The 72,089-nt window shown below is 41.4% G+C and overlaps 1 protein-coding gene across 1 annotated transcript; it reads right to left on the bottom strand.

Moving 5' to 3' along the window:
- Positions 1-41,080: 41,080 nt before the first annotated feature.
- INO80C (INO80 complex subunit C) lies at positions 41,081-71,573 on the bottom strand. Its single transcript, XM_069004146.1, is given in 8 exon segments — positions 41,081-41,789; positions 46,073-46,140; positions 47,818-47,929; positions 50,853-50,963; positions 71,024-71,170; positions 71,172-71,249; positions 71,252-71,439; positions 71,442-71,573. Coding segments are annotated over 8 exon segments (939 nt in total). The 5' UTR covers positions 71,545-71,573; the 3' UTR covers positions 41,081-41,657.
- Between the last annotated feature and the right edge of the window lie 516 nt (positions 71,574-72,089).

The raw sequence follows: 72,089 nt of genomic DNA, 5'->3' as shown, positions 1-72,089 counted from the left end.
TAGGGGAGCCTGTAGAAATTCAAGGTTGCCTAGATATTAACCACTTCAGGGGAATCAGGCTCTGTTAACTATATTGTCACTTTACAATGGCCAGAAAGAGAATTTGGATCTGTCTGAACAGTGTCTGTAAGAAAATCTGGGTGAAGCAGCATTATTGCCCTTGCCCAGACACAAATCAGGAGGGCTCAGAGACTCTGGCTTGTTGCTTTTCTGCCTGCTTTTACACACAATAAGAAGAATCTCTTCCTCTTTCACTAGCAGTTTCCTACAAGAGTACTGTGTACAATGTTCCTGTTCTGTAGTAATGAAGTGGAATAGGCCATATCTGCATGGTCTTAATAACATACACACATGCTAAAAGCAAACCCAAACCGAATGTTAATGAGAGCACTGTGTTGAATGGAGATCTGAGCTGCTCTAGGCCCCCCAGTCAAATGCAAGCTGAACTTAATGTGATGAAATCTGCCTCAAAATCTCTGCAGAAACCCTTCTAGGGTCTTTGTTTTAGCAAATGGGGGAGAAATGGCTGAGATTACTAATGCCACTGTGGCCAGTGAATTTTTCTGGCCAGACTGCACTGAAGAAACTTATTTCATTCCTTGCTGCTCAAGTAACTGATTTGACATTCAGCAACTCTTTGGAAGGAGGCAAGCTAAGAAATGGTGATTCCTGACAAGAGCTAAGCAGGATGATGAAGAGCTCTAGCAGATGTACGAAAAACACCAGGAAAATTGTTTTTGCGACTGTTTAGACCTTTGAGAAGTACTCCCATACCCACACTCCATTCTGTGTGTTTACCTTGCTAGATGTTATACTGGAGGCACACCTGCTTGCATCAGCTCCGTGGCATGGGTCCAGCTGTGACATGGAAGCAGTGCTGCTCCTCTGTAAGGACAGCTGCTCCTGCAATCAGCCACACCTGGTCATTAGTGAGTAATTTTGTAGCCATAACCATAAGGCTCTGAAATTTACTTAGTGACAGCAACATCTAATTTTACGTAGGATTGCTTCAGAGCTGGAAGTTCTGTGGTGCTTACTAGAACAGGGATGATACGTGTTTCCAGAGAGGAGCACCTAGTGTGACACCAGAGTGTTAAAAGGCATAGAAGAAAGGGGAAGTAGCACAGGAAAAAATGGGAATGAAGAAAAGCACTTTGAGTTTTTTCCCTGTATTACAGGCAAAGTTCATAAAATATTCAGCACTTGAACTCTGAGTATGTGGTCAGAATTTCCTCTCACTTCTGAATGACCTGCTGCACAAACATTGGCTTGTTGACGTATAATAGCTGCCTTCAAACAGGATATTATTCAGCACTCTAAATAATCTAAAACTCATTTGAAATAGCCAGGTTAATCCCCATCACCTGCAAGTGAGGAATAAAAAATAAATTATTCACAACCCATTGCTTCCCTAGTAAAGCACCACAGATTTCTGTCACTGTTAATGTGGCTGGAATTAATTAAGCTGCTGTGCATTCTTTTAGAATCTTAAAGTATTTTTAAGTTTGGGTTTAAACATGGACAGTGACATACATTCCCCAGTGTGAATTCACAGTACGTGTTTTAAGGTGTTTTGGACCAATTAAGACTTGTTTAGAAAATAAACCTGTTAAAGGCAGGAAGGAGAAATATTTTCATCTAAAGAAGAGGGTTTGGTTACAAGGGGTTTGCTTTTAGCTTAAATCATACCAAGTGAGCTGGTAGGAATGATGAGATGTGGATAGATACGCAAAGCTTACTGCAAAGAAACAATTGCATCTGGTTAGTTTATATGAGATCAAAGCAAGGGTTATAGCTATAGAGTACCAAAATCTTTCTCTTGTGAAGAAATATTGATTGGACTTATTTAATTTAAATCCTAATTATTTATCTCTAAAGAAATGGCAAATAGAAATGGCAAATAGAAAGAGCAAACAAGCTATCGTCCTGTGTTCTCCCTGCACTGTCATCAGGGCTGGATCACCCACAGCCAGGTTTTCCACCTGCCAACAATTAAGTGCCTCTTCCTGTAACCTACATAAACCCTTTGAAAGACATATCCTTCAAACCCATTTTTTTTGTGATTTTACAGTTTGTTGGAGGAAGACAGAGCACAGATGTGTACTAGAAAAACATCTTCCTGAATAGGGAAGGCTGAAAGGTCAATTATTTCCCTCCCCCCCCCTCCACAAAAATGAGTGGAGAGACAGGGGTAAAGAATTTGTTATGGAGTTAGTGGCAATAGAAGTTCACATTTTTATTTACTTTGAGATTTCCCCCTCTTTATGGAGATGACTGCACAAGCTAATTGACTTCTCTGGAAGCCTTCTGGAGATCAGATATCCTTGACAGTTTCAAGCTTTTTTTGGGGATGTTCCCTCGTAAGGTGGATTTCACAGTTACTGAGAGGGTCTCAGTGAAATCAGCCTTTTGTCATGAGAATAGAATGCTTTCCAGGCAGCCCTCTGAGGCTGCTAGGTCTACTACTGGCTTTTCTCCACCATTCCCGACCTCACTGCTTCCATCTGGTCTCCAAAATGTGCTTTTGAGAGGTGAAAGGGGATACTTTTTTCTGTGTGTGTTGCTGACAGTGATCACAGTAACAGCTAATCCCACTGCACTTAAAACATGATGATTCCAGTTGTACATTCAACAGCCTTCAAAGACATTATTCAAATGTTTCTTTTGCCAATCAAAAGAATATAATTTCTTGTCAGACAGCTCTGGAATCAGGTGTGTAATGTGCTGGATCTGAAAATAAAACATTTCGTTTTCAGCCCAGTCAGCCAACAAAGCCATGCTGAGCTTTTCTAGTCCTTCATACCCCGAAAGTGTATTACACTAAGCTAGCAACCAGCCTTGGAGAAGGAAGGACTGAAACCCATGATCAGAGACTGACACTTTGCCTGACCCTGGCTCAGTGGAGCAGCTAGCATTGGCTAGCCAATACCAGCAACTTGGTTCCTCTGGAGCCACCTTCTTGTTTCATGTATCTCATAAGACTATAACCACACCTTAACTAAACTTCAGCAATTTAGGATTTTTGGAAACACTTTTGATCCACTCTTTTACCTTATGAAACCTTATTGCTGTTAATGCTGGAGAGATGTCAGCAGTTGTCTGAGTGAGAGCTCTTGCTTATTTTCTTATTTATTCCTAATCATCTTGGCTTCCTTGGTTTGTTTGGAGTCACAGGCACCAGAGCACCTCAGTTTGTGGAAGGCCGAATCATTTCCATGACTTGGAGGAGCACAAATGAGAAGGATTGCTATGGGGAGAGGAGTTATGGCCAGGTAGCCCATGTGCTACCAGAACAGACTGCAGACAACAAGAGGACAAGACAGAGCAGTGGTCAGTGCCTTGAATGTTGGCCTTTTAAGAGGGAGAGTAGTGAATGGACTGAAAGGGAAAAACAGTGTGCTTTGTGATGATGGGAGAGGGAGGATGCAGGTGAGCATAGAGGTGGTGGCAAGGTGGGACCTTGGGGTAAGCAAGGGAAAGGAATGCAAGGTGGGATTGTTTGATCAAGAATAGGTGGCTTTCATTGAAATTCTTTGTCTTTTAGCTCTATTAGAGCCAAGTCTTCCTAGTGGATTTTCTCCTTGATATTATCCACTAGAATGCATTATAATTCCCTAAGGAAGCTATGTCACAGAGACACCAAGGCTTCCTGAGTAGTGACACTGCCAGAACTCCTACCTTCTGCAGACTTTCTCTCAGTGTGCTGGTCAGCTTCTGCCATGGACCTTACTTTAGAAAGATTTGATCCTTTTAATTGTGTCAAATGAACAATCCCAGATCTGATAATCGGTTATTGATTCCCCTGGATCCATACTGTTTTTCTGTAATACATTGTGGTGTTGCCCCTAATACAAAACTGAAAAGTGGGTCTTGGTGTCTCAGTGTCTTGGCTCAGTCACTTTACCACAAACAGTCCCTCTTGCATCAGTCTGTGCTGATGGCTTCCACAAAGGGGAAGTCTCTTCAACAGGTACAGCAAATTTGGAAGCTGAGTTTTATCTCCTGTCTCCCACTAACAGACCATGGCTAGACGAAAGGCACAGTATGTTTGGTCTGTGCACAGCTGGAGTTATAAGCAGCATAAATGATAAGTGATACAGATGGATTAAAGTGAAGTTTTCCCTCATTTTACAGTACAGTGCTCAAGCACAGCTTAACTAGATCTTGGGGTGCTTGTCTGCATTCTCACAGTTTCTGCTTCAGGATGCTCCAGAACCTCAGTGCTGTTTGTGCCACTTCTGTGTGGGTGTTATAAATAACATTGTTCTAGGACCTCTTTGGTTTTGGCACCTTCTTGAAATTTGATTTTAATTTTATATTCCTAACAGATTAGTGTTGCCATGGCTTTTACCCATGCTTCCTGAAGGTAAAAATTATGCTTTTATTAGGGCAGCTATCAGGATGACAACATCTTGACAACTTGAAAACTCTTCTGTTTGTTAAGGGTTCTTCTATCACAAACTCATTTTAATGAGACCAGAGCATGGAGAGAATAGCATCCTTGAATTTTCTGTCAGCTGCAGAATCTCATTGCAAAGATGCAGTAACAAGTAAGGGCAACAAGGGTGGGAAGTCCTGGGTGGAGCTTTAACTCTTTCCAGACACTGTACTATTGACGATTCCAGACCGCAGCAAATATTTTAAGTGACATCTATGATGCCACTGTGGCAAATGAAAGCAGATGCATCTGATCATAAAGCCATGTGTCTGCTCCAGGAGGGTGACCACAAACAGTAGGACTTCTTTCTAAGCATGTTACACTAAAACCAGACATTTAATAAGGGTTTGCTGGTTTGTTTTTTTTTACTTAATTCAAACCCAGGCATTATCAGTTAACAGCTGTTTTACAAGACTTGATTTAAGGGGTTTTTTGTTTCAACATGTTGTTCCTGGGCCTATGCAACTGAGGAGGAGAATGCAATGGAATTGACTTTTTAGCGTATTTCAGGCTGAGAAACACAGTGGATAGAAGAAGCACGTGTGTACATGCTTGTACCTGGAAAGTAGATAAGCCATTTCTCAGCTGGATCTGATCAATAATTAAACCCAATAGCATGATAGGGACTGGAGTATATTGTGAACAACCTCCTCCTGACTACAGGTCACTTTCTCTTCTGGTAGGTATGGCACCAAATCTATTGTAAGGACACTGGAATTCATTCAAATGATCAAGTAATGAAACTTGTTTAAATTAATAAAAAAAGCATGCTTTTAAAACTACACACGAGGTGCTTCTGAATGCTGCCACTAAGCCTCCAGGCTGGGAATCAGGGAACATCTGATAGTTTATTAAAACTTCAAGAAAGGAAGAAGAGTGATGATAAGACAGGAAAAAGCAGGTCCACAGTTGTTTTGGTTAGCTCTTGGGTTGCAAACTATTCAGTGTGTTGTTCTGAAAAAGTTTTTAAGGAAAGAATTGACCTCATTTGTGAACTCTGTGACCCTCAGTGATAATCACAGGGTTGTTGTAAGAGACAAAACTGTTGGGTATTTTTTTTGCAAAATAACACAAATGGTGATGTGTTGCTCCCTGAAGTATGAACTGTTGATAGAAGCACCTACCTGCATCACTGGTTCGTGGACTGGTGAGGGAGTTCAGATAACATTCTAATGTTTGAAAAAGGAACTCATTGTTATGTGAATCTAAAATTATACATTTTACCTTCCATAGCTCTTTGGTCTTAAAAGTAAGCATGGCCTGCAATTTATAATTTATGGCCATGTTCCAATAAACAGTTTTCATTTTTTATTCTAAACCCCAGGTATTAAAACAAGAATATTAAAAGGGAGGAGGGGGGCTGATAATTGTTTTTATTTCAGTGTTAGCTTTAATTAAAGTAATACAGGTAGAGTTACAGTGTTAGTAACAAAAAAATAGATAAGCAAATAAAAAAATGTCATGCCAGATTTGTCTGTCCTGGGGTTATGTGTGTGTGTGTGTGTGTGTGTGTATGTATGTTTGCAGTGGGTTGACCTTAATTCTATTTTCAACTTAAAAATATGCTCATCCTGATATCTCCCAAGGCCAGGATTTCCAAAAAGTTAAAGCTACAAGTTTCTGAGTGACTGCAGCTGACCTTGCCTGCAATGAGGAACAAAAGTAATCAATAGCCAGACACCTGCAAGGTTCATGTACCTGCTATGCAAAAAGCTCCATCAGCTGGGAGAAGGCCCTGCAGTGTCAAACCCAGTCTTTAATGCTCTCACCATCTGGAGGGTGCTCTCAGTTTCATATACAGAATGAGAGTCATACCCAACACATCTTCTCCTTAGGCTGACCTCTGTAAAACTAAGTTTTTATAAAGGAAAATTAAAGTGATCACATCGTTCTGAGTGTAGTGTGCCCCTCTTTTGCTCCTACTCCACTGCAATTATGTGGGTGAGATTTACATACTGTAAGCTGCAGCTACCATGCTTCCCACAGTCTGAGGAAAATTTAAAAATTTACTGGTGTAATGGATCTCAAACAGAGGATTCAGGCTTTTCTTGAAGCTTGGTAGCGCTGAGAACGTTCATTTTCTGCCTTCAAATATATGATTACTGCTCAAGCACTTTTTTTGTGAGAAGTTCTTCATCCATTTTTATGTGATGGTAGTACAAAGATCCTGGCCTATCATCAAGTTAATATGTGAGAGATATGATTTCAGCTATGTAATTTGTGTGCCTGCAGGAAATAATTTTCCTAGGAGTACCAGAGGCAGTTCTAGGCAGCCATACCTTGAAGCCTACCTGCACTTTCTAATTTAAAGATAAAGAAAGAAGGCAGTTGATGGCAATTCGTGCCTTAAAGCTGGTACTTCAAAGGACAGGGTGAAACCTTTAGTGTTAAAAGTCTCTCAGGTCTCATCCCTTTGTGTGACATCATGTGTTTATTCTTGAAATATGTTTTACTTTATATGTATAAATGTGTAAGTTTGTACACATATATTTGCAACAAAGATGTTGAAAAGGATGAAAGTCTATGGACTTCAGATAATGAAACTGTAAAGAGAACATATCACCCAGCAGTCATTTTATAATCACCTCAAAGTCAACAATATCTAAAAGAAAACAAAGCAAAATATTGCTAATTTCTCTTAGTCTTGACTCAAAACCTAGCTCTGGAGTTTTTCAAAGGCTTCTTCTATTAATAAAAAGCAGTTGTAACTTTTTATTCATCTAGTAAGTTCTAATTTCTTCATCGTTTTATCTTAAGAGGTAACTGTTAGAGAGCCTCCACCATGCTCATCCTCTGGGAAAAGAGATCACTGCAACCTGAGCTTCCAGACTCATTGTGTTCCCAAATGCTGGGTGTTGTGAAATGAGACAAGTACATTTACAGTGCCTTTGAAGGGTGTGCAAATGAAATGAAGAAATAAATGAAGCAGCTGAATGAGTTTAGAGAAACAGCCCTGCTAAAATGAACCCTTGCCCCAGTCTCGAGGTGGGTCAGGTGCAGGGGGAGGCTGGGCCAGACCGGACCCCATCACTGCATAAGGCTGTTTCTGCTCTTCTGTGACAAAAGTGCCCAAGTATCCATGCACAGAATGCAGAGCACACAGCTTAGGCTTAACCCACCCAGCCTAGGATCTGCAGTGATCTCGCCACTCAAACTTTGGCTGCAGAGGCTCCACAAGGAATTAGCAAGGTTGGGTGTGATGCTTGAACTGGCCTGCTTGCCTGTGACCCATATAAACTGCAGTCTCAGCATTCCTGCAGCACACAAAGCTGGAAAGCACTGTATCTGCTTCTAATGAATATAGGCTCTGTCCACACTTGGCAGGTTTCTTCAGCTGGTTAGACTAATAGAAGATATTATCTCTCTCTCTGAGTTTTACCTCACTTATATCCTGAGATTATCACAGCTCTGCCACTTGGAGGTCAGACAGAGTAACTTTCTGAGATTAGGCAAAGCTACAGTGATATCAGAGGAAATAACCTGAAAATTACATTCTTAAACCAAGACAAAGCTTAAGGCCAGGGAGTGGGTGGTTGACAGGGCTTTGCAGTCCCTCAGGGTGCTCTGGTTTTGTTTAGTGTCACGATGCACTGCCAGAGGCTTTCTACCAGTGAACTCCTTTGGCATCATGCTATGCAGTGTTTCTTCCTGGGGTGTGTGCTGTGTCTGGTCTTGGGCAGGAGCTGTTGTTTCTTTTATAAAAACCTGCCTATTTTTGCTGGACTTTGAAGCAAGCTGGTCTTAGAACAATACTGGCATGATCTCTTGAAAGAATTTCTGTAGACTGAGGGGAATTTTGAAAGCTATTGTGTGCATTTGTTGCATGGATTTTACCTCTCTCTGCTTCCTTCTTGCTAAATCATAACAAATAGAGGATTGTGTTTCATACTCTTCACTGACTCGGTCATATTTTCAAAAGCTGTTTATTTTTAATATAAACAAATGAAACAACCTGCCTTGCCTTTTCATATCTACAATCCCCCCTCCTCTCCATGTTTGCAAAACACTGCAGCAGCCTAACAAAATACAGTGTGTGGTGTTTCCTGCTGTGACTCAAAATACCTCCTCATGCTCTAGCCCAGCCATGCAGGTTTGCTGCTTTTGGCTACGAGCGGGGAATGCTTTATGGCAGTTAACTATTATATTCCATAGACGCACATTATCCCATCCACATTCCCTGCCAAGGCAGTTTCCTCTTGCAAAACTTCCTTTGTCATTTTCCCACATCTTTCCCATACTTTTTTTTTGGTTTCCTCTTATCCAGCACAATTATTCGGTGTTTTGAAACGCAAAACCAGCCCATTACTTGTAAACATTTCTTTTTTTTTTCTCTTCTGGTGCACCTCTGTTGGATTTGATATTTGTAATTCCTCTTTTCCTACGTTTTATTTGTCATACTTAATTTCTGACACACCTGTAGTTCATGTGTCTTGCAGAGCCATGAGCTATTTGTGCTATTATCTTGTTCAATACCTTTTTCATTTCTATCTTTGCCCACTTCTTTAGTAAAAGACAGTGGTTTGCAAGCATTACAGTAACAACTCAGCTCAAATGCACAGTATTATCTGACTTGGAAATGGTTGGATTTCCAGGCATGTTCTTTCATCAGGCTTATGTCTCAATATTCTGGTAAAAGTCTTTATAATACAATGTGTCATATAAATGGCATCCTGCTTTTCCATGCCATGCCAATATTTGTTGTCCATTATAAAAAAAATAGAAAAACCAAAATAACAACACAAAAAAAAACCCCAAAGAAAATCAAAACCAGCTGTCAGTGAGCTTGTTGCAAGTTGGCAGTAGTCAAACCTCATACAAAGCAACAGTTTGCAATGTCTGTTATAGGTAGGATATGAAGTTTTTTCCAGGTGTGCTCTCCTTTGAATTGAGTTAGGCAATGGAATGGGAATTTTGGCTAAAATAATTTGTCCTATTATGGTGAGTTGCAGAGGTCTAAGCCATGTTCAGTCCTCTGCATGAGGAGGGGTGTGGGAGGACTGGCCATAGACAAGAGAGCTGGAAGTTGCCTGTGCGGAGTGGCACACTTTCTTGAGGTAATCAGACATCAGGTTTCACTGGTGTTTCCCAGCCCTCTCAATTTTAACTTTTTTTATATAGTTCTTTAAGTTACCAAAACAAAACCCACGTCTCAAACTTCTTACATGTTACAAAGCTGCTGGAGTAGAGAGAGTATATCAAGTATGTGTACTAAGTAAGGGGAGAAGGGGAAGAAGAGTGAGAGAGGCATAATCACAAATACATTCCCAATTTGTATTTGGAATAATATTTTTATTAATACATAAAATACATAAAATATTCTGAGAAATTAATAATAAGTGTGCAGAGTGAAAAGTCAAACCAATGTATTAGAAAAACTGAAATATTTTGTGAAACATGAGATGGAATTTGTAAGTGGTGGGAAAGTTAATTTCATACCAATTTTCAATTGATTGCAGAGCAACAGTGTTACAAAGTCTGTAGATGCAAATAAAAAAAAATTATATGGGTGTTGCACAGGTCAGAACTGTTTTAGTCATGAATTCTGAGCAGAAAAGAAATCAGACTGTAACACAAAAGCCCTCCACAACTTCAGTTAGGCAGTAAAACCAGAGATCAACAAAAGGAATGTCTGAGTCCTGGCTATCTTACATCCTGTGTCATTTGCACTGGTGCTAAATCAGAATGAAAATTTGTCAGTTTGGATTATTCTGTCCACTTCTCAGAGCTTCAGCAAGTAACACATTGTGTTATACACCAGCAGTTTCTACACCAGAATTTCAGATTCATTGCACCTTGCCTGTGAATTGTGCTTAATCTTAGAAATGGGATCCCAGATTCTGGATCTCTGTTTCCCGAGCGGTGAGGTGCCCTAGGAAATAAAATTGGAACTCCCTGTTCATCATTTTTGTCCCATTCAGTTACAGGGGCCAAGAGAAGGCAAAGTGAAGTGGGTTTCTTTTTCTGTGTGCCACAAAGCCCAACCAGACATGCAAGGAAATCTAAGCCCCGCGGTAGCAAAATCCTTGCTGGATTTACTGGCCGGAGGGGCAGAGGAGAGGCATGCCATGCCAGCAGCATTGTGCTGTGGGACCTCAGCAAGATCTGGGGTCACTGAGAAATTTGCAGAACTGAAAGTCAGCACATCCTCCCCCCTGTACTGTGGTGTTTATGTGTGGTGGGGATGACATTGTTTGTACATACAGGCTGATATACTGACTTTGCTTGCCAGATATCCAAAGATTTTGTACTTCAAGGCTTCAAGGGTTTCATTCCAAATTACGTTCCATGTATCTCAGGTCACAATTTGCATTTATTGACAGACTCTTCTTGGGAGAGCTGAGTAGAAACTGGAAGTGACTTATGAGGACAAGAGTAGTTTCTCCTCACCAGACCCCAGGTCACGCACAAGGCACAGGAACAGATGAAGGCCGGCGCAGCCTGATCAGCCCTGCCTGCTCCTGAGGGACCAGACAACCAGCCTCCACCTCCCTCCACTTCTTCCTTTCATCACCCTGCACTTCCATGGAAAAATAATTTCATACAAATTTTAGAGGAACATCCAGTTAATCAAAACACAGCGGGCTGCCAGCGCAGCCTGAGTAGAATGGTGCTATCACACACCATGGCACTTTCAATTCTGCTGCTTCATTCTCTTGACAGAGATATTAACAAAAAGAGGAAACAGGCTATTACTGTGACAAAGGCTTTGACAGCCCAGGGAAAATGGCATGTTAACTCAGCATCAGGCAGGCTCAAGCTGGCTGGTAATAACCATGCTCCACTCATGGCAAACCCTTCCTCACTGCTGTGTGGGTGGGTTTGTCTGCTGTGGAGCAGGGCACGTTTTTCCATGCACTTTTACCCATGTTTTACCCACCTGAGTACTCAGACATTGTAGCCAAGATCCCCGCTTATAGTAGAATGGGATATTAAAAGATCATCTTTAGCCTCCTTTGTTTCAGATCTCAAAACCTCTAAGTTACATCCACTGATGTCTGGAGGAAGCAAATCAAAAGTTACACTCTATTTAATGGATGGGGGGCTCCTATTTTAAGGGGGAGGCAGCTTCCGCTGTACGTGTAGAACCACTGTCATTTGATTTTATTGCAAGCAGATGTTGGAGTGTGCTTGACTTGGAAAAGCCCATGAGGCTCAGAATAGCTACGCTAATTGAGGTCATTTGGTAAACTGTGTGGATTTTAATCGCTTCAAGATCCAATTCAAGACTGCAACAAACAAGGATCAGTTTTCTCTCAGTCTCTAAGAAAGCTCTGGCCATTGCTCCATTCATTTCTCCCTGTTTGAAATCCACTAAAGAGCAATGTTTGGGAGGCTGCTTTGTTTGGGTTAGGATTAGGGTTAGGGTGCTTGCTGTCTGCCAGTGCCAAGCTCCAAGGGTCACTGCAGCAGTAGCACACCTCAGGTAGCCCTGACACAGTGATTGGTCTGTCAAACCTCTGTCATTAAATTGGTCAAAATACGAGCAGTTACACCTTTGGATGGGACTCTGGCTATTTTTGAGCTATGACTTCAATTGTTATTGCTGTTCTCTGAAATTTGATATCCAAATAATGTTCCTGACCTCTTCCCTCACAGTCTATTTAGGTCCTAATTCCTTAAGCCAGGAACTGCCCCTCTGGCCACAGGAACAGCTGGGCTCACTGTGTTCTTTATCAATGTGAATACTAACACAGAGACCACCTTTGCATAAAGGTGTTAGCCTCTTCTGTTACATCTGGTGATATAAATGGGAAAGATAGACAAGCCTTGGGATGTTTATCAAGTCTGCCAAAGCAGCAGTAAAAAAAACCCCAGAGATTTACAAGGTCATGATCATTGGAGGGTGTCCAACTACCCAATCTTTTTAAGTGATTTTCCTGGAAATAGAATAAATGTAAGCAACTGATAAGTCTCTTTTTTTATTTTCCCTTAGTAATTGAAATTGGTTTAATTAAGTCAATCCAAGCCCAAGCTGCTGGCCAGACCCCTCTTCCCCTGCCCCTTATTCCTGCTTCTTCCACTGGGTAGGCACTGATGCATCTTGAGATCTGGTTCAAGGAGCTGATCTGTCTCAAAACATATCCATGGCCCACAGCTGCTTGTTCCCAGAGTAGCCCCATGCTCATGTTAGCAGAAGTATTTCTGTGTCCATCCAGTGGACCATGCTGGGAAACTGATCCAGCTGAAGAATAAACAGGGAAACATAGCACGTTTTCCTCCCAGCTGAAACAGTTTCCTAATCTGATGTGCTGAGCTGCTGAGAAAGTACAGCTAGAGGCAGAACACAGGACAGGGGCAAGAATGAGATCATTAGAGGGAAGGACAAAGTGATCCTAAAGACATGTGGGTTGAACTGTGTCCTTGGAGCTGTAGGCAGATCTAGGCTGCAGGGGAAAGTAGGGCATTGCGACAGCTCTGGCTCATCCCGGGACGAGAGGGGACTCTCCCGCAGCAGCTCTGTAAGCAGACACAGATCTCTTTGAGAGACCCAGTAATAAACACCTACATGCTCGGACACCAGGTCTTCAGAACAATTCTGGATACAAACAGGGAGATGGTGATGTCAATTAAGAGCTCTAAATAACATCTCCTCGTCTCCCTGTTATGGCCTCGGAATCACAGCTGTGGGATTGGGGAACTGGATGTATTAGGACTCCCGCAAGGGGGGAGTGCATCCTGTGGCTCCCAGCTGTGTTCAGACAGTGGCTTTTCTGCTGTCCCCAGGATGTGATGGGGAGGTGCTGTTCCTTGCTTGGCACACAGCTGTTGGTTTCAGTGTGTTTTCTTATGCTGCAAAAACAGATGGGAGAGAGGGGGAACATGATCAGATGAAGGTTTAGAAAACATAAGGAAGGTATAGGAACAATCTTTGCTACAGATGGGAGCAAATGCTTTGACTGAGAGAGGAGTTTATGTCTGGCATCAAGGTCTGATATGGTTCTACCACCTGGCCTCTGCCCCCAGGGCTCTGTGGGGCAGCACTGGGCAGCAGGTGTGGATCTTCTCACAGTCTTGGTTCTCCAAGGGCATCCCAAGGTTTCCATCAGCAAGGAACTTGGGCTTGCAGCATTTTTGAAAAAGGAACCTAATGGCTGAAAATTAGCCTTCTTTTGATAGCTGTGCTGGGTGCTGGTGTTGTCCTCTTAATATCAGCCCATTCCAATCCAGCACAACATCCAACCTAACAATCAGGAAGCTCTAGCTTCATGTTTTGTAAAAAACCAACCAACCCACCCACCAAAACCCAAACCAATCAACCAAACAAAACTTTTAAAGCTTTTTGTGAATGTCACTCCTAAGAAAAAAGGTTAACTCAGAGGTAGTTAATGTTAAGGACTGTAAAATGTCAAGAGTAACAATGTAGGAGCCCTTAAAATGCATTTTAATGTGAATGTTATCTGGAAAGTAAGTCAGGGTATTTTCCCAGACTGGCAAAATTCAAGACAAAGCTAATAGCATTTTTGTTTTATCTATTGCTTACCACAGAAATAAAATATAGCACAGACAATACTGACTGTTCAGAAATACAGATGCAGCCATCAATACAAGAAGAAAGATTGGTAAGACACTTCTCCATTCTTGGAAGTGAGCTGTGAGTGGCTGCAAAATTTTTAATGATGTTGACATTCAGATGGTCACAGTGAAGTTTCAGCACAAATGTCTTCTGGAGATGAATGAAGCTGCTTATGATTCAGAAATATTATTTCAACATATGATAGGTGCTGTTTTCAGACACCACATCAATTACACCTTTTTTCACGATAAAGATTTTCCTCACAAGCAAAGCATAAAGGTTACACTAACCATCAACCAAAAAAAGTCTTAATGCTCTGAAAAAGAAATAATGGTGTCAAATGAAAGAAAAAAGTTTACTGAGGAGTTCTATTTTACTCTGGATGAAAGTTTTGGTTAGCAATAGTAATTTCTCTGCTAGAAAATATATTCTTTCTGCTTTACTGCTGACACTGCCTCTCCTGTTTTACTTCTCTGACCTTCAACTTCAGACTTTGTCTGTATAGTTTTTCTTTCTTCTGCTCCACATTGTTGTTGAAATTGTGTGTCTGCTTATTTCTGGTTAGTAACCCTGTGCCATCTGGAGCATGTTTTGGTTTTTGTTTTATGTCTCTTCTCTGTTTCCTTATAAAAAAAGACAATTTTCAAGTTAGTCATACAAAACATAAACTCTGAGCAAGTCCAGAGGAGGGCCAAGATGAGGATCATAGGGCAGGAGCACCTCTCCTATGCAGACACACTGGGAGAGTTGGGGTTGTTCTGTCTGGAGAAAAGAAGGTTCTGTTGAGACCCTATAGCATCTTCCAGTACCTAAAGGAGGGTATAAAGAGAGATTGAGAGGAATTTTTAGCATGGTCATGCAGTGCTAGGACAAGGGGGAATGGCTTCAAACTGAAGGAGAGTTGGTTTAGATCGGATATTGGTAAGAAATTCTTTACTGTGAGCATGGCTAGACACTGGAACAGGTTTCCTAGAGAAGCTGTCAATGCACCATTCCTGAAAGTGTTCAAGGCCAAGTTGGATGGGATTTTGAGCAACCTGGTCTAGTGGGTGGCATCCCTACCCACTGCCATGGGGTTGGAACTAGTTGATCTTTAAGGCGCCTTCCTACCCTAACAATTCTATGATTCTCATTCTGTGATTCTATGATCTTAAAGTTGTTGGAAGAAATTGCCCTGACAGCACTAAGTATCCATTGTCCTGCTCTGCTGACTCAGGGTTACTAGTGCAGGAGGGTGTGAGGCACTTAGAAGAAAAGGGGACTGCCACCTCCACCCCAGCAGCCACTGCCAGAGGGTTTTGAGATGCTCATTTTAGGTGTGTGGAGCAAAGTTAGTCTCCTAACCTCCAAGAAACGCTGTACATGAGGTGTGAATATGGCCATGTTACAGTAGGAAAATGTCTCTCCTTAGGAGAGTTTGCCAAGACGCAAAGAGGTGTACAAAATTTCCAGAGCTGGCATCCATGAGAAATCTCGCTTTGAGGTATGTCATGAATACCTGCACTGAGCAGCCAGCCTATACGCACATCAGAGAATAAGCAATTAGGGTACAATTTGTTTTGATTTATCTTTTTCTGGATATTCTGTTTGGGGTTTTTTACACAATCATAGCATCTAAAAAAGGGATTGTATGCTGATGGTCAGGGAAGCCGTAATTTGCATGATTACTGAAATTACTTATTCAACAGTTACTTATCTCACCAATTCATCATTGTTTAAATTTTAATTCAGTGACAATGTAACCTCTGGAAAACACTGCTTGCATCTATATTTAATAGATTGTTACGCTCTGTAGTTTAAAATTTGATATACTTCCCTCAAACTCCATGAAGAAGTGTTTCATGTGATCTCTTTCTGAATTCAAAACAGATGAAAATGGCCTGCTAGGTTTCATACAAGGAGGTTCATTTGTAGGGAGATGCAGATCCAGTTTGCTGTTTGCTGTCTAACACAATTTAGTCAGAGCAGCACAGCCCTCCCTTTTTCTCCTGACAGCAATTCTCCCTCCAAAATAAGGCTCTGGCAGTCTGCTTTTGTACAAAGTAGACTCAAATGTAATTATGCTGCTATGACAACTTAGTCTTAGAGCACTCACAGTCCTTTTTCTTCTCATCTTTGTAGTGCTGCTACGAGTAGAAAGTGATTCTGGTTTTTCTTCTTCCAGTATAAATAGAAGTACACATCAGCGAAGTCCAAGTTGTACTGGTATAAGGTCGGGGTCAGTCCCAGTATATTAAACACCTGTCTCTTAAAAATCATGTAATTTGTAGAGGGAGGAAATGTAAAGTGCTCAGTCACCCAGCCCTGTCTTAATGAAAGCCATGTTAAGCACCCCTGTCCACACATCTGCATGGGGAAGGAAACGTTCTCTATTTGAATACCTACACAGAAAGAGAGCAACCATGGCCACATCTCTCCCCACCTCACCTTTCCTCAGGAATAAGCCAAATAAATTCTTCAGAGCCCTTGGTTGCAGTAGTCCTTGCAAGAGTCTTGTCTGTACTCCCATGCAGGCTGCTCCTGGGGCTGGGATGGCTTACAGCCCAAGCCACTGCCATGTAGGGAGGCCAGCAAGAAAAGGAAACAAAACCCAAAGAATCTTCTCTGGACACTGCACGGTGCCTCTGAAGGAAGGCAGACTGAGGAGCTGGGCTCTGCACGGGAAGAGCCAGTGAGGAGAAGCTGGCTGGAAGGACCACACTGGTCACCCAGCTTACTGGAGAGATTGGCTGTTCTGGTGGGAGAACATCACAGGAAATGCTTGATAGCTGAGGAGTGGTTTATAGAGAGTGGGCACACGCTTTCTGTTCCCTCCTGCCTGTGTCCATGTAAGGCTCTGAACCTGACATCCCCTGCGCTGAAAGCAGAACCTCTGCTGTAACAGATTTCAGCTTCCCCTTAGACCTGCTCGTCCAGCCTTTGAGGTAGGAAGTAGAAAGTGTCTTTTGAGGGTCACCTCAAAATTTGGAGTATGGTGCAGGCACACTAGGGCAGAATGCCTCGGGCCAGGCCTGAGGGAACATGTGGTTTTGCCATCAAGATGTCTCCCTTAATTACTACCAAAGCCAGAGGTTTTCCATGTGTTTACCTTCGATGAGTTATGTCCTGCAAAAAATTATAAGTGTAGCCAACATAACTTAATTCACAGTGACACCCAGGGAGCTGTGGAGAGGTGCCAGAGGTGTGATGGAGAGCATTTTAGTTTCATGTGGCTTCCTGAAGCTCCCTAGAGCACATTGAAAACAGTCCAGCCATTTTTTTCTTTTTATTTAAGGTAGAAAAATATTCCCTTTCCAGCTGTGAAAGCAACTGCATAGGCCAGAACAGAAGGTGTTTGCGGTAAAAAGACACACAGGCTTGGCCAGACTGTTTTGATCTCTTTTTTTCCTCCCTGAATTCTCCAGGGAGGAGAGGTGCCAGCATCAGAGGATAGGAGAGACACCTAGGGATTCTAATTTTTTTTTTTTTTTTTTCCTTTTGAGCTGAGCTCTGGAAGAAATAGGAACTTCTATCATTGATGTCCTCCACTTAGGCTGAGACCTGAGGTCAGAAAAAGACTGTTTCCAGTTGATGTAGCTGAGACAGTGACCAGACCCAGTGAAGGGCAGGAGAGAGGTCATGTCACTGCTTCTGAAACTGCTTCTAGGCTCTTGTCTAGGAGCAGTGACCCAAATCATACAAGTATCAGAGTCCCTGATGTCCCATGACCCTCAGTCCCATGCCTTTCTTCCTCTCCAGGCAGTCACCTTGCAGTGGAGATGCAATTCCCCAGCTTCTCCCACCCCAAAGCACCCAACCAGAAGGTGCCACATCAGAACTGGGGGTAAACAGGGCGAGCACCAGGGTCTTAGAGGAAGCCTTAGGGTGCCTCAATAAAGCCTCAAAAACAAGCTAAGGAGCAGCAAGTGTTAAATTTTGGGCCTATGTAAACTGTGTGGGTTACCCCCCTGCCTGTGCAGGGCTGTTTCTAAGTGTAACCCTCCGTAGCCCTGGAGCAGAGGTGGGTTTTAAGAATACTTAAATATTAAATACCTAATTTCCTAGACAAGGGAACTCTGACTGTCACAGTGGGTCTGGACTTCTGTCATGCTCTCCCACCCTGAGTGCTTGATTCTGGGTGATCCTGGGTGCTGCAGAACCAATGTCTGTCAGCATGGGCATCACCTAAATCCACGGGTGGCCTGGTAACTCAGACACAGAAAAGCTGCTTTCAAAATGGCATCTGTCAGCCCTTTCTCTTCCTCTCTCCCCTCACTCAGAAAGAGAGAACAGACACCAATGCAGGTGTTTTCCCTGTCTCATTTTGACATCTTTGTGAAGTGACACTGTTAGAGAGGTATCTTTCCTGTGAAGGAACACCTCCTTTTCCACTTGCTCCTTGACATTTCAGTGGATGAACTAAGAAGATTCTGGCCTCTATTTTATTCAAGTAATACAGATTTCATGTACAGGCTGGTTGCCCTAGAGCTCAGTACAGCACATGAGAGATGTCTTGTCTGAAATAGAGACTTAAATCCAGCACTTGCTGCACACTGTTTCTGTCTCAAGCCCCAAGTTTGCTTCTGTTTGTTTTCTGACCTGTCATAACGTTGCCTGCTAAACAGCTCCCAGCCCAGACCTCACATTTGCTCTGGTGGGTGGCTCTTTCCCTGTCTTGCTGTCTAGACTTCCTGTGTTTTGCAGACTAAGAGTTTGTCTGAGACACTCATGAAAGCTGAGACAGATCCTTGACAAAGTAATGTTGCTTGTGGGAACTGTCCATGGCTGAGTGAGGTGAATCTAGGAGTGGAACTTTCTGTGTCTCCATTGACCTTACTGGTCAATGGTTGACTGCTGCAGCCTGTCTGCTGTAGAGGTTCCTGGGGAACACTTCCTAGAGGAAGTCTTAATGCATCTCCATATGCATGGCAGCTGTTCTTCTCTAGGCAATCAGTGTTCCCAAGCTGATATTATATCATGTCTATTTTACTCCCAGCAACCCTCCCCTCTTGCACATACTGCACCCTACACCTCCCTATTGCCAAAGGGACACCACCACCACCCTCTACCTCTCATCCACTTTGTTCTCAGCTCTGAGAGTACTTTCCACACGATCCCTGTGCACCTCCATGCTCAGAAGCAGGTCCTTGTCTGCTGTGCTGCAGCTGCAGGCAGAGGTGCACCTCAGCCCCACACATTGGCTGCTTAATCCTGTTCACATGAATGATTCCTCAGAAGTAGAACTCCTGTTTCTGTCTGAGATCAGAATACCTGAGCATGTTCATTACTAAAAGTGCACCACATTCACAAGAGAAAGGGGCATATGAAAGCTTTATGTTCTCACAGTCTTGATTCTTCCACAGTCTTGTACCATCAATCATATCCCTGCAGAGTAGAAAACAATGCCCAATGCTGTCTCTTGTATTTACTTTGTGAAGATGTTAATGACCATGGGAGCAAAATGAATTGGTCCTTCCCTGAGGAGATAACACTATTTTATTCTGAGAGGCAGGTCATAACAGATGGGATGTACGTGCACTTACTTTCTTGTGTGCGCTTCTCATTTCTCCTTTCCTGTTTTTTTGCAGAAGCAAAGTTAGGAGTGACTCATACCAATTGATGGTTGACAGCAAGACAAATATTCTCTGTTTTGAGGGTTTTGTAAGAGAAGGAATGGGAATCACACTCTTCCCTCCTCTGCTGATCATATCACAGTCTCTCAAGAAATGGTAATTTTCTTCCAGATGATTTTCATACTTAATCTTAACAATAGCAATTTGTGATCAATTAAGTAAAAGTCAACTGATCCAGCATCATAAAAAGAGCTCGGAGTTCATTGGAATTCTAGTTTAGTTTCCTTTGTTGGCTTATATAGTAGTTGGACAAACAATGTTTCCTGGTTCTGATTCCATATTAGATTCTCCTGCTCTGTATTTCACAGCTACCATAAAAGCAGGTGCCGCAGTGATGGGAGCCATATAAGTACCTGGATAGATGATAAAAATATTGTTGCTGAGCGCTTCAGGGTGTGCTTTGTGTGAGGAGACACTTAATCTAAAGAATAAGGGATTGTTAAATTTTACTATATAGCATATGCAATACTAGAATTTATTAGTCTATTGTTCGACACAGTAACTGATGTGCTGTTTTAAGTATTCTTTTTTTAATTTGTGACATAAAAGAAGTTCCCAAACTTCCTGACTCAGTTTTCCTGTTTGCAATATGTGAATACAGTTGATATTAAGTGAAAGTGCAGTAAATTGAACAGCAGAATAAATATATAGCACACAGGTGGAACATGATTCGTGTGTGTCCTTGAAAAGGTTTGGGCTTTACCCAGGCTAATAAAGGACTGATTTCTAGTAAGGTAAGGGCAGACAGCAGACACTGCTAACTCCTCACATGTTTGAGAGCATGCAGGTGAGCTGGTCAGGGTTATCTGTCCTGTGGCACTCCCCAAGCTGCCTGTAACCATTAGTTAATAACACACTCTTGTGTGGATGTCCAAAGCTGGGACCATTCAGTAACTCAGTCTCAGAGGGCTGAGCATTCATTCATTACTTGCCATATACAATAGTAATTAGTAGAAATTATTAACAACCATTTTTTTTTATATGTATGCCACCAAACATATTTTTGGATTTTTGCATTTACATTCGGTTTCTGTTTTAAATTGACAGGTTTAGCCCATAGCTGCTTTCAGCACACTAGGAGGGGAGAGTGCCATTTCTTAACCTCCCTGCTGTTTGAGGGAAAAGCAGCTGTTCTTTACACAAAATCTCTATCAGTGGCAGCTTTTAAAGACTTCCTTGTGTGATGTCTGAATTTTTAAAATTTTGGAGTGCCAGGTTTTTCTGCATAAAAGCTGCCTATCCCTCAATTGCAAGAACTTCAAACAGTTTGCTGACAGCACGTAGAAAGCCCCAACTGAAATAACTTGAGTTGGCTGTAGCTTCCCTTGGCAAGTGGGAGAGATTAAGGGCAAAATCCCACAGTGGTGAAGATTGTTACACTGAAGTCCCCCTCCGCTCTCGATCCCTCCACATCTCCAGGCACGACCAGCACTTCCCTGCCTTGCAGTGAGTGTGCATCTCTGTTGTGCAGATCCATCTGCAGCAGCAGCAGCAGCCTGTCCCTCTGTGCTCTCTGCATGCTGGAACATGACTCGGCCAGGGTGTAGCCTGTGCTCTGCAGTGGTGCCTACACATGGCTGGTGGTTGTCTCACCCTACTTCCCGCTTGCTTGCAAAGCTGAAGTGGCTACTCCACCCGTTTCAGTGTCTGACACTAATTCATCCCTCCTCCATGCCTCCAGAGTAGCAGAAGAGCACAGTCAATTTATGCTTTGTTAAATTTGCACAGGAGGCAGAGAGATGCATTTTAATTATTTTAATCTGGGTATGTGCAGCATAGAGGGACAGTGTATTGATTTTTCTGTTTATTTTTTCCACCTCTGAATGAATAAAGCTTTTTTACTCAGCAGCTCTATGCTCATAACCTCAGGCTCACAAATATTTGTCATTTCAGTTGACTCTTCCCTCCAACTTTCACCTACCTGTTTCATATCTTGAGGATCTACCTTTATTGTAAATGATACTCAGAGGCATAAAATGTAAGATATGCATTGATATCAGCTCCCTGTTTTTTGGGATCTGAAAGGAGAAAGCCACTGTGGGAATATGGACCTGTAGCAGATGGGAAGCTGACCCTTGTGACTGCAGTGTGTACAAGATGCCTGAGTACTTTTGGGAATATAGACCCTGACTTCTGTGTAAATAGCCTGCTGTAAAAAAAGTACCAGCGTTTGTGGCATCTCTCTCTGTCTATCCCTGCCCAGTTTGTACCAGAATAGGCGGACACTACATAGGTCAGTAGTTATGGGAAAGGAATTTTTTACTGAGGGCTTTTTGGTTGCTGTTCTGACACAGTTCCCAGCAGCAGGTGATGGTAAGACACAGGGGAGCCTTCTGTGCCTTACCATTCTGTCAGCACTCAAATCTGGATGCACACATAGGCAGTGGGTGTCAAACAAACACTGAGGCCTCATGGCAACCTCAACCTGTTTGTCTCCTTTTTAACATGGAGGCAAACACTGGATGCCTAAGGAAATGGAAACTCCTTTCTAACAACTGTTTTAGTCTCAAAATACTGTTTGTATGGATCCCCATTGTAGAAACCATATTTTCACCTGGCTCACAGGGAAGTCTACATTTTCACTGTAGATTGAATCAAGATAGGCAGCTTCACAAACCTCATGAATGTTTTACTTAGCAGGCAGACCAAGGCTGTCACTGAACCCAGAAAATACTTTTGGAAAGGAGTAAAAACACTGTGAAGCGAGGCACTGGAACAGGCTGCCCTGAGAAGCTGTAGATGCCCCATCTCTGGAAGTGTTCAAGGCCAGGTTGATGAAGCCCTGAGCAACCTGATCTAGTGGAAGATGCTTATGCCCATGGCTAGGGAGTAGGAACTAGATATCTTTAAGGTCCTTTCCAACCTAAATCATATGATATCTTCTGGTTTTTGTGCTTGTGCTGATATTCCACACTGAAAATAGCTGACGGTCCCTGCCTGGCTCTTTGGCCCCCTGCAAAGCTCCAGCAGCCTTCCTGCAAACTGTTGCTCTAAACCTAGAGAAAAACAAGCAACTGCAGCTTTTGGGCTGATTTGGTAACAGCTGCTGCTTGCCAGTGTGCTCTCTCTCATCTTGCAACTATTCCTTTCCTTTTTTCCCCTTTGGGCTCCTTTCTTCTTTTGTTTTCATGCCCCCTGTGATTTAAGAGAATTGGCCATGGGAAAATTTTGGTGGAGGACCCAGAACCTTTCTTTCCAGCACCCATATGTGGCAGTGTGCTGGGAAACCTTCGTGAAGACCTTCAGCCCTGTCAGATGGTAAAGATTTGTAAAGCACCAAGTACCACTGTGCTTACTGTGCTTCTCTCCCTTATCTTCCTCCATCCTATGCATGCCATGGGGTCATTGGTACAAAGGTGGGGCCACGAGCAAAACCCTCTTCCCTCTGAGCAACCTGGTCTAGTGGAAGCCGTCTCTGCCCATGGCAGGGGGATGGAACAAGATAATCTTAAGGATCCTTTCCTTCTGTGATTCTGTGATTTCTCCCCTCTTTGCTGGCAGCCCCATGTGCAGACAACCCCCAGCACAGCCATGCCAGTGCCAGCTCAGGGGAAATCCCTGCACTGGGAGAAGGTCGTTCAGTAGTGCCTTTCCTTGCCAAGCCCCAAAGTGTGCCAGTCACTGGTGGAAGCTAAGATTTGAAATGCTTCTCCTCTCTTTCTGCCAACACAGCATATGAGATGGTGGTACTCTTTGTGATATTTTAGTAGTTAACAAGCATTATGTGTGTGCTGTGAGAAAAATCCTACATGGAAATGAGATGGTGCGTAATGTATGCCTTCCTTTACAAAACCTTTTAAATGATTTTTCTTTTTTTTTTTTTAAGAAGTCTGTGGAACTGGAGTGTAACAGAGGAACACAGGACAAGCTGAGAAGAACCAACTGAAAGGAAAATCTTCAAGTTTGTGGCTATCAGAGCAAAAGGCAAAAAGGTAGGATTGCATCCATGTGGTTGTTCGTCTTTCACCCACTCACATTGACTGCAATGGGGCTGCTGGCTCTGTGCCCCTGCCTATTGGACCCTCACTTTCTAAAGGTGGAAGGGGACATTAAACAGCTCCAGAAGTTCACAGAGATGGAAGCCAGACTAAGGCAGACTTCAGCAGGCTTGTTCTCCAAATGGTTTGGCTCCAGGCGAGCAAGCAAGGGCTTGTAGCGCTCTGCATGAGAGTTGGCCCTCTCCACCCCTGTGTCACTGTCTCTTTGAGACCAGCCCAACTTCACCACCAACTCACATACAAATACATGAAAAAGAGCAAACCCTGCATTTTTTTGCTGAAGCAGCTACCTGCTTAGTATTCAAAACAGTGGCTTCATTTCCATAATGTTAGATGGCAGCATCATAACCTTTAACAGCACATGAATCAAAAGTTGTCAGCTTTTCCTCTTCTGCCATGAGCCTTGTGCTTTATTTTCTTGTGGTTAGCCCAAGCTTACTTGCAAATTTTTCCGGTTTAGAAATGTCCATCATTTCCTGTGCTCTTTAACAACAGAGAAATGCCAGCCAAGGCAGGCAGCCTTTCCACACAGTTCTTTGCCCGTACACACTGAGGTTGCTCTCAGTAAACAAGGTCACTGCCTCTCCCTGTCTTGAAGCAAACTGCAACAAGACTCTGCTTTGTGCCCCTCTCCTGGCAGAAGTGGGGGACTGGGAAGCTAGAGGGGAAAACTGGCTTGAAAATGTCAAAAAACAAACCAATCCCAAACCCCAAACAACCAAAAAGAACTCCACAACTTTTTTCACCAGTTGTTGAAAAAAAGTCTTATATATTTATGTGGAAATTTTCCTATTACTGTTATTATTTCAGCTTGTAGTTGGCCACGGGAACGTTTCCAAAGAAACCAGTACTCTGGGAAACCTTTTGTTTTCCAGAAAGGCTGTTATTCAAAAGCAATTAGCATAAAAACATTAAAATTGTCTAACTTCAGAGACAGAAGAATGGAGGAAGGAAATGTGAGAGTGTGTGTGTGTGCATGGAAGAGGGAGTACCGCAGTCTGAGATAATGTAAGAGGCAGGAGAAGGAGACAAGAGCACTTGGGTCAGCATGGGATGGGCACAATTGCCAAGGAGGGTCAAGATGGTGAGACGCCACACCTGTGGGATGCAGCAGCTGGGAGGTCAGCTGGGGGCTGCTGTGGCCTTGGAGGAAAGCACGAGGCAAGGAGACGTGAGGCCTGGGGCAGCAGGAGTCCCAGGAGTGAGGGTGGAGGTGCCCAAGTGTTTCTCCATTCTTCAGGCCAGGTATGAAATGTATGTTATGTGTTTTGGCAGCTCTGAGTGCCTGTTGTCATGAGGTGCAGCTGTGGTTTTGAGACCAGGCTTGTGCTCGGCAGCTCAGGGCAGTGCTCCTAAATCTTCTTGCTTCCCACTGACAATGTTTGGTGAAGGCACTGGCAGCTGCAGCATTGAGGGTTTTATTTTACATTTGTGCTGTGCAAGTTTTCTCCACCATTTCTCCAGTGGGTTTTGAACCAGCTGGCTGATTTCAGCCTCACTTGGGAGGGCAGAGGGTCACTAGATATTAAAGTACTGTCTGCTTCTGTGGAAATGGAGTTCGATCAGAGGGAGTTTCCAGATGCCCCAAGGCAGATCTCTCTGCCTTTTTCAAAAGAGCACAACTATTTTGAAGGGTGAACAGCACCATATGCAGCCTGAAGTAAGGTGCTTTCTCTTGCAAAGGGGGTGCCACGGCTATAAATGTACAGATTATATTTTTAGGCCTTTTGATGTTTCGATCCATTTTTTCTCCTCCTGTGTTACCTCATCCCTGCTCCTGCCCATGTCCCCATTTGTCAGTCTCAGACAGACAGAAATGTGGAGATCTCAGTCCTCCTCAAGAGGGGCCCAGGGGACTTGGGAGTCAGGCAGAGGTAACACGTCAGGTAGGAGAGCCATGGAAAGGAGAAGTGGCAGTAAATACTGGGAAGTTGAGTTCCCTGTGAGTGGGAGAGATGAACTGGAGTTGCTGGGGTAGAAAGGAGGGATGCAGAAGTTGATTAAATGTCGCAAACTAGTTAGGATTCCTGAGATCAGTGACACTCTGAAGAGCCTACCTTGTGTCCCAGAAGTACATTTGAAACAGAAAGATCACAAAAACCTTTGGTAAATAAAAGTTTGAAATGCAAAAGCTTGTTCTAAACTAGACAGTAGTCTCACACTAAAAAACCCAGAGAAGTGGGGCAAAAAGCGCTGCAGAAAAAGGCAAAAGGCATGTGAGCTACAGGGCCTGCAGAGCAAAGACTGACTTCAAAAAAGGCTCAGGGTGGCATGTGGTGCCAGTGGAAGGGGAGGAGGCGTCTGGGACTGTCCTTCTCCTGCCACGGAGGGAGGCTTTGCAGGTTTTCAGGGCAGTGGTTTTGTGCTGGTGTTTTCCTGTAAGCATTCTCTTCCATTCAAAGGGCAGAATAAACTTTTAATAGATGATGAGTAGATGGTACAACAGTGCTCCCCCACTTCCATCCTTCTGTCTGTTTCAAGATCAAATTTTAATTGAAACAAGATGTGGTAGACAGGATGAGTGTCTATAAATAGGTTCTAAACTGTCACCTTAAGAGGAATGTATGTGACCCACTTCAAGTAACAATATGAAGAAAGAAAAATTGTTAAACACATAGTCCCATTAGACACAGGAAGGTCCCCTTGTAGATAATTTAAATCTTTGGCAGATACTTATTTAGGCTGCTTCCAGCAAATGATAGCATATTTTCTGCTTTGGTGCCCAGTAAATGCATTTTGATAATAGATTCCATTCATACCACACTTTGTATTGTCATTGAATTTATGGCACAGGTAATATGCATGTTTACTAGTTTCTCCTTCTTTCACAATTTTCAGAGAGTTTAATTTATGTATTACCTGATATTCAGAGGAGATTTTGTTTGGGTTTTTAACCAAATCCTCATTTAAAATATGTAATTTTTGATTATATAATATTCTAGGTTGACTAAATGATTTATCTGAGAAAGCATTTAGAACACTGCAGAGGTTGTGAAACCCGTGTAGGGTGTTTAAGCCTCCACTTTCATTTATATAACACAGTATTTAAGTTGTCTGAGCCCCCAGAAGATTACCTGTATAAGTAGCAAAGACAGACAGGATTCAGCTTTTGTTATTCAATCTCTTTTCAACATATGAAATGCTTTTCCAACAGCTGGTTATGTAAAGTAAGGTTTATCGGGGTTATATTTTTCAGTACTTGACTCTCGGCACTGCATTTTTCTCATTTGTTATTTGCCTCACTTTTTGAGGGCTTGTATGTATCATCCTTGCAGCTGAAGTTCTGCAGCAGCCTGTACAGTTTGAGGAAAATATTTCTTTGAAGCATAAATATGTTTTCACGATAAAAAATAAAAAGCGAAGTGTGGCTTATATGTGAAGTATGCTTATGCAAGTTTAAATAAATGAAACATGGACTTCTAAACTTTATCCATATTCACAGAGCTTGGTGTAGTGTTACTCTAGATAGACAGCACTCAGAGCCAGCTGCCATTTAAAGACCAATAACAACAATACTGTTTCTAGAGGTTTTATCAAAATGAACTGCTCCTTATGTGTTCTGTGAAGTTACAGAAAACTATCCTATACAACAGTGCTGGCTGCTTGTGTACACACTGCAGAAATGTTTAAATCTTTTTATACCAGGCAACGTTCCAGCTGGAAAAAATTTCCTCACTGAAAGAGCAGTTAAGGCTCCCCAGGGAAATGGTGGAGTCCCTGGAGGTATTCAAAAAACAAGTAGATGTGGGACTTTGAGATATAGTTTAATGGGCATGGTGGCATTCAGTCGAAGGTTGGACTTGATGATCCTGGAGATCTTTTCCAACCATAATGATTCTATGAAATTGCTTGAAAGCAAAGTAGTTACTGCTTCAAGGTTAACAAACAAGTTCACCAGTCATAAATGCAGACTACAGGCCTTAACAATCAAAAGATATGTGTCTTTTTGATTGGTTTTGAGTTTGGATTTTTGTTTTGTTTTTGTTAAATTGACTGGTAGATTTAGAAATAACACTTGCACTAATGGAAGCTGTGAGTTTTACTATCCTAGGCAGTCTCTAGCAGGAGAAATCACAGAGCTTGCATTACAAAATGAAATACAAAGTTGCCTGAAACCACAGACAGCAAACTGTTTTGATAAGGTTTTTGGGACAGGCTGACAGTTTAGTTCATTGACTTTGCTCTTGCTCGACTTTGGGCATTAATCTTGTTATCTAATGGATACATCTTAGGATGTGTTTTAAAACTTGTTAGCCTGAATACCAGGGCGTAAAAAAGCAGGGTAAAAGGATGGGTGGTAGAGGAGAAAGAGAGGTCCTCTGCCTAAAAGCATGTGGTATGTCTCCTCTCCTTCAAGCATTAAATACACATTCTTTAGTAGCAAAACACAGAAAACAGACCTCTCAGGAGACAACAGTCTGCCCCTTTTTGACTTCCTCACCAATTTGGAGACTTCTCTCTAGGCACCACATCAAAGGGCCTCAATTGCTTCCATCTCATCGTGGGTCTTTGAGGTGGCAAAAAAAGTGAATGAGAGAACTTTGAGCTAGGTGAGGCCTGAAGTTCCCAGGAACTGAGAAGGCCCTTGGGCTCCTGGAGCCTCTTATGCCCCTTACACACCCGAAGTGCTGTACTTAGCCAGCCACACCATGATATAGAGCAGACAACCCCACTCACAGAACCAGTAAATAAGTAAAGTAGTATGAAGTATGTGCCATATGAAAGTAAGCATCTCTGTGAACTTTCAAGTTGGCATTTATATTTCAAAGCAGTAAATTCACCTGTTTGTACCTTTTGCAATAAAAAAACTTGAGGTATACATGTACAAGGCAGGACTTGGAGTAGATGTCTTGAGTAAAGCATCATCTCAGCAGGTATATCTGCAAGCACAGAAAGAACGTGGGTATTTTCAAGTCTGAACTGCACATGTCCAGTGTTATATGAGGTTCTTTCTTTTGCAAGAGGAGGGAAGACTGCTGAATTTTCTAAAATCGACTCTCTCCCTGTATCTCCTTTCAATGTCTTTTTAAATTTTCCAGATAGTCCTGGCCTCTGTAATAATTTGGGTAGGGAATAGAAACCATACTGTTTAACACAGGTGACCAGTCACACAGCATATTTGAATCCTGAAAAAAATACTTGGAGATATTGGTACCATTCAGTAACCCATAGGCAAAAAATGCTTTTATTGAATCTCTTCACCACATGTTTATAAGAAAAGACTATAAAAAACGTTATCCATTTGTGGTCAGAAGTATCAAGTACAACAAATTACATGTACTGAATACTTCAGTTACTGTACTTGGCAGTGAATTTGCTTTAACTCCAGGAGAGCATTACAAATGAAATCTTTAGAAGAGATTTGAACCAGTTGTGCAATACTGGACTTTTTGTTCCTCATGCCATAGTCCTGCTCCCAGTTCCAGATTCGCTGTGCCTACCAAGAATTACATTCTATTAAGAAAACAGAAAATTTGAGCAGTTCCTAACTACAGAAGCCAGCATAGCAGCTAAGCTATTTGGGATGAAACCACCATGAGACAACTGCAGTTCTAGCAGGATTTGGCTCAAGGATCATGTGGGAAGCCTTTCCTCTGCCAGACCAGTGATGAAAAAGAGACAGAGGGTGAGGGGGACACAAGTTCCAGGTCATGAATCACCTCTCGTGTTGGCCAAAGAGTCCGCAGACAGAAATAGGAGGGAAGCGACCACTGAGGCTGAGCTCTGCAGCCTTACTTTCCCTGGTCCCCACTTGGAAGAACTGTGCTTTGTTTCCCTTTCTGAAATATGCCTTCTCATACAGCATTTGCCATCATTAATTGGAGCATCTCCCTCCTGCATCCCAAGCAAACGGTGCTGGCAAGGCAGAATCAGTATTATGAGCGATGTCTGACGTGCTGCCCAGTTCAAGCCATGAATTGCTTGCCTCAGGCCTGGCAGATAGAGGTCTCCGTTTAATTTTATTCAGAATAAAATTATAGCAATGAAGCATGTGTGGACCATCCAGAAAAGGAAAGAGCCCCTGTTGCTGACTGAGAGCTTAACTCTCAGTTTCTGATTTTCCCTCAAATACGTTTAAAACATTGACACTTTCTCCCACCAAGGGAAAATGCCACCAGGTAAAAGATGGCAGCAAAAACATTGAAATTGGTGTTACACCAGTTTTCAAGAAAAGGTGAAAAACAGCTGAGAAAGAAGAGTTCAAAACTGCACACATACAGAGGTGCCCCATATCTTAGCAAGTATATCTTTCAGTCAGGGAGTTCCTGCTTCAGGGCACAGATACCTGTCCTGCTCCATGCCAGACCCAAATGTCCTGCAACAGGAGTCAGCAGGGAGTGGGATTTTGGCCAAGCCTGCAGTGGAAATGCATGTCAGCCACAAAGTGACTTCCAAGTCTGGGTTGTAATTTTCCCCAAATGTAGCACAGAAATGAGATTTTGCTACAAAAAAATGTTGTTGGGAGCCTGGGCTGATTTATCAAGAAATGCCAGGGTACTTACAGAGTGAACCTCACTAGAATTTAATTCCAGCAAGGGGTCTGCTTTTCACCCTGTTTCCTGATCCCTAGAGAAACAATTGGGGAAAGTTGCAGCCTTTGCGGCAAGTCTGACCCTGCGTCGCAGGTGATGGAGCCACCTGTGCGTGTGTCACTGTGCCCGTGTCCAAGCCAAACAGCTCGCTTCCCGGAGTCCCCGGCCGGAGGGGCTGTGGCGGTGCGTCCCCGGCGGGAGCGGAAAGCGGGAGGTGCCGGGGGAGCGGCCCGGCTGCGGCGCTGCGGCCACGCTCCGTGCCCGGGGAAGCGGGACAAGGTGCGGGTTTTCCCCGCAACCGTATCTGTCTTGCAGATAGCAAGGCCAGCATCCGTGTGTTCTGGGAGGTTCAGAGAGACGTGTTACACCGCTGAATCAGCCCCTGCGCTCCGCAGCTGCTTGGCTTGGGGTGGCTTTGGCGGATAGTCCGGCGTGAGCCTACTGGAAAAGTTAAAAGGGTACTGTCTCAGTTCTTCCCCCTTCCACACCCCCTGCCAAGGCAGCAGACCTCTGGTTCGTTTCTCAGTAACTACCTGAAGCTTTGCTCCACTAAAATTTGGCGACCTTGGGGGGGAAAAAAAAAAGAAGAAGAATATGTAAAATACAGTGGTTAATATAACAAAATAGCTTTTCTCTAGAGAAATAGGTTGCAGATTGGATGACAGTCATGTTCCTTTCCTTTTTCTGTTTTTCTCCCTGTTAGCCTTGCATATACATTTCTTCTGTGGTAAGGTTCCCATCACTGCAGTTTTAGGCAGCCTCCGTCACACAGTGCTGTGCTGGGGCTGGGCTAGGACAGCAGGACAGCTTTCTGGGATAAAGCATTCCTTCCCCCTGTATGGAGAGGGAGGGGAGAGGGACAACACACTTCTCTATTTTTCTTGTCAGCATATAGCTGCTGATTTAGATAATGATAAGGTACATTGCAAAAAATGTGTGTGTCTTTTAATCCAAGCTCATCAGTACGGTGTGTGTGAAATAATGGCTTTAGTGAGCTACACTGGCTCTGCATGGAAGGGAAAGGATTTTGCAGTGCTTCTGCCTAGCCTCAGTTAACCCAGCCTGGCTCCCTGCAGGATAACTTGTTTTAAGGTGGATTTATGAACAGAGATGCCACCCCCTTCTTGCAAAGCTCAGTAGCTGCTTGATTGCTTTTTAGTGTGAGAGTTCAGAAAAACATTCTTAAACCATGATGTCTCCAGAGGTTTGTGGTAAGAAAACAATGTTAATTTGCCTAGTCTAGAAGCAGAAAAGTGAAAAAAGAGTAAAGTACACTGCGTTCTTTGTTCCAAATACCTGAAATTAGTTATCTTTGCTGGAGATAAGTGCCATAAATGGCTTTAACATTTTCAGGTTTTTCTGTCATTTATGGAGCAGTGCTGTATTGCTGCCACAGCACTGCTGCACCACACAGCACAATCCACCTATTTACACTTTTTAATGACCAGTGACTCTACTGTAGCTATTGCATTAGCTGTGCATCTATGCTTTATTGTAGTTTCCAACGGAGAGTGTGTCATATCAGCTCCTGGAAAAGTTCAAGACAGCTGCCTGTGTCATGGAAAAATAAGACTTGGTTAACAGAGGATGTAGGAAGCCAAAGTAAATACTAGAAATGTGTAAAGCAGTTATGGCCATGTAGATTAGTACATAAGAAAGGGATGTGTAAATCTGAGTGCTTGACATGATTGATTCTTACATAGAAAGGGAAGTCATTGTGTTACTATGTTTTTAGTTGGAAGTCCTGGCTGACAGTGTTGGAGCTGCTTCAATGTCCCACTCAATTAAAAATCTCATGTTGTGAAGAGTTGGGCCTGCATTCCCATCTTTCCTGAATTTCAAATATGGAAGGACAAGTAGCAAGAGAGGAAATGCTAAGTTCTGAAAACTGTGCCTGTCAGCTAAAAGCACTGGTGTGTACATGAAGCACCTCTTCGTTAAACCGTGTAACTCATGTTTAAACTACACCATGAGGGGTAGATGTGATGGTAGCTGGGTGACAGGACCATCCAGAAGGCAGGACGGGAGCTTTGTGAGTCTGTGAGTCTTGCAAAGCTTTTGAGGTACTCTTACCTCTCTCACACATTGCAGACAAGTGGGCCAAAAGCTGCAAGTTACTTAAATCAGTCACTGAGACACATCCAGTTAGCTTGGTTATGAAAAGGGCATGAATTATGTTCTACTCTGTCATTTAAAGATAAATGTTTTACAGCACAGACCCCATCATTATGTGTTCATATTAAAAAGAAAGACTGTATTTTGTTTTGGGTTTTTTAGTTTGCTTGGTTGGGGTTATTTGGTGGGGGCATTTTTTGTCGGGTTTTTTTTACAGCAATATTAAGACTTTTAGACTTGCTAAGAGGTAGGTCCAAGTTGTGGTTAAATCCTGCAGACAATAGTCTTGCTGATCTCAGGATTTTCCAAATACTAAAATACATGTGTGGATTTCTCCAAACCCCACAAAACTTCAAAAACATTAGACACATTTCACCTTTCCCCAGATAATCGAGATGGCCATAAACTCCTTGAGTGTCCTGCTCCTGGCAAGATTTCTTGTAACGCAGTCTCTTGAATAGTTCTTAGTGGCTTATTAGTAACTTCAGGTATTATGTTTTAGCAAACAAAATAAAAGTTTATCCCCTAGCTTTTGCTTAACTACAATAAATTATTTATAAGGTGCAACCCTATGTCATGCAGATGCTTTTTCTAGTCATGTTGTTTATATAACAGGAACCATTAAAAATATAATGTGGGGAGGGGTTCTGTATGGAGATGTGCGTAAAGTTGGAGCCAAAAAAAAGAAATCTCCTAGTAAACCCTGGCACTCTTGTAACTGTGTTCACCGTGCCTTCCCCAGCTGGCAAGGCTGGAGGTTGGTACCTGCTGGCTGCACAGCTCTGGGTGTGGGCTGGTCCAGATGAGAATTAGTTTTAGCAGAATCCAATGAAAGTTCTTACCTAGAGATAAGCCTGAAGTGCTCACGCACTATTTAGTTCCTGGCAAAATCTTTACAATGCATATATTTACACTCAGGATTTGTACATACATTTACACTCGGGGTTTGTAGATATAGTTATGATGTGACAAATATCCCTACCTAGACAAGTTGGCAGGAAAGAGACAGTAAAAGAACAGAATAAGTGCTCATGTGCCTTCTTGAGTGAAGTCTGGAGGGTTTCAGTGTGTGTGTGTGTCCTTCTTTTTATTTACTTAAGTTGGTTTAAGTTTCTCAAGTGGTAACTGCAAGCTTGGGCAGCAGAAGTACACTTGCTGAAGTATGCTTGTCCTATATTAGGACAGCTGGTTGGCCCCATGGCAAGCCATTTTTTTATTTTCAGGTGAAACTTCTGACTTTGGCCCACCCTGGCATTTTGTTTATCCTCTGTAGAAGTCCGTCCTTTTTGGCAACATGAGCCATTAACTTTCCTCTTGTGGTTTCAGCTTTTCTTCTTGCTTTTTACCTGGGAGTGTTCTTCTAGTGGTTCTTTTTTCAGCAAGCAGTTTCTGCAGATCTGCAGGTGAATTCTACTCATTCTCTATAAATACCTTCCTTTTATTAAATTGGTCATGTATTTTTCAGTCCTCATTCTTAAGATGAACATCACAGAGTTGTGGTGGCTTGTGAAGGGTTTTGATTACTTGCTTGTTGGGTTTTTTGGAGGAGGGAGGAGAATTGAGAGGTGGAGGGAACCACATCTCCCAGGGAAGGCGCTGTTACTAATTATGCCTTGGAGATTATTAGTTCATGGCTAATTAATTAGTACTTGATCAAACTCATATGTGCTATTTAGGACAAAAGAAAGCCTCTCTTTCTGTATGACCCAAAAAGCCAGCTGTTACTTCAAATATTCATTAGTAGGGGTTCAGGAAACTGCATCTGTAATTCTTATGTGTCCTAACAGCCCCTGAACCCCTTCCCACAGCTGCCATGCCTGCAGCCCCCCTCTTACCAAAACTTTGCCACCTACAGCAATACAGAGATGCAAAGAAGTACTTTTAGGACACCACTTACTCCTGGATTCTGGTTGTCTTTTGAGAACTCCTTAGAAATGTGTGTCGTAGGACAGGATTTTTAACCTTGTCCACGTCTCATTCAAGTTGGCAAAAGCTGGAGGCAGAGGGTAGTGCAGCCCAGATCATGAAGGTAATGGGGACAAGGCCTCAAATGCAGAGACGTTCTGGGAGAATGAATGCTCTGTCTGACCTTGATTATTTTCTTTAGTCCCCTAAAGCTCATGTTTTCACCCCTTCAGATCCTGTGCTGGGAGCAATGCCTGGTGCCTCCTGGTGACAAGAAGTGTGTGTTGTGTGAGCTGGTCAGGTGATAAAGGTGTTGAGTCAAAATCCACCAAATTCATAAGATTCATTCCTGAGTCTTCAGAGAGCTGCAGATCCCCAACAGGGATGTCGGCTGAGTTTAGACAGTCTGTGCCCAAATCTCTATTCCTCTGTGCTCACACAGCTGCTGACTGGATCCTGGGTGGTTACCAAGACATCTGAAGCTATGCCTTTGACTGTGCCCAGAGCCCTGTCAGCCTCAGCAGAACTGAGCAGCTCAGTGCCAGGTCTGTCCCCCAGCAGCAGATGCAGCTCTTCCAGATTGCATCTGCAAAAGGCTGTTGTAGGCTATTGTCTTTGTTTGAAGTACAGCAGGGATGCTGCTGCAGCTGCTGCAGTTCCTGTTCTCCTTATCCCACCACCCAGGGTGAGGATGCTTCCCTGCACCCAGCCTGGTCCTCTCATACGGGCTCAGTCTCTTCTTCCAGCTAACAGATTCAAAGAAGCTCTCCCATTCTCTGGCAAATGTCTGAACTTCCAGAGTTGTGTGTAACTGTTTTGCAGTGGGTGCAATCCTGATTCATAGAGTTGGAGGGATTAATCAAGAATCTCTTAAGTGCAGTAAGCAAGGCATGTGTGTGAAAGGTGGAAGAGCAGGATTCCACTGCTTCTGCCAGAAATCATCCCTGTGGCTTATGCCTACTCTTTATGAAAGATATAAACAGACCTTGGGATAACAGTCACTGCCTAAAGGCTCTGGAGAGGTCTGTGTGTCCCAGTGGCATTGTATACAGGAAATGTACAGCAAGAATGGCATTTGCACTCTCTGTCCCAGTGTGATGCTTCACAAGGACATTTCAAGGTCCATAGAGAATTTGGCTTCCAATTCATTATTAGGTAAATTATATCCATGTGGAGAAAGCTGCTGAAATAAACTGTTGCAGGGCTGTGTTCACAGTGGGGATCGATGTGCTGTTTCCCAAGGGTTCAGAAAGCATGGGCCAAACCCGTGGACACAGAACAACTTGTACCTCACTGAAATGGTGATAATAGTCCTCAGTTTACAAAGCTCATGGGAAGGGCTCACATAACACTGGAAAGGAGTTGCTGGCACTTACTCCTTAGCTCTCTGATTTTGTACAGCCTGGTAGAAGAGAGGAAGCATAACAAACAAATTCTTGGTTGTTAGAGGCCAGAAATGTTTGGTTGATTGTGCTTCACCACCAGTTTCAGTAACATAGGCCCCTTTATCTGGAGGAGAACAAGGCTTGAGCCTATTAGCTGCTGTCACTTGTGCACATGAGACTGATGGCAGCCATTGACTCCCCATCACCAGCTATGACATATATACACCTTCTTGAAAGGCACAGTTTGAAGTAGTCATTTAAGCTCTATTTATATTCTTTATTTCAAATATAAGGCCACCATAATGCCACATGTATTACTTCAGAGGATTGTGGATCACACCACAGAGTGTTTTATAAACTATTTCTCTTCAACATAGCCTTATATTGTCAGGTCAATTGCATCTACAGTCCCACTTGCTGTCCTTCCACGTTAGTCTAAGTCCAGCTCTTGCAGAAATTCCAGAGATTCTTCTTTATTAAGGTTATTATCAGATCCCACACTGCCTCTGTTGCAAGAACAAGTTTTGGGCCCACAGACAATTTATTAAAAGATCCTTAATTCTGTCCCCTCTGCATCGTCTTCATCCATTAGTCATGGAACTAATGAATAGACACACAGTATGTAGGCAATGTGTGTATGTTTGTCATGGTGCCGTTTTAGAAACATCTCTTCCTCCTGGGAGAAGAGAATCAAGAGAAGCTGCTGTCCCCCAGGATATAAGTGGGATCACAGCAAAAATTCAAAAACTCCCATTACCCTTGCTTGCTCAGTGCCTAAGTCACGCCAGATACCAGCCAAGCAGACCAGGCCTGCCTCTCTGCTCACAAGGGTTTGTTGCTGTATATTTATCAGATCTATACAGTGGCACTGAATGCACACATTCGCCATTTATTTCAATAAGATGAGGCAGGAAACACTTTCTTCCCATGCACGGGTAGGCAGCTGTCTTCAGAAATTCCAAAAGCTGATGCTGAGAACTTGCTTGTGAGTGATCTGTGCTGAAACAGAAGAACCCACGCGAGGGGCACCTTTTGTCCTTTGCCATAAACTGTGCTTTGGATTCAAGACTTGCAGAGCAAAGGGACACTATTTGCATGGGCTCTGACTTGTAAACGATTTCTTCACTTGAGGGAAGAGTAGTTTTTCCATCCCAGACTGGGGACATTGGAGAAGGCTCCAGGTAGTACACCAGCCAGATGCAGTTTTCTGGGGTGCGGTGCTGCGCGCACTGGAGTCAAATGGCACAGCCACAGCAGTCAGCATGCAATAACTGAGGGGAGCCCTTGCCCAGAGGAGAATGTGCTGGTAAGCAGAAACCACAGCCAGCCCCAGCTCACTGTCTAGTTCACTAGTACTATGGTTTTTGTGTAGAGATTATTGATTTTAGGCCACAGTGTCAAGAGACAGTAATGGTCTGTACACATGACCTCGTAAGTCATAAACCATGTGCAATTACACAGGCAGTACTAAATTGCCACAGTACTTTAAACAGTGTTTGTTAGTTGTTGTTTTTACCTCTCCCAAGAGCTTAGTGCTATTGCTGTCTGTACACTGTGATTTACAGTAGTGTAATCACCTGAAAATACTGGGTTTGTTAAGCTTCTCAGGTTATACAAAAACGAGTCAAGCAATACTTACAGATACCAAATGGACTTAAACAAAATGTTTTTCTTGCCTGAAGATGTATTATTTTATTATGTTCCACCCATCCACTTGCCAACAGACAAAGTGGTCTTTCATTGGGGGACACTTACTAAAAAAAGAGAATTATGAAGGAATTTCTGTGACTTGTAATAGTGGTATGACCATCATAGTGTGACTGAATGTTCAGTAACAATACAGGTACCACTTGACTCTTGTTTAAAAGAGCGCTAAGTCAGGGTTTTCCTCCTAGAACCTGACACCAAGTCTGTGAAAGTCTTCTTTCTTGAAGTGATTCAGAAAGAAAAGCTATGTGCCATTTGAGAATGTAAGCCACATTGTTAGAGATTGTAAGAGACCTTAAAATCCATTGGTAAGTTTTCTAGTAAGAAATTATTGTTGTATGAATTTATTAAAGATTACTTAGCCCTTCAGGAAAATTATTGTAATCATGCTTTTCAAGCTTTTTTTCTTAACAGAGTGGACTTGGAAAAACCTTTCTAAGCTTAGTTAATTTTTAGTTTGATATTTTTCACCAGTAAAAAGCCCTCCCCTTTACTTACCTTAATTTTCCTCTGTCAAAGGAGATTAAGGCACATCTCCTTGAGTATGACTGCTACTCCTGTCCTCTACAGAAGCCCATATATAGCAATCCCATCGGGATCTAGAACACTGTGATGGGAGCAAGCCAGGAAATACAGGACAGTGAAATGGAGAGGCTCCAAAATGAGCTGGCCCAAGGCCTCTGTCAATTGAATTTTGCAGCTTTCCAGGATGTGGGGCCAAGGTCATTCCTACTTCAGATGCAGCAGAGGGAAGGGCTGGGGCAGGAAGTTTCCATGGGCACACACCTGCTGTTTGAAAGTGAATAATCAAGGGAAGAACCCTGGAACTCCAGGGTTTTCCATCCCCTAAAGAGCGTGGCAGCAGCTGTGGCTGTTGGTTGCTTCATTCCTCTCACAGTTCCCAGCAGACCCCTTCCCTTGGGGGCAGCTGCCTCCACAGTCCGTGACCCCAGGTGGCCCCACACGGCCCAGCCCCTGCCCCAGCTCAGCACAGTGTCCTCACAGCACCAGGGTTTAGGGCACACCAGGCAGTGCAGCTACACTGGTTCTGCTGCCCTGTGGCAACGGCTGCCTGCTTTGTCCTGGTCTTTGGGAGCAAGCAGATCCACCCAAAGTATAGAGTAAATACAAGCCACTGCAGTCTTAAATAAAAACAGAAAACCCCATAGTAGGCTGGAGACAACCCCCCATCTCCGGTGTCTGCTGGACCAGTGGTGTGTGTTGGGCAGGTAGCTGCACAGGAAACCAGGAGCTTGGCCTCTGCAATAGGGCAAATGAGGCATGGAAAACGTGATTCCCACCTGCCAAAAAGACTAAGGCTAAAGCTTTGCCAGTTGGATCACACCTTGAGAGTTGCTGGACAAGCTCACTTCTCATTAATGTCAGTGGGATTTCTGTGGGCACTCAGCAACTGGTGTGCTGTAAGCCCTTAGAGGGGGATAACAGGGGAACAACGCAGTGCAAATGCGTGTGAGGCTGAAGCCATTCATGGTCTGTGTCAAGTACTGCACTCAGGTGATACTTCCCACATAGTACTGGTTGTACTCTTAACAGTCCTCACCCTGACTGCTGGCTTTCTGCTTTAGAGATATGGCAGTGCTATTAGCCAAAACACATTCTCCCCAAGTCTGAAATGGCATTCATTGCCACTTCTCTTTTCAAATGCTTTTCTTTTGTCCTCTTTTCAATTTAAATTCAACTTATGTATGTTTATCTAGATAATATCCTGTAAGTACTTTTACATATAAATGTACTACTCAATTTTCACTTCTAAAGCTACCAATAAAACATTTTAAAACTGCTCTATGGCACAGATAAGCTTTTCACTCATCCATATTTTCTCTTATATACAGCAAGGGAGGTACTGCTCAGTTCTCTCATAGAAGGCACTGATGAGAGCAGCAGGTTCATGTGCTGTTTTCAGGAGTGCAGCAGGACTGAACACCACAGCACATATTGGCCACTAGATCTGTTCTGTCCTCAAGCTTCCTGCTAAAACAAATCTGGTTTGATTGTTTCACACAGTAAACTTGTTGATTGATGTAATGCTGAATGGTGCTGGTGGCTGATTCATCACTCTTGGCTTGACCACTGCACAACCTAATGAGTAAAAGGGAGGTACTACTCACTAGGAAAAAAAAGCCAACAAAGGAAGAAACAAGGAAAAGAAGAAAAGGCAATCTAGTAATCTAGTAGCCATCATACAGGTACAGAGCATTGAGAGGAGTCACTAATGTTTTAGCCGAGTTTAAGATATATTTGCTTTTCTGATGCTGATTTATTCAGCAAGACTCTTAGATTTTGAAAACAAAATGCATAAACGCTGCATGGGAGAAATTAGTTGAGAAGCAACATCTTAATATAGAGTGCAGGAGTGCATGGAACACTTCTGGCAGTGGAGGAGCCTGGGCTCCTACACAGTCATTCCCAAAGAATGTTAAAAATATTTGTGGGAGAGAACAAGCTTGTGAAATCGATTTTCTGAGCTGCTGTCTGCTTATTTAAAACAAAAATGATCTTACAGCAGTTCTATGTTTCCTTTTCATATCAGTGTTAAGCTTATCTTATAAACACGTGTTCAGTATGTAATGTAAGTTAAAAATATCCATTATAAAACTCAGTGCAAAGAGAATGTGGCTTGGATGCTTGCTGGCATGCAGAGAAATATCCTGTCTTATTCTTTTTTGTACTGTGATACAGTTGTAGCATTATCAGATATCTAGAGCTTTGAAGGACCTATTGTAAGCATGTCAAAGACTTTTAGAATTTGTTTTTGGCAATATTAGATCACAAAAAGTGAGGAATGAGTCCCACCGACTTTCATTAAACAAAGTATCCCATTATTGTTTTTCCTGCTTTGGAGATGAAATTAAACTAGCATTAATAACACTCTGCATATTTATTCTTTCAATCAGAAAAAAAAATCTTAATTATTATAATGTCTATAGAAATGTGCATTCAAAGCACAGCTTAGACACTAACTAGTCATTACTGTGTGCTGCCTGTGCAGGGAAAGAGAAGAGTGTGCCTTGCACAAGATCCTGATGTCCATGCTGGAGCTTGCTGAGTCAGGAGTGCTGTCTCCTGATCAGCACCTCACCTCCCCAGGACAAACACGCTATGGCACAAGTCTTCCACTTGGCAGTTTTGCACATGGGAAAAGAGCAGCCCCACAGCAAGTGGTAACTTGTGTAGCAGCCAGTTCTAGTGCCACCACTACAGGACAGTTGATGGAGTGTGGGAGTGAAAGCTGTGTGACTGGGGGCTAGGAACAGTTGAGCCTGAACTTGGAATCCAGATTACAACCTAGCAAGAGTTTAAGGGACAAAGACTCAGAATTGGGAAGACCTCAAATCAGCAGCTTGTCATAAAAAAGAGAAGAGAAAGAAAAAATGGGCAGAAAACTCTCTGCCCCCTTGCCCCTAGACTTAGTTTCAGGAAGTCATGGTCATTCTTCCATTGGCACATTGGCATGTACCTGTCAGCCATCCCCCAGCAAGAGTCCAAACTCTCTTTCAGTCTCCTTCTTCTAAAGTGTGACAATGTTCAGTTGCTCTCAATTATTCTTTTGGTGTCTCATGGTGCTAAGTTCAGTGTTCTAATGCAGAAGGTCATGCCTTGCTGAAGGCCATCTCGGTGTCAGAATGCCAATGGACAGTGAACTCCTACTATTTAGCATCTTTTTTAAAAGTCTGGGAAATTGGTACTTTTTCATACTAATTAGCACTAATATTGTAATAACTAGGAAAGGTAGAAGAATAGTCAGGTTGTGAAATGAAGCACTCAAACACTGAGAAGTGTAATGATCAAGAGTTACCTGATGATTTGATTGGATCCTGTTACACGTGTTCATCAGGGTATTTTACAAGCAAGTTTGAGTCCAACTTTATTTATGTTGGCAGTTAATTCAATACAAACATTTGTGTGAAGGTCTTCATTTCCACAGTGCCATGGTACCCTAAAAAGTCATCACAACAGCAGCATTTGCTGGGTACTTTAGCTTCATTTTACAGATGGGACAAAGTTCACAGGCAAGTGGCAAGCACATCTGGTAAGGCAGGTTTAGATATTTGGATATCTTGTTACCTTTTCCTTAACTGAAATGACAGTTTCTGCTGAGCCAGGGTAGTACATAAAATATACAGGGTGGAGATGAAATTCTGTCTTTACAGAAGCTAATACAAATGAGACATTATGGTACAGATACACATCCTTAAGGTCTAAGTTATTCTGTTCACCAAACCAAATTGCTAACAAACTGGCAAACTAACAAATATCAGCATTTATGAAAATTAAATCCATATGTTCTTCAAATGAATGTACCATCAACTACTTCCAGATGTAAAAATCCATGGATAGTTTTAAAGAACCTCAGTTCCACAGTCAGTTTCCATCATGACACTCCAAATGAGCACTGTTCACAAGCAATATACAACAATATTTAGTCTGTTCAGGAAACAATACTTGTTGCTTTCCTTAGAGCCAGGTATCCTGTAACCACATCTGAAGGGAGCATCCGAATATAGGCAAATTCTTCAACAGTACTAAACCTTAGCTTGCTCTGTGGATCTGTGTAATTTGCCTGAAAAAGAAACAATGTTAGAGACACTATTCAAATAAAATTTCTAACCATAACAGTAGAAGAAGTGTCTCAATTACAAGACCACAAAACAGTGAGTTTCTCTTCCTAGTAACAGCACTGCTGTTCTACCATGTGGCCACAAGTCTTTTTTTCTTTCTCCTCATGTCAGAACTTATGAGAAGTTAACAGACCCCTATAAAATCACATTAGAAATGCATTAAACATAACAGAGGGCTGAGAGAAGTTTCCTATAAGACACAGAGCAAAATAAATTCCTCAGCTCTCTAAACTAACCCTAGAAACTCTGTGCCTTGTGCAGTCTCTCTCAAGGCAGCTCTCCAAAGAGTCAGGCTGCTGCCAATAAGTTACCCACAAAGAGGCTGAATTATGGGTGCTCTGATAGCTTTGGACTGCCTTTCTCTTGCTGCATAGAACTTAGCTTTTAATTTACTTTAAAGTGGTTTTTAAAGCTAGGGAGTCTCAGCTTATGGTTTTGTGACTGAACTGGTAAGAGATTTGAACCCAGTGTTGTGGTTTGCTCCAGCTGCCAGCTTTCAGGATGGCAGCCTGGCCAGCTCACCCTGGGCTACACTTGTATCCCCTGCTGTATTTGGACCCTGGGTGCCTGGGAGCAGTGCCAGTTTCCTTCTATCCTCTCCCCTTCCTTGTTGCTGCAGAAACCTGGAGCTCGGCTGAGCTCAGGGGTAGGCCAGGAGGCTGCACTGGGAGCAGGCAGGCATCAGGGCATTGCCTCTCCACCTTCAGCCTCCAGGGCAATCCCTGCCTGTTCAGCACTGGATTACCAAGTGCCTGCCAAGGCTCCAAAGTGTCTTCTGTGCCTTTCTTTAGCACAAGATGGTGGCAGGCTGCAAGGCACAGGCAGTTGAGATCCCTCAAGACATTGCTACTAAAAGTAGAAAAGGCCAGGAAGAGTATTCCCCCACACCACACAGTTGTAGTGCAGAACTCTCTACATTTTTATGTTGGAAAGCACCTCTCGACCATGGTAACAATCCAGCTAATCATTTGGTCTGATATGACTTAGAAAATTTAGTGTTATTTGTAGCTCGGTTTTCTTTACAAAGAAATGCCGCCAGGTTAATTAAATGTAGTCAGCTTAACAGTTCAAGCCATCAATTAAGTTCCAAACAAATGGCAAAGTTAGAACATTAGGAGTAAATTTATCCCTGGTGGTAACTTCATGGTTACAGCAGGTATAAATTTACTTTTATTTCACTCTTTACATCTGGCCTCATGTAAGAAAAAGCTAAGCAATTACACTGCTTTTCAAACGTGCATGATTCTGTAATAAAGTAACCAAGCAATATCTGCAATTTGTATTGTGCACCGATCTAGGTTTAAAATATTATGGCTGCTCTTCACCATTCTGGTGTTATGTACTGGGCAGACTCTTTGCAGACACTAATGTATGGTAACCTGCCATTCATGCCATTGCTTCAGCCTGAAAACAAACTCTACCAGTACTTCAGAAATAATTAAAGAGATTAGAATATTGAATTAGATGACTTTGCGAGGAAAAAACTCTGTCGTGTTTAAAAACTAAATCAAAGACCATAGACACATGCTCTTAAAATACAATAGCTATCTCAATCTGTTTCTATAGTAACAGGGCTGATCCATTTTCAGAAAAGGAAGAGAAATATAAACATTTGAAGGTTTGGGGGTTTTTTTCTTTATCTGCTTTACAGTAAATTACTCTGTTTTGCATGTTAAAATATCTAAATATTCATCTTGCAAGTTTGGAAATAATAGGTTTATTTTGCAGTGTCAATACAGTAGGTAATAGCTTTAGAATTCTAGGCTGCCTTACAAACATAAATTGGCTGCTCTGCTGAGACCATTGGTAAATTTAATTCCATTTGTGTTACACACAGAAAGAGAAGGGAATCAGTAGAATTTAATTGTGGCATCTAATATAAGAGCAAGTATGCTGATTGAGAATGTTTTAATACACTTCTCTTTTTGTACCTACTAGACAATTTAATTCTTCCCTAAATGGGTAATGCTAAGGAATTTTTTTTTCCCTCATGGGGAGTCTAGCTTTTCCTACAGAAAATACATTCTTACACATATGCTTTTATATTTTACAAAGAAAATACAGGGACATTTTTCTAATATTACATTTCTACAATATTCTATCCCACATATCCTCCTACTAGGAAAGGATCTTGAAAGCATATTTAGTGCTTCTTATGAAACATTTCTAGCCTAGCAATTTAAAGGACACACTGTCTCAGCTATTTTAATAAAAAAGGGGTTTTTTAAACATGGTAATTTTATCATAGTCTGGAGAAACCTTGCAGGCCAGGTAAAATAGGAAACGACTCACAATGCAATTAGAGGATGTAAAATAAAGAAAAAAAAAGTGGAAAGAGAAGAAAAGAAAACAAAAGCAGTACTGAATTTGTATATGGATTTGTATAGAGAGTATCTATACTGAGCTAAAATAGTTTTAGTACATAAATCACTGATGGAAATGGTAGAGATGTGGCCTCCACTCACATCTATACCCTGTATCATCAGCTCACTAGAGGTGCAACGACTGATTAGTTTTGAAATACATCAAAGGTTAGTGCTGGAAAGCATTATTTGGTTCCTTGGAGATGGGGCAGGGTCTGCCTGGCTGGAGGGAATTATCTTCCCTGGGTTTGCAAGCAGTCTCTTCCATTTGCTGTCTGCCAGTTCATCTGTGAGGAAGATGTTGCTTTCCCACTCCCTCTTGAACACCAAGAATTACCAGCCTTTATCTGAGCAACTCACTCCCTTTCCAAACGACATTCAGAGGCACAGGCTGGACACATCACCCCCTAGGTGCCTTATTTAAATGTGTTACTTAAAAAATAAAGTCTAAGAAAACATGCTACCACATCAAGATCAAATGTAGGATGTGCAGGAATACAGCTGGTGCTATAGATATTCTTTGATGCCTTACACTAAATATCCACTATAAGGCAGCCCTTGGTTAAGTGCTCACCTATTTTGCATCCTATTGAGGACTTTTTGCCTAACTCAGTGTACAGAATGCAAGGTGGTATGCTAACCTGCATCAGCATAATAAATATGTACCTTTAAGGGCATCTCCAGGAGGTGATACCAAGCCTGTGAAGGTGGGCTAGTGCCCTATGGGTGAGAAACAGATTAAACTGGGGGAAGTGACACAGAAATTCAGTGCCAGGCTCTTTGACATTACAAAGTTTTCATTATTGTAGCTATTTAGTGTAACCATTACTTAAGCATTTTTTTACTCCAAAACACAACACTCCCATTAATTTCAATTGTCATAAATGCACAGGCTTCTGAAAAATAAATCACTGGCGATTGAAGGTGAAAAGTGAAAAGATATGCTGTTACTAACACCTGTTTTGTTTTAAGTAAAATTATTCATGTAACATAGGAGCAGTTTCAGCAGCAGATACAAAATGTTTGTTGGGCAGAATTCAAGGACTTTACTCCTGGTTTGTGCCAACAGAATCCTTGGGGAATTCAGGCACCAAACTGTAACTACCAAGACCTTCTGGAGGATGTGCAAACTGTATCTAAGTCAAATGTGGTTTGGGATTTTTTTTTTTCCTTCTCCTTTTTCTTTAACAAAAACACGCAAAAGAGCCCATCTGTGACACACAGGCTATACATCTGCCAAACTCCAACTTCCAGCTCTGAAACTTAGGGGTATTTGAAATTCTCAACAGTCTATGCCAAGTGTCTGTTTCAGGCTGATTTGTTTGAGACAAAGTTTGAGAGCAATGATAACAAAGTTTTGGTTTTTTTTAACCTGGGCCAAGCAATAAAATTTTGCCTAATCTCATTATTGAAAATTGCTGAGCCATCTTTTTAAAACTTCTTTTATAAGATACAATGACATAAATCAGCCTCGGGCAAACAGCATGGAAAGTTTCAGTCATTGTGGGTATACGTTGCAAAGTTAACAGTCATGGACACTGTGGACTACCAGCTTTTCCTGCCCCTATCTTAAGAATTAGAAATTATGGGCACCAATGTAGATTCTACAGGGGACAAAGTTGTGTCATAGGAGCTGCTTGGCAGGACAAGGTATTTAGTCTGTCCCAACATCTATTAACAACCTAAGGATTTTGTGATGCAGTGACAGTATTTGGGGTTTGGTCCTAAATCACTAGATAATTATTAAGCCCAAGTCTGAATAGGAACCTCAGCATATACATCTTTTACAAAACAAGGCACCAGCACTACTTCACTGTGAAAGGTGAGATGCCAATTTTGAAGGGAAAAAAAAAATTACTTACTGGAAGTCCTGAAATGTCTGAATATTTCTTAGCAGGCTTAAAGGAAGGAGGAGCATCAATATTAAAATCTAAAGAGAAACAAAGGCATAAACTCAATGTCTTATATATATATTCTACAACATAAACCTACTCTCTGAGGTCTCTATTAGCTAGCAACACTAAGGCAAAGAAATATGAAGCAGAATTACCTCTGAAAACATTTAGCCTGTTAGCACTGTAAATCACAGCCTGATCCTGCTCACCTATTAACAGAGTTCAGCAAGCAGAACTGCCCTTCCCAAAAGGAAAATGCGAGAGCCATTTGAAATGTGTCCACTTCTTCCAAGTCTTAATGAATTTCCTTGCAGTCACGTGCAAAGAATAGCCATTATCATATGCATGTTATATGTTCAGACCATGAAACATTGCTCAAGATTGCAGCTCTGAAATGCTATAATCCAGAAAAGCAAAGTAATCTTTTAAATCAGTTAAATCTTTAAGCATGTACCACTTTAAGCCCAGTCAATGACCTAGAAAATGGTCTGAATGTTTAAACTGAGGGTTGGAAGTTGCTGTTCTTTGGTGCCCTTTAAATAGCAATTATCATTCATAAACATTTTTTAAGATACAGTTGGTATGCTTAAGTAGTTAAATCCTCAATTTTGGATGTTTATAAAAATATCTTGTACCGACAAATTTCTTTCCTCTTTCCTGATCTCCCTTGCAACTCATTCAGATTATATGTTCAGTTCAAACACTCCATCCATATCAAATTTCTAACTCATCATCTCATAATTCAAGATCCTAATGCCACAGACAGCTGGTTTTAAATACAAAACTGAATTTCTTTTCCCTCCTTCTTATAAAAAATCCTGTAAATTTCTGGTTGCAAACAGAGCATAGTAGAAATAGCAAAATCAGCAGATTGTCAGTTACAATAGCCAGGAACACACAGTAGTCTGCATTTTTCTGTAACAGTTGCGTCTAAAACACTTCAAAAAATGGCAAGCTATTTTTGGATAAAGCACCAAGTCTGACAAAAAGTATATGCATATGCTCAGTTTTGAAATGCCTCCACTTGCTTAAATAAAATCTGAGGATTGCATTCTGCTAGCAGCTACATTCAATAGTATCCTGCTTTACAAGTAGACTTGAAGAATATCTAGATTAAGACCACTGCTATAACTCTGCTCCTGTAGATGTAACCAGCTAGGACTGCTAATCAGCACTGCTAATAGTGTAGTTTCAGCTGTGCTGCACTAAAGAGGGGATGTAGGATTTAAATCTCCCAAGAATCTAGGATAAGGAGCTGGATAGGAAGCTTGAGCTGAGGTCTAAGCCACTGCAGGTATGTGGCTTAGCAGAAACTATTTGAAAAATACTTAAATATAGCTAATGAGGCAGCAGCCACCCACCAAAAGACCTCTGAACTGTACACAGAGGAGGAGGCTCCTAACCAGTGAAAAGGTGACAAAAACCTCATGGGAATAAGGGCTTCTGACCTGGTTTGGAAAAATACTTTCTCCTTATTAAACTCTCTCCCCAAATGTATTTGAACTTTGCCACAATACTCCAAATTATTTGTCTCCCCTTATTTTCCACTTAGGGCTAATGAGTGTGACTGGAGCAATCTTAAATGTACTACTGGACCCTGTTCAAGCAGGATACTGCATGCACTGATGAAATAATTTAGGTTAGTTTTAAAGAAAGTTATTTGTGCGCATTCTATTATTTATAAATGCACGCAAAGCGTCTAAGCAGCTTACAGCTAGGATCATTTAGTTGCCATGGCAATGCCCTTTCAGAAGCAAGAATTTGTTTAAGGTTCTTCCAAGTTCTGTTCTTCTTGCCAGCTGCTGCTCCACCAATGCCGGAGTGCTAGAATTAAAAATATGGTGTTTAGAGAAAAAATAAATGAAGAACACTATTTCAGAGCATGACACTTCTATTTCATCGTCTTTCTGATACGTCTCATCTTGTCATGAACCATTTGTTATTCTCACTTATTTCATCAGCAGGCTACTATACTGTACACTTTAATCTTGGCTGCAAGCAAAAACAAAGCTTTTTGGACTGTGTCAAAGCTTCTACGTTTCCGATTAACTGAAGGAAATTAAAATCTGCTTTTTACATGGAAATAGAAAATCAGTGTGGTTAGGCTTAGCTTGAGATTACAGGATTCTGTATGCACTTCCTATAATATTAGAACTTATTACTATGAAGTTGTTCCTAAAATTGTGATTATACAGCTAAATGTTCTCTCTCCTTTTTATGGCACATTACAGGTGCAGCTCTAGCTCTTTTACAAATTATCCATGACTGTAGAAAACACAACTGATCTTGGAAAATGTAATGAACACTATGAGAAATTTTCTGGAAATTTTATTTTTCTTTCAAAGGCTAGGAGACAGAATAATAGAAAAAGAATAATAAATAGAATGTTGGCTGCCAAGACAATTTTGCATTTTGAAAGGTACACTAATGGAAGGCTTGCCACAGGTACTATAATGGCAGTCTCAGTTATCAAATGTGATTGCTACAGAGTAATTTATTTATGTCCCTCCAGAGACAGAAGCTGCACAACGCACTGTACTGCTTCTAAATGATCAAAGGACACAGATTTACAGCTTAACTTCAGAAAAAGAAAATGTTCTTACAATTGAGGAGTTGTTATTTCTGTTCGTTATTATTTGCCCCATGAGTCTCATTGAAACTCAGCAAAGTTCTGTAAACACACTTCTGCTTTAAATGTTTATAAATTAACCTGTTAAATTGATGAGGATGATAGGAGGAAGGATTCAATGAGAAAGCTTTTTTTTGTAGACATATGTTCAGAAAAGTTGCTCATGAACTGATGATATACTGGGTTTTGGTGATGGATACCTGATTTAAAATGTAGAAGCATATATTTGCTCTTGGGGTAACACCTTAGTCATCTAAAGAACATTGTATAATAGTGACTGCTACAGCATGAGATGAAACTACATGTACTACCACACTACTAATTCAAATTCATTGCATGAGTTTTCCCCCAAATCACTGCATAATGATTTTTTGTTCAGTAATCTCAAAAGCAACCTCTGTTTTTATATGAACTTATGCCTCCTAGGAATGGGGCTGAGCATCACCTCACACACCTACAATAAAAAGGCAATGACTGCCAAGCACAAATGAACCAAGCAAAATTCAGAGAAAGCTACAGCTAGGACAGGTGGAGCTACTGCTCTACAGCAGCTATTGCTCTACACAGCTGTCAGAAAGCCTTTTTCCTCTTCCCCACTGCTAAGGGATGTAAATTCCAATCAGAAAGTTTAGGAAGAGGTCAGTTCTTCCTCCTTCTCTGCTCTGAAGTCTATCCTCTGCAGTGAGCTAATGGTTCAAACTTGGGCATACGTATCAGAGATAGACACTATTTGATTTATTTTCTTCCTTTTAAGGCAAATTAGGCTGAAAAGATGCAAAAATCCATCCAAATTGTTACTACCAGGTCATACCAATGAAATGCTGATTAACACTCAATGCATTTCTTCTCAAATTAGTTACTGTATTGGAGGGGACAATTTCATGGTTTTTATTATAACTGCCTATAATTTCTGCAGCAGTTGGCAAAGACCCTGTACATTCATTATTATTTCAAGCATGCAGACATTAGTATTGCCTCTTTGGAAATGGCAACATCCCTCTAAGAACTGAACAATCATCTCAGGGCCTCATGGATATTTAAATCCTATGTGGAAGCTACATGGGATGCCTCTGGGCACAAAAGGAGCTTTTGCAATAAGCCCCATTTCTCAAAGACACTGGTGCTTGCTGGAGGATTAGTGAGCAAAGTATATGGTTGTTTGAATGCCCCTCTCATGGCTGAAGTTGTCTGCAAAGCAGATGTAGAGCAGCTCACATGTCAGAGATTAATTTCATACCCCCTGCCAAACCTGTGCTTAGTGAGCTGTGCATTGCCCAATTACTCGTTATGTGCTGTTGGATATTGTATCTTGTTCATACAGAAAGAAATCTGGGATAGAATCCTCGTTTCTAAGTACTGGCTTAGGACCAGCAGTCTGAGAAGTTTGCTTGTCTAGAAAGTGTTTGTACAGTGGGCCAATGAGTTGGCCTTGGCACAGCAAGATAAAAAGATATCAAAAACAAACCCAGCATTACTAACTTAATCTTCTTCACCTTCTTTCCCAGTTTAACCCTCAGAGTGTTTAGGAGCCTGCATTTCATCAGCTGTCAGTGTTTACATGACTCTGAATGCTGGCAGGCCAGACTTCTCAGGAGCATAGACCATTTTGTTTCTGAATCTAGCAATGATTGGAAGAAGACACCACAAATCTGTTAAGAGTTTCAGGGACCAGAAGAGGTGCAAAATGCCATTTGCTAATGACTCTCTGGCTAATTTCTAGCTCAATTGCTTTGCAGCCTGCCTTGACTAGGAAGTGAAACACGGGATTCCTACAGTCATAGCATTAATTGCTCCTCTCTAGCTGTGGTAGTTTGTGAGATACCATATCATAAAACCTCCACACTTACCTGCACCTAACAGATTTTCTCACTCTGTTCCAGAATTTAATATAACAGTTCTGCCTCTGGACCAGTGCCATTTTTATGCTATAATACAGTCTGCACTTTGGACCATGATGTTATAGGGATTAAGGTGAATTTCTTAAAAATTGTCAACCTTTTATCTGGCTGTTAAGTTGATTTTCTTAATATTTACACTAGGAACATGGTTAAATAGAATCCTAGTAAGCATTTTATGGGAAAAGTATGGAATTTCAAATTGTTAAAATAACACACTTACGATGAAGTTTGGATCTTTAAATGGTAACGGCTTGGCAGTAGTTTCCACTGATCCTGTGCTGGAGTCTGTGTTCAGAAATTTATTTTCATTCACAGCCTCTCCACCTGCACCCTGCAGAAAAAATACAGTCTTACTGCTTGTTACTCTGAGCAAGTTTAACTGGAGACGGAGCCATCTGCTGCATTACCTACCTGTTGCCTTTTTTGCTCTCCTATCTCTTTTGAATCTTTAAAGATGTTGCATGCCGAGAGGGGGGAAGCATGAAACAGAGTATTTCTCAATCAATTTACAACTCACACACAAAAGGGAGGAGGGGAATAGAGTGGCCAAAGCCCACTGAGTAAAAATCACATAGGGTTTATTGCAGTCTTAATGAAAGCCATCTCATCTCACTTTATAAAGTGCAAGACAGCATGGGCAATCCAAAACAGCAAAAATGTATACTGGATCTGTTTTAGAATGTTCTGTTTAAAGTATTAACAGGAATATATCAAATTTATAAGAAGGTTTTTCATTAACTTTCTAAAGAAAAATTGATTAATCATTTTATTTTTCATCCTTGGTGCCAGCTGTGCTTGAGTGAGGACTGAGAGAAAAAGTATTTAATTATATATTATTTTTATACACAAATTTCACAAAATCTTCATGGATGCTAGTTGGTGCTTTCTAGGTTTTCTTTATGGTTTGTTTATTTATTTAGCAGGAAGAGCAGTTGGGGAAGATGTGTGTGACTGGAAAGCTGAAAAAGTTGTGTGGCAGTCTAAGCAATTTCTGATAATTCTACATGGCTGAGTTTATAGGGTTTTTTTAAATTTGTTAGTGGCCTGTAACTCTCCACATTACCAGAACTAGCCCATGCTACATATATATACACGTTTCTTTGAAATCTTCATCTACCCCGAAGCCAGTGCAAATTTTGCCACTGAGTGTGGCAGTTTAGTCAATAAGAATTCACACCTTGATTTTTTTTTTAATCGGAGAACTAAAAGCTTGGCTAAAAGCTAAGTCAATATTTACTGAGCGGATGGTTAAAGTGTTCTTGTATGTTACCTTCAGAGAGATAATATTTAGGGGGAGAAAAGCGTTTTCCTGTAAAAAACTTTTGTGTTGATACAATACATATTCAAGTAGGAGAAATTTGTTATTATTTGTGGCTTATGGGAGTACCTCTACAAACTGAGACTATATAGCAAAGGCCATGATTCAGCATATCCTTCTCCATGTGATTACAAGGGAAGTGTTTTTACTCTTAATACATGCAAAAGTAATTACAGGATTAGGGACTGGGAAAGCTGAACTCTTCTTAGGGGAAATACTTCCGTCATTCTACGGTGCCTGTTTTCAATATAGCAAAGAAAGGTCTTAAATATTGGAAGTATAAAGTAAAAAAGCAATGTTTCTAGTGCCTTACTAAAATCAAATATATTAATAGAAATAATCAATTTTCAAAACAACACTCAGTCTTCTGTAAATTCATATTACAGGGGTAAGGCATAATAACATCAGAAGAGGCAACACTGAAGCTTGTAGCTTAAACTTGATTCTTCCACTGAGGACAGACATTAAAAGGCAGTGACTGTCAGAGAAACAGAAGAAATGCAGATAGATGTTTAGAAACATGTACATTATGTGGCAGTGAGCAGAGAAAATATCTTCATCAATCCTGAGTAAAGTGGCTTAATACAGACTTCCGAGGTTTCAAAGTATATTCTTGCACATGCATGCTGCCAGCATTTCAGATTTCAGCAGCAAACATTAGTCAGTCTTGAGAAAGACAAGGCTTGAGATACAAGATTATTTTTCATGAATTCATTATCTCTAATACTGCTCATTATCAGTGTAAATTCTCTTAAGTGGAAGAATCAGCACTCAGATTTATTCTTCAAAGTGTTCTTGCCTTTTCTTTGGTACCATCTGGTTGGTTTTAAATTCAGTTCTACAGATAATTACTTTATCACTTTTGCCCCTTCAGTGATCTTCTCCTAAGTATTCTGGTTTCTGTGAAACAGGCTTTGAGTAGCATTTCAACAATATCTCAAAACCATAACTTTGAGACTCAGCAAATAAAAATAGTTAGTAAAGTAAAGGGGAAGAGACTTCCTTATACATATAGTCTGTTATTTCTGCAGCTGGATATACTTATATATTATAGTCACTGTCTTCAGTGGCTTTTTTCTTTGTGGATTCAGTGCTAATCTTGCTGGTGCAGTGGGAAGGAAAGTAAGGAATTGTTCCTGGCAGGACAATTCCTGAATGCATATACTACATGTCACTTCTTTTCCGTACCACCCCCTAAGGGATTTCAGGTACTAGAGCTGCTAGGAGTTGGGCTAGTCCTCATTACAGGACAGATGTTGATTTTGTTGGTGCCAGTATCCCTTGCATGGTGGCAGAGGCAGCAGGATCTGGAGCAGCAACTGCTGCTGTTTGGGTTCATGGGATTGCCCAAGTCATTCTCCAGTGCCAGTGAGACAATTCCAGCACTAGCCTCCGGATCTATCATGGACAATTTGAGAACAGTGGTTTCCTCTCCAAGACAAAGGGTGCAGGCTGGTGTGCAGGGCTGTAAAGCAGCTTTCATACCAGTGAGGTATGCAGCTGATACCATGATGTCAGAGCCCTGTGACAGACCGGGAAGCAAATAAGACTGAGTACTGTGATTCCAGTTAAATGATGGCAAGTGAGATAAAGACGTACATTTTTTTCTAGAGGCATGCCAGTTCCCTCACTCAGCACTGCTTGTATGAAAACTCTGATTTTTAGCAGTGGGACCATGGCAGAGAGACACTCAGCTAATGTGGCTTTCTTTCTGGAAAAACATTAAAGAGTTGAGCAGAAGCACTGCTTCCAGAATAATGTGCTATTGCACAGAAGCATGAGCTCTGGCAGTACAGAGCTTTGAAAAGCTCTTCCTGTGCAGCCTGCAGAAGTCTCAGCTGATATCCTCTGCAGCTTTATAGCCACAAACTGCAAGTGCCTCCAGAATCTACAAATCTCTCTGGCCTGTGTTTTGAACATCAGGATTTAAAGCATAGGAAACATCATGTAATTTTTCAGGTTTGTTTTCTGAAAGTTTTTTAAAGGCAGGGGATATGGATCTACCTTTGTTCTGCAAAACACATGTTTCCTGAAAGTGAATAATACAGTGATAGTACAAACCATTATTCACAGCCTGAAAAGAGATTCCTCAGTGAACAATTACTGCACAGTAAAGGTAATCTTTAACTTTTAACATCAGTTGAACAAATCTCTCCCAAATGTGCTTGTTTTCTTGGTCGTTTAGATGGGAAGACAGTTCATTCTTCACTGTCATGTGTTGGGACAAACAAACAGGAAGAATTCAAATACCCTTTGTAGTCCTGTGAAGTGATGGTGGTGTTGTGAGCACAGTGAGGAAGTGTCTGTCACCAGGGAACATGATCTGCTCAATGTGTGCTGTAACCCACAGTCATGTGTGGGGCAACTTCCCCTTCCTGCCCAATCCACAGCCCATCCCCAGCACATTTTCCCTACCAAGCTGCTCTCTTAACTAACTCCCTCACCCTCAGATTCCTGGGATAATCCCAAATGCTTTGCTGTGGGGCTAAAAAGAAGGTGCAACTATGGGCTGAAATGCTCAAAAGCTTCTTTAAAGCTTCATTTTAACTGATCTTGTAAACAATCTTTATGGGGAATTCAATATACACTTCAAGGAGAGAGCAGCTTTTAACGTGCACTTTGTAACTAAATTGTGTCTTTTAAATGGTGGTTTATGTAACTAGGGCTACAGGGAATTTGTGCTACATTAGTCACTAAGCAGTATGTTTTTCTCCATAGTCTGCTGAAGATTAGAGCAACAAAGACCGTGGAGTGGCTTTACGTTTATAGGGTACACCTGGATGGGAAAACGAAGGTGTGATTTCAGCACAGCCAAACATGCTTATGCTATTTTTACCTCAAATAAGTGTAAAATCACTGCAGTAAGGACTGCAGCTAAGCCATCAGTAACTATGTTCACCCTCTCCCACCACCTCTTTCTGTGCCTGTTAATCTCCACTGAAGTCCATGTTGCCACTTCTTCTCATGTTACCCCTCTGTTCTTCTCCTCCTCCTCCCAGTATCCCCCAGGCACTGAGCAACCTTAACTGGAATGGCACGTATTAAAAGTCATAGGCAGCAGGTCAAATACTTCCTACAGGAGCACTTGTGCCATGTTATTCCCTCTGTAAAGCTGTGTTTGTGTGCTTTAGCTGAATTTTAACTACAACCACAGTATGGCAGGTTGGCAACCTCTATCCCTCCTAGGAAAGACAAGAGAAATAGTGAAGGAATCAGCTTCTATTTTGCATTTCTTTTCACACGACCATCTATCCAGTATTCAGAGCATGCCTGCTGGGTGGGACTCTGCCCTCCCTGTTATGTCCTAGGACTGGGTGATAGTCGCCCAAGGAAGGAAGATGGCAGAGGACTTGGTAGACAGCAATAACTTGAGAGAGACTGAAAACCTGCAGCAAACACTTGGGAGTTTGTTTTAGGAGAAGCCAAGTCTGAGGAAGAGACCTGAGCTAAGCTTTGCTACCTTAACACTGGTTTCTTTAGAGTAAAGCCAAACCCCAGGAATGAGCCTAGTTTGGACCCTGCTGTATATGCTGTCTGTACTGGGAGAAAACACACTGGGAGGCTGCCTATTCACATACTACTTTCAATATTAGGTTTTGGTCGATCTATTAATTTTTTGTATATATTTTGTTCCAAATTCCCTACCGCAGATGTTTGCACATGATTTCCACAGACTGCGCCATCTGTCTGGTTCTATTTAGAGAGGACAAGCAAAACTTGTAGACCATGGAAGCTGATTTCTTTGTTTTGGCTATTTCTAGGTGGAAACAGCATTGTGGGGTTTGGGATGGGTGCCTGTGATGGCACTAAATAGCAGGTGAAATTAGCTTATTATGAAAGTGCTTGTTTCACTCATAGTTTCCTTTTTTTTTCTTCCCGCAGCAAGGATTAAAACTGCTCATATTTATATATCAGAATAGCTGATATGTACTGAAGTAAAATTTCTTCCCTATTTACTTTCAGGTTATACTATATAACATTTTTTTTTATTATTTTAGACTAATGGGATTTTACAATGTATTGAAAAACCCATGAAAACATGAAACATAAAGTAAAAGACATAAATACGTGCATTTCTGGCATCCTGTCACCACATACCATGCATGTCATGGCTTAGGAAAAAAAATGCATTTGCACATCACTGAAGGTATTTTATGACCATCAGCAGCCAGTTTCACTAGGTGTTACAGTTTTACGTGCTAAAAACAAAATTTAAAGCTGGAAGGTAACTGAATAGCATGTTGGTAAATCAAAACTTAAATGTATAAATAAATTCTATGAGAACTGGAAAGGGAGTTTCTAGTTAAAGAATGCAAAACCAGTACTGAAAACATTGATTCTGCAAATCATTAATTTGTTCGTTTTAACAATATATTGAGTACAGGAATTGTAGATGAAGGTGATTACACATGTTGGGGTTTGGTTTGGTTTGGTTTCTGCATTCAGTATTTCTGAAATGCTGGCTTTGTCTGATAGTGATGATGAGGGTGTTGTATGTCACTATTGAAGAAGTAATAAGAGGGGTCTAGCCCCAAGCACCCACTTTACTGAGGAACCCAGTTATCTTCAAACTTTCTATGTGAAATTCAATAAATAGTTTAAATTACTTTTCCTCTCTTTTGGCAGCTGATTTTCATAATCACTATACTACTACAATGTTGCTTTAAATCAGCTTCAATAATGGCACACGTCCAATTATTCCTGTAGTGGGTTACTTCTAAAGCAGCAATATCCAACTTATAGCAACTTACTTGGCTTTTAGTTGTATGTAAGTTCTGTGATATCCTGACAGAGCTGTGGCATGCAGCCAGGGAAGAAAATGGTAATTTATAAAATCGATGGATAATACCTGTATTTTCACTAGCAGACAATTACAGTGAGTGAGAATGCCACGTGGAAACTGAGCACGAATGTTTCTAGCTGACAGCAGCGATGATATGAGCAGACTTTTTAAAATTGGGAGTAGATCCTGAATGTCAGCTATTTAACACAGTGCCAGCTAATACTGCTCATACTGGAACATATATTAAGCTGTTTGATTAATATATTAGCTCTCACTATAACAAGGCTGGCCTGGGCCCTTGCACATTCTGAATATTTAAATCATTTAACTTTGCTTGATGACATGACAGGGGCCATTAAAACTTGAACACGTACCCCGTGGCAGACAAAAATGCAGCTCTTTACATTGCTAGGAATAATTCACTGAGAAAGGTGTCAGAATTAGACATGCTTAAACTCAAGTTAAAATGATGGCTAAAAAATTTCTCATTGCTAACATCATTACCATAGTATATTTCTGAAAGCAAACTCACTGAAGACTCAGTAACAATGCAGGACTGAAGGAAGTAGCACTCTCTGGAACAAGATTAACTCTATCCATGTCTGTGACAGGTTTGCTGGAAAGACTTATTCAGTAAGATGTATAAACATGTCTTCCTCATCTGGTTGCATTTTACTAGTTCTTGGATTCAGCAGGAAAAACTTTTTCCCCTCTTCCTTTCCACCTACTAAAATGAAGCCCAGTACAATTTTCCCAGCCTTTTCTCTTTCAGCATTCTGGTAAATGCTAGTATTTTAATAACATTCTCCCTTCACAGAAGGTCCTACCTTATTTTGGCATAGGACAAAAAATAGTTCAGCTTGAAAATGTTCAAATGCCAGGAAGGAAAAAAAAAAAAAAAACACCCTAATCTTGCATATTCACAGCAAATTTTGTTCCACAGGACACTGAAAAACTGCATTTACTTAAAAAAAGCCCCAAACTCCAAGTAGTATCCAGCTGAAACTAGCTATTAAGTATAGTGCAGATAATTTCCCTTGATTTCAAACAGCTACTAGGGTTGGCAAGTCATTCATGTATACAGTGTAAATTGGGAGTAAATCCATCTAAGTCAGGGGGTTTCATCACTGTCAACTCATCCTAAAAGACAAGAGTCCTGGTATAGGTTTCTGCTTCCACTGACATCAAAAGTAAATATCCCAAAGGCCTGACAACAAAAATATTTTTGCTTAAATTATCACACTGTCCTCAGATGCTACTGCTGTTTTTACTTATAAAGAAAGCTGAAAGAGGGTTGTCAAAAACAAATGTAACAACACAAAGCTTGAAATTAGATTGTTGGACTATTATAATAATAGTTTATAATTCCAAGTACATGTATCACTAAATGCACTTCTTCTTCTAACCATTTCCCAGAGGATTTCTGAGTCATGTATCAAACTGCTTACCTGTGCAAGACTTAAAAATCTGCCTTTCCTAAAGCAGTGGTTCTTTCCCTCTGACTTGCTAGGTATTTCCACTGAGCATCAAGAGTTAATCAACTGTGCAAATGAACTCCAAACATATGACTAAAATTTAGATATAATCTCTGCTGTTGATTATATAAGAGTATGGGGAAAGGTGTTTGAAGCAAGACACGGAAAACGGTTCAATTGCAATTTAAATAAGTTAAGGTAATACACAAAGACACACAAGCTGCCCAGATAGCAATCTGGACATTATGCTTTCGAACTTCTGCTGTTCTGAGGCAAGTTAAACATCTCACATTCCAACTGCCTCAGAAAGGCTAAATAAAATTTTACTCATGCACTAAAAGATTGAACTGTCACAAAGTGATGGATGGCTTTCCTATGCTCTCTGTAGGGAATTTCAATACCATAGACTCCAAGTGCTCTTGATTAAAAGGCGACATTCTCATTTAGGGTTCTGTCAGTGCCTGAGCTTCAAACCATTATCATTCACCTGCACTGGTGGTTCCAGTGACAAAATACTTACCAAAATGCATAAAATACTAATTACTTTAGTCACTTTGATAGAGGTATAAAACACCCTAATGCAAAGCTCTATTATGATGTGTGTGGGTTAGAATTCAAAATTAAAAATGCAACCAAAGGGAGAATAAGATTTTAATTATTTTCCCCACCTCTCAAGCATTAAAAACCTAGGGGAAAAAGACATAGCAAATTCGTGACACAAGATCTCCTTTCATAATGGTACTGCTCACTTTAAAAAAAAAAACCAAACCAAAACAAGAAAAACTCAAGTTTACTTTCTTCTCTTCAAAATTATTAAACAGTCAAACACAGAAAAATATGAACAAGCCTCAGTAAAAAGCTTGGATTTATTCTCAAGGGATTTCAGATGCCAAACATGTTTTCCCATTTAAAAAACTTTCAAGTACTGTGATAGGCAAAGTTTTATAACTTACAGATATTTAAAGGGAAAAAAAATTACTATTTCCTGTGGGGAAAAGCCTCAAATAAAGTGTAATTGGGACGCAACTGTGAATAGCTTCACACTGTCCCAGAAAAGCTTGGTTTAATTTGCATTTGCCACAAAGCTCCCTTCGGCTTAGATAATTGCAAGGGAGCTCTCACTTTTAGATTTCATTTGGTGGATTGGGACTACTCCTTGTTTATAAAGTTTGACAGTTTTCTTTATTAAGAAAATTGTAACTTGGACAAATTCATAAGCATAAGCTGAATGGCATTGCCGAAGCGGCCCTAGACCTAAAACTTTCAGTATAGATAGAACCCAAAAGCATGTGTTGGGTCATACTTTCATCAAGAGTAAAAGTGAGCTCAGCTAACAGAATATTTTGATCCCTCTAGAGAAAAAAAAGTCCCCGAAATTGATGGGCTTTAAGACTGAAAATGGATGGAAGCATACTAGCAAAAAAGACTACAGTAAATCACAATTGAATTTTTATAAAAAAACTGCCAGTGTGTTCCTTCCTCTATCAGAAAAATTCAGTTCAGTCAAGGACTTTGGCTAAACTGCATCTTAAAAGTTTAAAATACATCATTTGATACAGAACAGTTAAGGTCAAAGTACTTCTGGAGAAAAGAGTGGAGGATTACAATATGCTCATGTGCTGTTAACATTGTAATGCTGCTCAGGGAGCATACCAGAATCCCTGTGCTGAGTAACAGCCTTCAGCCAAGGTAGGAGAAGGATCCAAGTCCATTCATCTACACGTGACTGAATCAAGGATAAGGAAAGTAAAAAGTTATCGGCTCCTATGACTGATGGGAGAGCAATTTAATTTAAAAAAAAAACAAAACAAACAAACAAAAAAATATACTCTGTTTCCTGATTGTAGTTTATTCTGTCAAACATTATCCATTCTGATGGGAAATAACACTTGAGTAACAAAGAAAAACAAAACAACATTTCTTCAAGGAAAGGCAATTAATTAGTTTCAACTGAAAACAGGGTGTATCTTTCTTTCAGAGATCCTATCTATTTTGCTGAGGAAAAAACACACCTGAATTAGAATAGCTAAATTTTACCCTCAAAATGTTATGGACTACCTGGTAAACCAATACAGAAAAAGAAACTTCACTTTTGCATTTTCCCTATTTTTCACACATTTTAGCACTTGCTTCTGTCTTTCTTGTCACTTTAAGTAGATAAAAATTCTAGTTTTATTTCATTTCTGCCAACCTCACTACTTTTGCCATGGTGCATTGCAGTCTAAAGTTACTTAGAAGAAAGTTTTTCCATTTGTGTACAAATACTTAAGACTCCCATACTGAAACACCATGTCAGAAAGACAAAGGTTAGGTACACTGGTCTATGAAACATTGCACTTCTACAGGAACTGAGAATAAAAACAGTCTTTCTACAAACCTTCAGAAAGTTACCAAAGGCATAATGTATCAGAGAGGAGTAATTTTATCAGATGCTCCAAAGGTCTTTTAAAGAAGACAAGAGAAGGAACTATACCTTAGATTTTAAAATTCTTCAAACGAAATCTGTCATTTTTATTGTTTGTCTCATATTATGGGACCAAATAAAATCTGGTTGCACATGGCCTGAATACTGCATTCACTTTCCTTTATCTAATAAACTCAATAACCAACCATTCCAGCTTTGAATAGCACACCAGTCTCCTGTACTCAGCAAAATTGTAGGTGCATTATTCTATGGATACCTACATTTAACTGGATAATGAAAAAAATGCCTGACAACTGAACCAAAATAAACATATGGCAGATTCTAATTTAGATGAAAATAAGGTAATACAAGTATCTCTTGTAGGCTATTTTGAGGCAGCTCAGGAGGAAAAGGGAAGAGAGAGTTGTATGGCAGAGCTAATTTCAAGGCAAATTTCTGAAATATTTCTGCAGAAACATTTGTACAAGTAGGTGGTTGTTTACTCAGCTATGCAAGTTCTGTGGCACTTCACCCTGATACCACATATTGAAGTTGAGGAACTGCAGAAGATCTGAAAAGTGCCAGACAGTTCAGCATTTTCAAATATGCTTCTATCCCGACTGCCTTTTTTACTCTAAATAGAACAGAACTATTAAAAGACTTGACTTTTCCACTACATTAGAATTAGTGATGTTTTGGTATCACATCCACAACTGTAGGTGAGAGAGAAACATAGTATTTTAATACTTTGTGGTGGGTTTAACAGGATCCTATTTTAAGACAGTTCCCACAATGAATTATTCAGCAAATAAAAAAATAGCTTTTGGACAGATTAAAAAGGACAAGGATAAAAAGGACAATTCTATAGCTGTTAAAAAAAGGGTAAATCTGGCTGCAACAAATAGGTTTAACAAAAATTCAGGTGAAAATGGAATTTCTGACTTGAGAAAATTCAAGGTCATTAATGTGAGACACAAACTAGCACTTCTAGTTCTAGACTATGTAAATAAAGATAATCAAAGAAAAAGGGCTTTCCAGATTACTGCTTTGGTTTCAGGAGCCTGAACACACTGTGCATGCATCAAGGAAAAATGGCCTTCTATTCCAGTTTGTTGACTTCAACAGTTTATTTTGCTGTCAGAACATTGTCCTGTCCTTTCAAGGGAAGAGCAGTTCTACTAAAACATAAGCGTTGTTACAGTGTAAGGAGAACTAATACTGTCTAAATGTAGTCATTGATTTTCATGGTAATTTTCATGTTTGAACCTGCCTATGACATTAGTGTAGGACTGTTTGTTTAGGGAGAGGACACACCCATCTTAGTCACACAATTCCGACATCTGAAAGTTGACACAGTAACACAATCACTGAGGCCGGAAGGGGTCTCAGGAGGCCACCAGCTCACCTCCTGCTCAAAGCAGGGTCAAAACTGACCTTGGACTAGATTCTTGGGGCTTTGCCCCTGCAGGCCCCAAACACTTCCAAGGGCAGAGATTGCACAGCTCTCTGTGCAGCTCTTTGTCTCCCTGGCTAGAAATCAATATCTTACAAAATAGAAAATACTGGTTTTATTAACAAAAAGCTCTCTTGGTCATAAACAGTCATATAACTCACATTAATTACTACCCTAATTTCTGCATGTTCCAATTCAGCAGTATTTTGCTGTAGTCCTGATGGTTTCAGGGCATAAATGTAACAAATTTTTTAGACAGAGGAGTCATATTTTATTAAATGTACCTGTTTATCTGGAAAATTAAGACAAGCTTCTGGATGGACTGCATGCCAATACACCACAGACTAAACAGAAAGACTTTTTATGGCACATAACTTTCAAGCAGTTTTCTAGAGGGTTTTAACTCCCTCCTCCTATATCCTAAATGATGAGTGTTTTCACAACACATTCTCTTTTGCTTGATGAACATCCCCTATATGCCTGAGATGCCAATAACCTTTTCTTCAGATATGATCTACTTGATTCATATCTACCCAAACTCTAAGCAGTACTTCTATATTTAGCTTAAGAAGTTGCTGTTTCACTTTCAAATATGGAAAAAGACTTAAATACCTGAAATTTGATTTGAGTTTTACAGCTGTACCTCTTAAGTGACACTAGCCATACCTGTCAACCTTGTCTAATTTATGCAGAAACTATCATAGGTGTCTCAGCCTTTCCTGCCCTTCTTCTTGTTCTTTCATTACCTCAGAAAGGCATAAATTTGAGGAAGCAATAAATAAGGCTGTCATGATAAGCACACTGCACTCTTATGAACACCAGGGTAAGTAAAGCTACACGCATGTCAACACTCCGAGGGCAGAAAAGTCAAACATTTAAGTTGGTTAAAACTTTGTAGAAGGTTTCACCTCTAGGCCTGTGGATGTTTGCAAAATGAGCTATCTTTTTTAATTACATCAGATTTTATGTAGTACACATATTAGGTAGGTTGTACACAGAAGCATGGAATTTTGTGTTTACTGAAAATTAAGGACATATGATCAAATCATATTTCTCTGTTTAATAAATGAAAAAAAGGCAGATATAGTACTAAAAGTCTCTTTTCATGTGGTAAATCCCAGCAATGGTCTGCAATGCTTTATAGACGGATTTTTGTCTTTTAATTCTCAAAAACACTCCTTATCCACAGCAGGGTCTTTTAATCAGCAAGGACAGCTTTTCTTCCTGAGTCAGCCAGTAGTTACATCCTGGGGCAGGACAATTACAAGACATGTAGCCACAGATGACCACCCTCCCAAAACAATGGGCTCCACTACAGTATAAGTATGTACTACTCACAAAAGAGTTTCCTTCTATCCATTTCAAATTTGTTTCTTGAATTAACAGTATTGCATTTTTACTGTAACATAAACACATTATTAAGTGGCATGACTATTTCACTTTTTGTCTAGAGTTTAGAAAGGAAATTATTTCTGATCCCTGTTTGCACAACTGTGTATTAAAATTATCATAAGACAAAATATGTAACAGAAATAAATACCTAAAATACATAAGCAGACCATTCTGATAACCATGTTCATTACCAAACTATGGATTTCTTCTCTTTGGAACAGAGAGAAAACCTCCATCCTTGGCTGTAGAGGAGAACACCTTTCCACACTCCCGATACCATACCAGACTTGCTTTTAGCCCAGTGGTTAGGGTGTGCTTGGGAAAAAGAGGGTTTGAATCCCCTCAGACAGTGGCAGGAACAGGTGACTACAAGTGCAGGACAGATTAAGCAATTTTAAGGACAGATGATACAAAAAGCAAGTGCATAAGTGCGTTGTGTGCTTCTACTTCTGAAAAAAAAGGATTTAATATCTGTTTTCAAAAAGGCAGATGTTCATGGTTCTGAATCCCAAGTAGGAGATGCCTAAATCTTCAGAGAGAAGTATATTTAGGACTAGTACCTATTTCTTGATAGCTTATTTTGGTGGCATCTCAGAGTTAGTAGAATCAGCTAAGGGACTTAGAGACTGACAGAAAAGCAATATGATGGTAGAAGCTGTTACTTTCCAGGACTTCCTGCAGGCAGGAACACTGGATCGAGCACTTCATTTAGTCTGTTACAGTCAACTAATGAAATCTGGAATTAAGTATGTAAGCTCATGAAATAGGTTGCTTGTAGTGGAAAAGAGGTTTTTCTTGCCACATGATAGTGCCTCTTCCTTGTGCTACACCCCACAGCTGTTAGACTTTGCTGTGAATCAGTCCAGTTCACCAGAGCAGCAGGAGACAATGCAGCTTCCAGGAGAGGGAAGTTTGGCAAGTCCTGACTGCTGACATCTATCAGTGGGAACAGGTCTCGGGAGAGCCAAAGCTGGCATGATGCAGGCAGCAGGAGCATGCAGCTGAGACTTGTGGAGGCGGATAAGAGGGAAGAAAATAGGAGGAGACTGGGACTCTGATAATGAGAAACTAATACATTTGCCTAATTGAGCCTCTTAAAGTTGCAGGTGTGCTTTGCAATGAGGCAAGACACGCTGCTCACGGATTCTTGTGTCAGGTCCTGGCATACTTCGTAACACGGAGCGTCACAGCTTTTACGGCTTTCTGCAGGCTTAAATAAACAGCCAATCTCTCCATTCTGTTTTCTTGGAATGTTTGAAAAATATGTTCACAACCCTTCCTGGCTAAAAAATTAATATTTCTATTAGCCTTTCTAATCCAAAATGAACACATTGCTATAAATGGATATAATATATAATTGATATAACTATCAATGCCTTGCTACAGCAAGAATTGAACTTACTACCAAATACAATTATTGCACTTTAGAAAAATGTGAAAAACAGTCGGATAACTCTTCAAATCTGCAATATCTAGACAGTTAAGTTATTGCAAATTTTCTTTTGTTAATGTGAATCATTTACAGCACTAACTGGATTCTGAGATCACCTTTTAGGAGTACGACCTCTCAGAAAAAATGTCATACTAAAGTACATGTATGAGGTGTTTTAGATTGCTCTTTCAAAAAAATAACCCTTCCTATTTTATCTCCTTATGATAGAAGTGGTAAACCACCCTTATTAAATCTCCTAAATTTCCTGCATGTTTATTATGAATCCTGAAATTAGGTGTGATCATAGTAAGACTCCATTTTCTGTTAGCTAAAGGAAAGATTAAAATTGTCTGCTAGCATAAGTGGAGAAGGGTAAAACCTCCATGACACCAGCATACTAATGCCCATAGTAAAAGCCAACAGACGTGCTTTTGCCTTTCTTCAACATAACACATCTGTGTTTACTATAAATCTAAAATCTAGTCCCATTTGGTTGGGGGAGGTAGGTAATTGTCTAAGATTGGCATAGTCTGCTTTAGAAATTCACATACTTTTATGATTACAGATCATCTGAAGCCTTCAAAATGTGATAAATGTCAAGGAAAGTTAATTCTTAGCTCTGTTTTGACAGTTTCCATTTTAACCTAGATTGCTTTATAAAAGCAATTCCCTTTTTAAAATAAAGCTAAGCTTAAAACACACATAAATTTTGCCATATTTCTGTAGAAAATCTGCTTATTGTCTTTTAATTACCATTTTCCCCCATCAGGGACTGGAGGGATTCTGGTTCTTTAACAGATTTAACTTCAAATGTGCAAGTGACAAAAACTGGTGCTTCAGGATAATCCCAATTCTCCTCAGATGACTGCCTGAAAACAAGATGTATTTTGGGAAGTGTATTCCAGCTATTCACTATCAGCTTTGTTGCAGAAAGTATCTTTGTGGTACAGAGTCTGAAAGGATTAGGAGACGTAAGCAGTGACCCTCTGAGAGCTTAATTCAGAGAACTGCAGGTCTGGAGGATTTTCAGTGCTCTGTGGTCTGCTGACATGCACTGTGATGCCAGAGTATGTGAATGTGTGGTACAGTGCTGCCAATTGAAATGCTACCTGCTAAAACTCTTGTTAAGACATGGCAATTTGTTTTGAACTGGCTGCTGGTTTTGTAAGAGCCAAAACTCTTGGGTAGGGTTTGGTATAATTGTGCAAGTGGCTGAACTCGAAGAGCTCATCTTAGCAGTTTTTATCAGTAACCAGCAATCACCTGCAATGTATCATGGTATCTATATTTTATCCAATGGAAGTGTCATTTAAATCAATTTAATTATGTTTGAATTAACATCCTGTGGGAACACACTGTATCTTTTAAAGATACCATTCCAGGCAAGAAGTAGTTTCAGACTGGAACTGCTTCATTGGTTAAATTCATATGTTCTCAAGTTACTGTCATAATCTTACAGGATGTGAGAAGTTTTAAAACAAAAAGTGTAGTCTAGAGCATAATGACATGATAGCTTTTTAATAATCTGGCAAACAGATATGTACTTATATCTCCTTCCTATCCTGGTGTGTCAGGTTCCTTCTGTCTTTCAGGGTAGGTGGATTGGTGAGAAACGCTACTTGTTTTTTAAATTTCTAACTACAAAGGAGAATCATGCCTTTCTGTAGCAGAAAGTCTAATACAGAATAGTATTAAAATAATTAGAATAAGTTTGGTATTATACTGATTGGAGTAAACATGGTCTGAAGTGGTAAGTAGGTAATTTTTAATTTCAGCTCAGAAAGTTGTTACACTGCGCCACACTGGAGGAGGTGTAGGATCCTCTAGGATGTTGACCCAGAACATGATGACAGCAGCAGCTCAGCTCAGCAGCTGTAGTGGGGCTTGCCGATTCTGCAGTTAAATTCAGCCACCCTAACCTTGATGTTCAAGAAATTACAGCCAGATCAAATGGGCTCTTTAAAACAAAGTTATTTTTAAATTGATTTGATGGCTTCCTACTATGAGTGCTAGGCTTGGTAAAATAGCGTAACAAAAGAATTGATTAAATTTACCGATGCTTAGGGTCAGATTCTGTGCTGTTTATGTACTAGTATAAGCTTCCTGCCTTTAGTGGCCAGCTTTTGAGTACATAACAGTAACCATGTTAATATGTATATATTTAGGTCCACTTGGTGAACTTACAGCTGCCTATCAGAACTGTGAAATCTGATGATCTTCAGTTTATGATATAAAAACATCAAAATATAGATACATCTAAAATAAAAATGGAGTTCTAACTGTATCAGAGTCACTCCATTTATTTTCATGTTGTGCATTAGAGGAGTTTAAGACAATGGTAACTTTAAACCATTTTGATTTTTATTTTTTAACATATAGTTTTTGCTTTTAAGCATAGAATGAGAAATACAGAAAGCATTAAGTAGACATACCAGTAGTACTGCTGCAATAATAATAATTATAGATAAAATCAATATAAATACTTCAGGTTAAGTCTGAAGTTATTTCACAAATAATGTAAGCAAATTTAGATTTACCATAATATTTAGCATATTTTCTCTCTTTAACTGTCCTATGACAAAATCAAAGACTTTTTTCCCAAAACATTCTCCTATCTTACTGCAAATTTTATCTTTGAAGCTTGTTAGCTGTCATGGAAAAGCATTTTACTTCATTACTTACACCCTGATCTAAAATATACTCTTTTGAAAGCTTCCCATTGAGGTATAATTTATAAAAATAATGGTGTGAACATTAAGGTAGAGCAACTGGTGGCATTTTAAGATCAGTATCAAAGATTCTATCCCAGGTTAAGTGATAGTAATTAATGAGACATGAGACCTGGAAACAAGTCTGAACAACAGCCAGCGATGGAGCTGAATCAGCACAGCAGCTCCTGGGAACCACTGGGCAGGGACATCTGAGGGAATGGTGCTGCGTAAATCACTACACAGCACTGGTTTTGACACATTAATGTTACCATTTAATATACATAATAATCCTCAACATGGCTGCCACAAAGGCTGAGGCATTTTTCAGTGGCACAACAGCATGGGAGGAATAATTGTGTAATGTTAGTGGAAGTGAAGTAATCAATCTGCAATCACGCTTTCCTGTAAAGTCACTTTTAATACTACGTTTGGTAAATACAGGCATTATGTCCAAAAAGCATGTGTCTCCTTCTATAGACATGACTGACAAGCCCTATGAGCAATGTGCTTCCAAAACAAACATGACTCAATACCTTTGGGTTGGTAGCTCACACAAATCACACAGAATGTTCTGGGTTGGAAGGGACAGACAAGGATCATCAATTCCAGATCTCAAGTGAATGGCCCATTTGGAGATTGAACCTGCGACCTTGGTGTTATTAGCACCATGCTCTAAAAAAAAATGAAGAATGTTTTTTGGTAATGTTCCTAAGGTGTATTTTAGAGAAAGTGGCAATTCACATGTTGGAGAAACAAAATCAAAACAGGGTTTATAAAAATCTGTATGCTCTGTGATATTTCTGCCTTCCTGTAGGATATACACAGTTACTCAAACTAGTTGATTACATTGCTATGCTTAACCAAATTTGTTATATAAAAAATGAACCCATTTTTGAAATTTACAGTTTTACCAGACCAGCATGTCTTTGAGGGTGAGCATTGTGACAGCTGCTTCTGATATAGAGCATATGAGAGAAAAACTAAACACTTTGCAGAACTAACAAAAATCCCTTTTTGTTTAATTTCACAAAGATGGAATCAGAGATGTGGGGATGTTCACAGTTGGCACAATGTGAAGTGTATTTTCATGTAGGCTAGCACAAGGTTCTCAGCAGAATAGTTAATACAACGGGCGGGGTCCCCAGATCCCAAGCTGACTCCTGCAGGTAGTTTTAAACCTCCCAGTAGGGATTTTCTTACCTGCAGTTTGCTACTTAACCAAAGAAATAACGTCAGTTTAGAAACCATTTAATGCTGAGCTATGGCACGATATATTTTGCTGAGCTATGGCATGATCAACATTTTAAACTCAAAACATGCAAAGCCTTCATTTCATTTGTTTGAATTGCCTTGCTCCAGAGCTGGTCAGCAACATTGAATGAGATAGCTAGAATGAGCTGTTTCTTGTCCCATTCCTGAGATTACACATTTTCTGAGACTCATTTTTTTCTTTCCCTTGTGGGATTGATCTGCACTGCTGAAGTCAATGAATGTGTACAATGACTTGGACGTAGTGTTGAGAAATTACTTCTTTCTCCACTGAAATCACTTGTGAGAAGAATTACAAAAACTGTTTATCACACACTATTGAAACACAGTTTGAGTAAGAAATCATGGATTGCCTCATAACACTGGAAGCTGTGCACTAGCTTAAGTTTGGTGTGAACTTCGGAAAACAGTTTAGAGGCTGAAGGGTGTGGGGAAGTTTTTAAAATATAAATTATTTTATACACATTTAAGTTATATATCAATATATAATGCTTTATATCTGCATACACACACACACACATGCACAGAGCAGACTGCTCCATGCTGGAAAATCCAGATCTTTATCACACCTTGAGAAAGCTGTCAAACACGATCATGTCAGGCAGTAATTTTTCTCAGTTGTGGTGCAGTTTGTTAGCGACATTGGGCACTATGCTGTGTACTCCCTGTCCTAGGGATAAGCCCACCAGGAAAGAAACCATGTAACCACCACGGGGTGAAAACAAGAGCATCATTCAAATGAGGAAGAGTTTGTGTCAAGAGCATCATTCAAATGAGGAAGAGTTTGTGTCTGTGCTCTCGTGTGTGCACAATGGCTTTTATTTACCTGGAGAGAAGATCTGCTGAAAAATGCATAAATAATCCCCTGATCTGTTAGCTCATGTGAAAATAAGCAACCTTACTGGCAGTAGGGCATTTGTAGCTATGCTACTGTTATAGTTCATGAAGTATTACTCAGAAGAATCATTTTTAGAGGGAAGAGACAGCCATTTTTTCCAACCCTCTTTTCACCACTGTAGCTACCAAAATCTTTCTATATGAAGTAATCTACAACATAACAGCATCTAAAGTCTATACAGATGTCATGTACACGCTGACTCTGAACATCTTCCAGGACTTAATTTTGGAGCATGAGATGCTACCTCATCCTCAAGAGGCAGATGAGAAACAGAATGCTTTGAGTGATTGCTTATTTGTATAGTGGTGTGATGTACACATCATCATCAGGAGGCAGGTGACATCAACTGAGGATGGGTGCTGGTGCCACACAATGCAGAAATTGAGGCTGCACCACCTGCTGGGATTGAGGGTTGGAGTTTAGGACTAACTTGCATCCATAGCCCTTCTGTCTCCCTGATTGACCCTGTTCCCCAAAACTCAGGCTCTGAGGCTACATCTCCATTTCATATGTAAGTCTTCTATGCACTTAGTCCAGCTGAGAGAAGGCCATGTGCTCTGCACACAGCAGATCTAGCAGCTGTTGAATTGTGCTCTGTCCAGCATCAGTCCCTCCTCCGCGACAGCTCAGCTGCCTCCCACTGAAGTCGGCATCACGCAGGACCAGAGGTTTGTGCCTGTGGGGGTACGCACGGAGCTCAGGCGCGGCACAACCTCGCGTACAGAGCTGCTGCTGGAGGCGAGCGCACGGAACAGTGAACTGTGGGGCGGCTTGGTCAGCAAGTGTCACCACACACGGGATCTCGGTGGTCACAGACGCAGCTTCCACGGCATCCTGGTTAAGCTTTGCCCCATCCGGCCGCACACCCGGCCGGGGAAGCGGGAAGAATGACACCACCGGTCCAGCTGAGCACATGGAGGGGAGGGGACACAAACTCCACGCTACAGCGGGATGAAGGAAGGCCCGACAGTCGGGGTCCCGACCCCTGAAGGGCCCCGCCGGCCCGAGGGACACCGCAGCGGGCTCGGCCGCTTCCAGCGCGGCCGTGGGCAGGACGGGAGAGAAGGAAGCAAGGGGGGAGGGGGGGGGTGGCGTGGGGCGGCAGCGGCGTGTCCCGGAATACCCGTGGGTCCCGGGAGCCGGGATAGTCCCGGCAGGAGGGGGTGCGGGATACGCTCCCAGCACGGCGGGAAGGGGCGGGGAAAAGCAGCTCACTACCGCGCATGCGGGCTGCCCGACCCCCCTCTCACCATTACCTGCGAACCGCCAGGCGCCGTCGCCTTCTTTTTCTTGGTCGGGCCGCCTCCGGTGCCCGGGCTCGCCGGGCGCTTCTTGCTGCGGGACGCGGCGCCGGCGGGAGACGAGGCGGCGGCGGCGGGGACCAGGCTGGCCATGCCGCCCCGCTCCGCGCCCGGAGCGCTCCCCCTCCGCGGCCGCAGTGGCGGCGCTGTGGCCGCGCATGCGCAGTGCTGCCGGCGCGGCCCCGCTACTCCCGGCCGGGCCTGGTCGGGGCGGCTGAGGGCGAGCCGGGCTTGGGTGGTGCTTGTGAGGCTTCGAGCCCGGAGCAACCGCGTCTGGGGCGAGTCTCGTAGGGAACAGCTCTGCCGTCTCCTCGCTGCTCTGCGGTGTTGTGGGCCCCTTCTCAGAGACCTGGCTGCGGTGGCAGACTCGGCCCCGGGTAGCCGCTGTGCGTCGGAGGTGGCAAAGTGTGTCGAGGTGTGGGGTTTCTCACCGTAGAGGGTGAGCGGGACTGGAAGAGGCGCTGGGTCTGAGTCATAGCACAGAGGCCTTTGCAGTCGTTTGGGAGGTGAGCAGTAAGGAGCTGTGCGGGAGCACCTCAACACAGGGTGTAGTTTGGGACATGGGTCCCTGTCCCTGCGTGGTGCTAGCGCTGAAGCACTGTGTGCTCCGTGTAAACACTGCGCTGTGCTTGCGGGCCGGCGCTGTCTTAGGCCTGCCCAAGGGGTGATAAAGTTTATGTGAAAGGCCCTCATACGATGAGAATGGTGTGCAGGTCTTAAACGCGTCAGATTTTTCCAGTTGTCTCAATAAAATACGCAAAGGGGTTTAACTGCTCACTTCAGCTCTCAGATGGTGAGCTCTGACAAGCCGAACCTGTGCTCAGTGTGACCTCCCTGGAAGGAGGCTGCAGTGAGATGGAGCCCGTCTCTTCCACCGTGACTGCAGTGAGAGGACCAGAGGAAGTGGCCTTAAGATGAGACAGGGGAGATTCAGATTAGATATTAGAAAAAAAAAAAATTCACTGTTTGGGTGGTCAGGCATTGGAATAGGCTCCCCAGGGAGGTGGTGGAGTCACCATCT

The sequence above is a fragment of the Aphelocoma coerulescens genome, chromosome 2 (genome assembly GCF_041296385.1).
Source record: "Aphelocoma coerulescens isolate FSJ_1873_10779 chromosome 2, UR_Acoe_1.0, whole genome shotgun sequence".
Lineage (NCBI taxonomy): Eukaryota > Metazoa > Chordata > Aves > Passeriformes > Corvidae > Aphelocoma > Aphelocoma coerulescens.
This window is presented reverse-complemented; position numbering and strand designations above follow the sequence as displayed.